The sequence below is a fragment of the Protopterus annectens genome, chromosome 6.part0, assembly GCF_019279795.1.
Source record: "Protopterus annectens isolate FY-2018-M chromosome 6.part0, PAN1.0, whole genome shotgun sequence".
Lineage (NCBI taxonomy): Eukaryota > Metazoa > Chordata > Ceratodontiformes > Protopteridae > Protopterus > Protopterus annectens.
In genome coordinates, this window is record NC_056737.1 from 571139155 (window position 1) to 571211243 (window position 72089).

A 72089-nucleotide genomic window follows, 5' to 3' on the forward strand; every position below is an offset into this window, starting at 1 on the left:
AAAAACACTATGAGAACGTTATAAATTAGCCAAAATAAAATTAGCACCATAATAATCCAGAAAGATTTTAATTATTTGATGGAAATCAATAGCAAATTTAAATGGGTAGTAAAGAGATTAAATATTTAAGGTGTCACTCATATGCACTTGAAAATAAATGGCAAAAATGAAATATACAGATGTTTGAGACAACATTAAAACAATAATACATTGATGGGATAAATTAGGATAAGAAGATAGGTTGGTTTTAATAAAAATGGTAATTTTGTTCAAAATATTATAAATTATGCAGACGCCTTCTTTATTTCATTGTAAATAGCATATTAAATAATTTATGACATTAGCTTGAATTTTGTATGGCATCTCAACAAACCTAGAGCAGCTTTCCAATATCATGAAAGAGAATGAAAAGATGGTGGAATAGCTTTGTGGTTGAATTATGGTTATTTGGTAATTTGGAAAAAATGCAGGAAACCATTTGGTTAAATACAGATATCCAGCTCTTGAATAATAATATGAAGTAGCTGTTAAAAGAATATTTATTTAAAAAGAATATTCAGACAGTTTCCACTGATATAAACATCATATTAAAAATGGGAAATGTTATATAAATACCCAGAGATAAAAGTATGGTATTTCTCGTCGTTCTCTATAGCATTTAAAACAGAATGTGTAGCTACATTGAACTTTCAAAAAATGCTAAGGTCATCACTGCCTCTCTTTGTTTAATTAAAAAAGAGTGATCACATGTAGCCCATTTTCATAGATCATGTGATCCATTTCCTTCGTTAGCATAATTACCTTCCTCTGTTCCCTTTCCAGCAAAGTATCCTCTGTTTTCCTTTAAGGCCCAAAGAACTGCATATTCCAGCAGTGACCTAATCAATGGTGGATAAAGGAACATTATCACCTATATATATTTGGCTTCTACCCCTAGATATGTACTTATCTATACAAATATATTCCAGCAAGTGATTTCTCTTTATTACTACATAATATATTCCAGCAAGTGATTTCTCTTTAATACTACATAATATATTCCAGCAAATGATTTCTCTTTAATACTACATAATATACGCCAGCAAGTGATTTTCACACTGATTCCAATGACCAATATATTTCATTATAATAAATGCATGCCCTTCTTCTGTTCTAGATTTTTTTTTAGTTTAACTTACCTGATTGCACATTGTGTAACTGCTTTTATTTTCCCTAGTATAGCACAGAAAGATTACAATGAAAACTGATCCTCTTTTCAATACCCTGCTTGAACTCAGAAATGAACACACTTACTACTGAAGTATCCAGAACCAATCCCTGTAGGGTAGAGTTTGTCATTGTCTTACCGTCTGAAAACTGCCTAATAATGATTAGCTATAGTTCCCTCTTATATTATAACCTTTGACACTTTAACACAGTATTCTAATAATATATATTCTCCTGCCAACTTTGCAAAAAAAAATTGCAATGTGGCACTGAGTAAAAGGCTTTACTTAAATCCAGATAGGCAACAATCACAAGGTAGTATATGTCATTCTCTCTAGGCACAACGACAAAAAAACTGTACCACAATAGTCTAACAAAATCTATTTGCTTTAATCCATGCTGAAATTAACTGTACAACCCATTTACCCCATGAGTCTTCTAAGCCTTGATTGTGAAACTGTCTCCATCTTTTTGTTGGCCAATGAAGTCAGATTCACTTGCCTCAAGTTTCATGGGCTGCCTTTTGCTCTTCATTTGGATTTCACCACCATAACTGCTTGCTCCTTTCTCCCTGAGCCAACCCATGGGATCTGCTAAACAGTGCTGTCATGTAGTTTTAACAAAATGGTACCATTTCTTTTTAGTATCACCAGTGTGTTCCTATTTGATCTAACAAGATGACAGGTGAATTTTGTATGCAACATGTTACTAATACACATAAGAACCATAATATTCCTAGCCACATACACATTTAAGCAGACAGTTTTAAAAGTTCATGCCTCCCTTTTCAAACACATAGTAGTTCTCAACTCCAAAACCAAGCAGGATGTACAAGGCAATGCTGGTCTTAATCTGCATCTACTCATACAAGCATCAAGAGTATCCTTCAATGTAGTGAAAGTAGTACTCTGAATATAGTGGTAACTTATTCCATGCATGTGAAAAAATGTCATTACATTCTACAAAAAATTCAGTAATGTAAGATTTCTATTCTGTAATTAGTGTGTGTGCCAGACTTTTATTATCGTAATTTTGTGTTTTAATTTGTGGATATCCATCTTCTGTCATTGAGCCAGTCAAAATCTATATTACAGTTTGCTCAGTTTCTGAAATTGATACTAAAGGTCAGTGCTCTCTTAGCATTCTCAGCTCCAGATGAGCTTCATCTATGAGAAAATATGCTTCGTTATCAAATTCATACCCTTTTATCAGTACCACACAGTGCCTTCAAGAGCTTTCACTTCAATCCAGTCCTAAATTATGTTTATTGCAAACAACCAAGTCCTAACTCACTGCCATAAATTTATGAGTATTTCCTCACTGGAAGACCAGTTCTTTGCCCCCTCTCTTTTTTGTTGTGTTTATGAAGGTGCAGACTACAGGTTTCTCAGTTGTATGCAGCAAAATCTCTCAAGAAAAAAGACATAGTACTTTCAAGGTCCCAGTCTATTTCTGCAGTGTGCTTATTTTTTTTTCTTATTTGTTATCCAAACAGACAATTTTACATTAAAGAATGTGGCGTTGTGGAGTTTATATTGCCAGTGGTTCATGATATGTCTTAATTAGCGGTAAACTCATAGGTTTATCATTCAAGTGAATTCATGTCTATTTAATATAGATTTCACTGATCAAAGAGTGATTCAAGGAAGAATGAACTGAAGCAGGTTTTAATAAAAATTATTTTTAAAAGAATCAGCACACAACCTCCACACAAACATCATGCAGTATGAACCTGTATATGCTCACCACATCAGTACACCAAATGCCATGGTCATTGTGCGTCAGGAGAAAACACCAAACATAAAACTGCTGATTTTTGCTGAAGTACCATTTTAGCCAAGTGGTCCCAACCAGGAAGCAATCAGCCACTTAATCATTGGCTGAGTCATTAAATCCCTATGCAATTGTTTTGATGTTAGATTATCAAACACACTGAATATAAATACATATATTGCAAAAACTGTTTTATCAACATTTTCTCTGATCCTTCCTGCCAATCTAGCCTCACCCCAAGAGAGTCTACTTAGCCAATCATGTAGCCTTTTGAATGGAGTTAGTTCCTAGTAGTTAACAACCCATGAGGGCTCTACCTGCTAATGGAGAATATATTGGAAAATCAATGAATCTCATTTGATACCCAAGGTTTCATTGGAGTGAAGTAATGCACCAGCAGAGCCCAGTAAAAACAAATGCACCTATTCAAAGCACAAAATTCACATGTTATGACTGAAATCTACTGTAACCACCACTTCCTTGCTAATAGAGGTTCTTAAAAAGTCATGGTTAATGATCAGAAAAAATAAAACTAATGCAAGTAACTACAGTAAAAGCAGTTACAAGGACCTATGTATGTCTGTGTATATCTATATGCACGCACACATCCCATTAGAAATAGTTTGCACTGTATGCATCTAACAGCAATAAGCCAAGTACCTTACTATGGCTATTAATTATATATTAGTCTATTCATTTGATCACAACTAGACATGCAAGCTCTACATCAATAGTGGCTATATCTGTGTGTGAGAGAATGAATGTGTGTGGGTGCCCAGGGGGTGGGGGCTGGGAGTTGTACTAGTTTGCACTACGTGTGTCCTGAAGCGCAAAGTTAAAATGCATTACTATGACTATTCTTCACGCATTTATTTATTTGAAAACACTCATATATCCCATGTACTTTGTCAGTAAACTGGCAACGCATTTTTTTGTGTGCATGCATATATGTCTGTGTGACATTCTAGGTATGTGTGCATGACTCTCTGTTTCTGTATCTCTAGGTGTGCTTCTGACTGTGTTTGAAAGCCTGGGTGTCTGTACCTCTGCTACTATTTGCATGGGTGTTTAGATATGATTAAATTCCTACATAATTTAAATACTTGAATAACTTATATCTTGAATATAAAATACTTCCTCCAACAACAATTATATATCCTTCACTAATACTGAAGCAATAGTAGAGGAACTATTATATACGGCTCCCCTTTATAATCTCAAATTACTGAAATCTCAAATTTCAGTACTCAAGACCATAAAGACGAATTTTTCAAATAGCAAAAGTGCATAATCGTGAATTTGAATATCTTGAATTCACGGTTATGGCTTTACTCTACATTACATGAGATGTTTTGTGTGGATGGTGTCCGGTGTTGTGTGTGGATTTAGGTGGAATTTAAGGTAAGTGAGTGTTTTGTAAGGGTTTTGGATAGAAGTTTGAGTGTATGTGAGTGTGTTTGTAAGTTGTACGTGTGTGTTAGGGTAGGCAGGTGAAAGTGTGAGTGTGTAAGTGTTGGATGTGTTGGCCTTTGTATATGTCTGATGTGTGTGTGTGTGTGTGTGTGTGTGTGTGTGTGTGTGTGTGTGTGTGTGTGTGTGTGTGTGTGTGTGTGTGTGTGTGTGTGTGTGTGTGTGTGTGTGTGAGGGATTGTAGAATGTCTGGGTGTGAGTTTACTTTCTTTTTCTGTTTGTGCATTCTCAGAGTTAGTATTTATAAGTAGGGGGTGTGGGGGTGCAAGGGTGCTTGCCCCCTTGCTTATTAGTAGTGTAGGTTTGTGGATGTGTAGTGTTATGTTTTTGTGTGTTTTTTTTGTTTTGTACTGTGGGTATTGTGGTGTATGTGTGGTGTGGTGTATATTGTGTGTTCGAAATTTCAAATTTCGTGGTTTTGGGCTGTCGGTGTTTTGTGGATTCGCCTTTATGGTTTTGAGATACTGAAATTCGAAATTTTAGTATTTCGAGATTATAAAGGGAAACCATATATATACATATAGAAAGATATATATACAGAAATATACACATTATATATATATATATATATATATATATATATATATATATATATATATATATATAATAAAAGTGATTGAATGCTCATTTGTTTGTTCTCACAAGCAGCACTTTTTGGGAGATCAAGCAACAGCAGGGATTAGGAATTTGCCCTTTTCCCTTTTTTATACAATCTCAGAGTTGATATACATCTATATCTATATGGGATCACTCCATATAAACAAATGTTCGTAGTGTTGAACATATTTACTACCAGCAGAGGTGATTAAAACTCATTTGATCACTTCTGCCAGTGATAAGTCAGTGCAAGACTGTACACAGTGGGGATCAGGGAATTTGCCCTTTCCCCACTGTAGAACGCTCTTGGAGTTGGTATATGTAATTAGTTGGGGGGGTGCCAGGGGACTTGCCCCCCTGCAAAATACACAACATATTTTATTTCATTGTTTTTGCTTTTGATCTTCATTCTATGTTTCAAATTACACCCATATATATATAATTAACAGGGAGTGTGAGGGATGCAGCCCCCCCCCCGGCACAAAAAAAAAAACATGAGTTTTATTTATTTTTTTTTATTAGTTTGCCTTTTGATCATATGAGATTGATGTTTTGACATTTGCTACTTGTGTACTTTGATTTTTTTGAAGTACATCCATATGTGTGTGTGTGTGTGTGTGTGTGTGTGTGTGTGTGTGTGTGTGTGTGTGTGTGTGCGTGTGTGTTTCTCTCATCAAACCTAACTCAAGTGCGTATGACAGGGCACCCATAAACAATGATTTTGGATTGAACCTAAAAACACACATATTTGCTAATTATATATACCAACTTTGAGATCACACAACAGCAGCATAAGGGCAAATTCCCTGATCCCACTGCACTGTGACCGCATACAAAAGGCTGCTGGCAAAACCTCCATAGAGAATAATCCTTACACATGTGATCATTTTCTCTTCTCTACAGGTTCAAAAAAGCATTTATTCATATAAGCGTTCTCTGTTTTGACCTGTAACCATATATATATATATATATATATATATATATATATATATATATATATATATCATTCTATTATGTTTTGAAGATACAGTTGACTGAATCATGCATGGTCAAAAACAATTACTGAAAATGCATTGGACTAAAAAGCTATTTTCTCAAAAACATTTTAAACAACATATATACCACAAAAAAGCTTTTTTGCAGGGGACCAAGTGCCTTTAATTACGTATTCTAACTCCAAGGTCGTCCACCCACGGAGAAAGGAGAAAACAGCATACACAATGAGTCAGTGCTAGTGCACACACATCTACAAATCACAATGAATCAGTGCTGGTGCACAAACATCTACGAATCTGTGGTTACAACCTGACAGTGAGAATTACCAATCCACACAAAAAGTACCACCATTGTAGCTCAAACCCTAAATTCATTCACCTTCTCTTCTGCATACTTTGCATTATTTACGTAGAATGCATTTTGTTATATTAAATTTCCTGTATATGATGATATGCTGTTAGCAGTAACAAAGGGAGCTTTGTATTCAGTTGATTCTAACTCAGGAAATCTAAATAGTTTACAGTGTTTCAAAAGTTTATTTTTTTTAAATGCCAGCTTTAAATTAACATATCTAAGTGCACTTTCATTTGTGGAATTTGTTTGTGTGACTGCTTTACTGCCTATATAACTAACAATCTAGCTGCTTTGGTTGCCTCTGAAAAAGCCTCACACAACTAAGATAAGAAAGTGTTTAATAAATTAATAAAGGAGTTTGCTTGCATGTTTTAAAGTCTACCCTAAAGTAAGAGTACTGTACAAAGCAGTGATATGTTTCTATCAGTCATGCTCTTGACGTTGAATGTTGTACATTTTTTTTTTCAAAATGTGTTTGCTTGCTTGCTTCACTTGTACCTTAGTCATTGTGTTATGATTTTTGTTGTGCCTTTGTTATTTGCATGTTGTTTATACTTCCTCTCCTTTACTGTACTGCTCTGTTTATTATGAGCCTGAGTCATTGCGGAAAATGGTTATTTGATGAGTCCACCCACCTGGTTAATAAACACAAATAGAAAAAACAAAACAAATAAAATCCTGGTTTTACTGTTTTTGGTCTTCACCCCCAAGACTTTCTCTTTGGTGCTTAAATGAAGAGACAGGGTCCTATCATACAGAATGGTGTTTCTGCTGCTGGATCTGTGACATAAGGGTATTACGATGAATAATGACATCTGCTAAAGGAGTATTCTTCAGCAATTTAATCTTCTGTACCCATTTTCAGCTTTTGCTGAAATTCTTTCATTCTTTTTTGTAAAGCCCCTACTCTCCCATGAATTCAGGAGTAAAAGATCATAAACATATATAATTAGTTGAAGGTGAGGAAGGTCAGTGGCTAAACTGTCAATGAAGACTGAAAAACAATACATACAGCATTGACCCCTACAAGACTCGTATTTCAAAACAGACACATCAGAGATGGAAACGTGAAATTATCTTACACATTCAACCTGTATGTCAATTCTGAAACAACATAAGAGACCACTCCCTGAACCCAGTTGCTTAATTTCAGAAAGAACTAAATAATGTTCAATCATTTTAAATGTTCTCTTTGTATCTATAGATATACCCCTACTTGCATTACTTCCTCTTTGTTGGAGTAAACTGCATCTTCACTATAAATGGCTATTTTATTAATGTACTCAATCCTTTCCTACAGACATGGTCAATATTTAAGAGAAGGCCATGCGTGTTACTTGATGATATACTGTATTCGCTAATAATTAATCCAGAGATAGTTATGGGACAAAAATACGGGGGAAAGGTTAAGGAAGCTATTTTTGACAGGGGGAGTAATATAGGTTCATAGATTAATACTAAGCTAACTGCCCTTGCAAGCCATTTTAAGCCTAGCAAATTATCCCTTGTGAAACTCAAACCCTGTACCTTGTGTTTGTAAGGCAAACACCTTAACCATTAGGCCACCCTCCCAACCCTTGACTTGCTTAAACTTAAGTGAGAAAATTCTGAAGTAAGCATTAAACTAAAATATGGACAGGAGGCTTAGTAATTATATAATTTCTGAAAATAACAGAGCCTAAGGGTAGGATTGAGAATTTGAGGTTGACATTTATCTATATCCTGTGTTATATTGTTTTTTTTTTTAATTTTTAATAACTAGGAAATACTGCAATTAGGGCTGCCATTAGAATTTTGAAAAATGAGTCCTCAAGCCCTCCTTTCTTTGCTAGTTTCAGCAAGCTGATGTATTTAAGATGGTACCATGGTGATGATATCTTAAATAAACCAAGAATTAAATTGCAGCTCCTACTATGAGCTTTCGGCTTTGCACAGCAAGAACTCAGTCTATATATCTTTTTTCATCTGATATATCTTAGTCATACCTCTCAAGTGTAGCTCAATCATGAGGAATTTTCTTCTTTCTGAGTTTTAAATGCCATGTTCCACACTGTTTCACATTGAAAGGATCTGTCACACATTGATTGTTAAGGTTCCTTTCAATAAGTATCTATATTCATGATAATGAATTAACACGGCTCAGTATCATTTACTAGAACTTTCTAGAAATATAGATTTTTATTTTTATTATTACTATGGGTTACGGTTCCGATATCGGAACCGAGCCGGCCATATACCAAGCTCACGCCAGCGATAAACTCTCGAGCTAAGCAATCTCTTATCAATAATCCCCCTCTCCCTGTTACCTCAGATTGAGTTTGCAAGTCAGAAAAAGGTAGAGGCTATCTCTGGTCAAATGACCTAAAGAGAAGGATGGTGAGATCCACTAGAAGCCATAGGAGAGGAAAGGAGGGAGGGTCGCAATGAGTGGATGAGGATCAACAATACAGATGGAACGTTAAGGTAAGACATAACTTCTTTATCTGATATTGTAAATCCTCGTCCACTTCCTTACGTATGGGACTGAGTCCCCAGATACCTCTATTCCTGAGAAGCTTTCATGGAAGGACATTCCTGAGCACCATAGAACCAAAAGATGCTCTTCTCCTGGAGGCCAAGTCCAACTTGTAATGATTGATAAAGGTATGAGGAGTGGCCCAAGTTGCAGCTGCACAGATGTCATGTAAAGAAGCTCTGGCATGGAAGACATCAGAAGTTGCCACTGACCTTGTTGAATGAGCCTTGATGGTAGTTGGCAAAGAAGTATTGTGTACCGAATAAATACAAGTCACAGTGGGCCAAATTCAGGAAGCCTCCGTGTAAGAGTTATAACTCTTACACGGAGGCTGCAGTGAAACTGTGTGATGTCAGCATGTCATGCATATGCATGAGGTGCATGAGCCATGCTGAATCACACTAGCAACTCTTACACGGTCCGTGTAAGAGAGTAGGGGGCGTGTCTGTAGGCTAAGCCCTGCAAGCGGACACGCCCCCGGAAGACTAGAATGGCTGAAAGTAAACAGCCATGGAAATGTGAATAAACACACTACACAACACATGCCCCGATAGACCATCACTGTATAAAGTGAAGAGATGTTATAAAATTAAATTAAAACCTTTTTTTTTTTTAAACCCGTGAATGTTTGCTACTGTGCGCGCCTGGGTGCGCGGGTGTGCTACTAGCGCAATCACAGTTAGCAGTCAGTGGAAAAGGATATAAGAACTAAATATGCAAAGTAAGCCAAGAAGTAATAGCTTAGCGGTAGAGTTGCCGCCTAAGAGTAGGCAGGCAGGGTTCGAGCCCCCACAACAACCTTTTTTTTTTTTGTAAATAAGCACTAAAAAGCCCCCTGACAGTATTGTACAAATGTAAATGTATTCCCTTTTGTAAAATGGAATGAAATGGAGCATATATTCCGAAGTAACACAATAATAAAAATAGTCAGAAATGTACTGATAGCTAAGCTGCTGTGAGACGGAGTGCCCGTAGCTGAGTAGTGTTTAAAAAGCTGCAAACTGTGTGCCCATTGCTAAGCACCGGTTTAATAGGCTGAAACTGTTTGCAACTAGCTGTGCTTAGCTGAACATGTGTGTCACTAGCTAATTAAGATTTATCCCAGCGCACACCGTTTGCGCGCCGCTCCCACAAGCTAACTGCCAGTGCAAGCATCGTTACCTCGCGCAAACGAGCGCAGACCTGGTTTTAAATGCTTAAAAGTGCTTTTGGCATGTTTGATTGACAGGTCCTCAACTCATTTCTGTCAGGAAAATCAAAAGTCAGTTTCCAGAGTCGAACCCAGGATACCATGCACTAGAGTCAAAGTACTTCACCACTAAGCCATGACAGCAATACCATGAAATGCAGAAATAGCATATATATGGGATAAAATCCAGAATGGAGCATGAGAAAGCATTTTCAGTGAAGTAGATACAATTCCAAAACGGCCAATCAGAGAAATGTGCGGGAAAAGCGGCATATATAAGCCCCATAGGCGGAATACACAGCAGAAACGATTGTAGAACACAGCTGCAGTCAGAATGAGTGGAGTAGGTGAGGGACGTTGCTTTCGAAAGCACAGCGTTGGGGCGTTGAGGAGTCCAGATACATGGTCTGGCTCCTTGTCCATCATCACGAGGCCCAACTCATGCAGGGCCAGGTCTCATAGGGAGCATATAGGGCAGAGGCATGGGACCAGTTGGCCTCGCCCCCCCGGGGACCAAGGCAACGGCCATTACCAATGGTGGGGACCCCCGGGTTCCCAACCCCCATGGGCCCTTTTTTTGAAAGGAAAACGCAAAGGAAGGACCAAATTTACCGGGTTTTCCAGGGGGGCCCCGGGAAATATGCCCAAGGCCCCCCCATGGGGTTAAGTCCCCCCCTTTTTATTTTGAAAATTAAATTTCAATAGCTGTACCAGGAAATGGTGTATTTTTTTAAAGAAATTAAGGTGCCCCCAAAATTTTAAAAAGCTCCCCAGGTTGGGCTGCAAAAAGCATTAGAAACCCAATTTAATTTGGAAAAAAATAATTGTAGTTTAAAACATGCTGAAATTTTTAAAAGTAATTAATTAAAAATTGAAAACCTGCGGGTAGGCTCAAAAAGTTAAAATCGGGGTAGCAAGGGGAAAAACCCCTGGAAATTAATTGAAGAAAAAAAGGCTTTTAAAATTTTTTGTCCCACCATTAAAATTAAAAATAGGTAAACCTGAAGTAAGTTAAAGGATTTTAAGTTCAAAAATCTGAGGTAGTAATAAAAATATATCCCCTTTTTTGAAAAATGCGGGGAATCAAAAAACCCAAAGAAGTGGGCGGGTTTGGAAAGTGTTTGGGGAATCCCCAAAAAATTTCTAAATAATTTTTGAAACAAAAGCCTAGGTCCCCTGCCTGTAAAAGTTGCAGGATGTGAGAAAAACAAAAAAGGGATGTATGTTTTTAAATTAAAGTTAAGTAAAAAAAATTTTTGAAAATAAGCCCCAATTGTGTTTTACAAAATTAAATAAATGTGGAATTTTCAATTTTCATCCCAAACCCCTATTTCCCATTTTAACAACACCCAAAATTTTAATGGTATGTAAAAAATTTAAATTAAAGGGAATTTTCCCGAAAAAAACCCATGTTTTTCCCCTGTCCCTGTTCAAATTGAAAATTTGAGGGCCTGTTAAAAATTAAAAATAATGGATGTTGTTTGAACGGTGAAATTTCTTTTCAAATAAAAATTTTTAAAAATCCCCTTTTCAATTTTAATTTGGGTGTTTTTTAAAATTTAAATAAATGTTTTAACAAAAATTGAATGGAATAAAATCCCCCAACCCAAATTAAATAACAACTCACAAATAAAGGTTGGGAACATTTCCCAGGCCCCTTTTTTTCCCCAAAAATTAAGCGGGCTGTTGGCATGTGCCCGGCCAACCCCCCGGGGCCCCTTTTGCCATTTCCCCCCGCAGGGAGGGGGTTTTCTGAAAATTGGGGCCAGGGGTTTGGGATACCCTTTTCCGGGTGTTTTCGGGTTTTTTGAAGGGAATCCAAGCATGCGGGGTTCCCAATTTAATCTGTGGAAAAAAACCCCCCCTTCCCCCTAACAAACACCCCAAAAACCTGGGTTTGGGAAGGCGGGCCCCAGGGGGGGAACCCCCCTTTCCCACCTGTGGGCCTGCATTTTAAAAATAATCCTGTTGGAACCCCCTGGCCCCCTTTTCCCCTTTTTGGGGGGTTTGGAACCAAACCCCCCCCGCAATCCATCCCCCCCTAAAACCCTCCAAAAAAGGGCCTCTTTTCCCAAAAATTTCCCCAAAAAACTTTTCCTTGGGCCCACGCCGCTTGACCTTTGGGGGAAACAGAAAACCCCAAGGGGTTTCCCAACAAAAAAGGCCCCACCCTGGGGTAAAAGGCCAAGGGGCCCAAAAAATTGGGGGGGAAATACAGTTTCCAAAACGGGGCCCATTTTGGGGGCCCTTATCACCCCTTGGGAAACCCCAAACCTTTTTCCCTTTTCAATTTGTCCCCCCTTTTTAAACCACCCTGTATTTCTTTTTTTTGTTCTTGTTTTGTTTAACCTACCCCAACCTCCTCCCAAAAAGCAACCGGATTTTTCCTTTTACCTTTTTCCCACCCCTTACCTTTGAAAAAAAAAAAAACCCCTGTACCCCAAAAAAATTTAACTTTAGCTGTATGTCCACAACCATGCCTGTTTTAAAAGAAACTTTTAAAAATTAAATTCTGTAAAAAATATTAAAAAGGTTGGGGTTGACACCCCCAAAAGGGGTGGGGGTTTTTAAGGGCCAAAAATTACTGGAAATGAAAGGTGAAAAAACGGGGCCCTCAAACCTTTCCTTTCAAATAATTTTTTTAAAAATTTTTCCCCCTTTGTAAATTTTTCCCCAAAACTTTTAAAAAAATTTTTTCAAAGAAAATGGTGGGCCATGGAACCCTCACCGGGAAAAGGGAAATTTGCAGAACCTGCGCAAACACCCGCCCCCTGGTTTTATTTGTTTAAAAAGGGGGCCTAGGCACTTTGATTGACAGGTCCTGTACTCAGTTTGAAAGTTTGCAAAGAAAAAATTCCCCCTGTCAGCCCCAAAACCCAGGCCCTTTGGGTAACATTAGTCTGTATGACCTACCACTAAGCCATGCCTTTACAAGAACACAGTGCTAAAATAAATATAACATGTAATAGTAGGAATCAGTATAAAGGCAATATAGGAGATGTACTACCAAAGCATGTCAGGTAGAGTTTTAATGGCCAAATTACTGGATTCCCATACTAGTTCAGTGTGCAGAAACAGCCCTGCAAATTGTTAGCTTGTAAAAATGTAAGGTAATGTACATATTGAAGGTATGTATTTTACAAAACATATATATAAATATATATTAATACATATGAAATATATTTGTAGGTCTCAGTAGCCATACACACTCACTACGGGAAACAGTGAAAATAAATGCAGCAACCGAATCTGCAACACAGCCGGGCCCCTGTGGACCTATTTAACCCTTTAACTGCTTAAAGGGGGCCCCCAGCACTTTGATTGAAGGCCCTTACTAAATTTAAAAGAAATAAAATTGTACCCCAAAAACCCAAAAGGACCTTGGGTAACATAGTCTGTATGACCTACCACTAAGCCATGCCTAAAATGGGGAAAAGTGCTAAAAAAAATTAAACATGTAATAGTAGGAATAAGATAAAGGCAATATGGGAGTTACTACCCAAAGCATGTCAGGAGATTTTAAATGGCCCAAATTACTGGATTCCCATACTAGTTAGTTTTAACAGAAACAGCCCTGCAAATTGTTAGCTTGTCCCCAATAATGTGGGTAATGTACATTTTAAAAAGGTATGTATATTACACAAATATATAAAAATTTATATAAATACATATGAAATATAGTTGTGGGTTTAAACTACACACTCACTACGGGGAAACAGGAAGAAAAACAGCAACCGAATCTCAACACACCCGGGCCCCTTGGGAGATTACTAACCCTTTAACTCCAAAAAGGTCCCTCCAGCATTTAAATTAAAAGGGGCCCCTATCTCAAACCCAAAAGCGGGGAAATAATGAGCATCTAGAAACCCCCACCACAAAAAAACCCAAATTGGGTAACCACCCGGGTATAAAACCAAAAAAAACCCTTTGACCCCCAAATAAAAGGAAAAATTATTGCAAAAATGGAAAAGAAAGAGGAAGAAGAAAAAAAAAAAAAAATTTTAGATGCCACCCCCCAAAAGCAGCAGCAGACCAAAGCCCAAACTGGACCCAACAGTAAAAAGGTTTTAACAAAACGGGTTAATTGTTATTTGTCCCCCCAAATTAATTTTCACAAATTAATTTTATGAAAGGGTTTGTGTAAAACAAAAATAAAAATTTTAATTTTTTTAAAAGGGGCCAAATAACATTATAGTTAAAAAAAAGGGTTGTGTAGGGCATACCCTCAAAAGGGGCCCCCAGGTGTAAATGAGGAAACCTGTTCTACAACCAGAGGGCCCAGGGATTAAAAACCTTCACACCTCCGGGGGAAATGTAACACATCCAGGGTCCACGTAAAAATTGAAAGGGCAAGTATCTCCATCCCCTTTAAAATAGGGGGGTTGTCCGGGGAAAAAAAAACAGTGGGGGAAAAGGGGAATCATAAACGGGCTGAAACAATTTCCCAAATCTGTTAAAATTTGGTGAAGGGCCCATCAACATGGCCCAACAGATCCCCCCAAAACCCCCTTGGGGAGTACCCCCTACAATCAATACCTTTCACCACAAACAGGTTTAAAAGGGGGAGGGGGGAGAAACCAAACAATAGGGGGGGATGGGGGAAAAAAGCAAAAAAAAGGGGCGGCAGGGGGGCCAACGGCCCAGTGGGCTGCAAAAACATAATGCAAATACGGTAACCTGTTAAAACCCCCAAATGTACATAGCAATAGGTATGTCCGGGTGGTTTGTTTTTCAGTAAAAAATATAAACGGGTAATTTTTTACTTTCCATTAACCAACACTCCAGTTTAGGAAACCCCCAAAGGCCGGGTTTGTGCAGGTTTTGGCCAATTAGGGTCATAAACCCCCTAAAATTGGCCAGTGTATGATCCACTGTTAAAGGTTTAAAACCTGGTATTGGGCCCGGGGGTTTAACAAGTGTCTTTTTGGTGGCTTGCCCCAGTAATGGGGCCCCATCCCAACGGGCCCTTGTAACAGTAAATGAAAATTGGGGGTTTCTGAAATTACCCTTTGGAAAACCTTTTAAACGGGCCCAACAGGGGGGCCCCCCAATATCCGTGATTTTGTTCCCCCCAGAAAAGGGAGCCTTTTGTGAATTTTCCCTTTCCGCAGTCCTATTAAAAAATAGCCTGTATTTAAAGTCCCGGGCCCTTTTTGTGGTCAGTTTTTGGGTTTGAAACTATTCATAAAATTTTGGGGTTTTTGTCCTTGAAATTTAGGCAAAGGTCATTGGGGTTTACTGGCCCATGGCTGCGGGAAAGGGCATACCTAACTAACTTTAACTTGTAATAACTCAACAGTTGGGGAAGGGCGGGTTTGGTTATATGGTATTTCCCGGGGCTTGGTAAGTGTGAATGGTTTTTGGTTTGGCCCCCCAACCCAAAATTTATGTTAGGGTTGCCCCCCAGAATGTGTTGTCAACCCCGTGAAAAGAAGTATCCGGGGAAAATTATGTCTAAAAACCACCACCAAAATTTCCTATGGAAGAAGTCCAAGGGGAAGAAACCCCAATGTTCTTTAAGGTTTAAATTTTGGGGGTACCCCTGCATGCCATGTTTATTTACCCATTTCAGTGGTGTAGGGGAAACCCCCATTCCCGGGGTGCCCTTCTTAGCGGGTGGACATGGGTAATCCTAAAATTCCTTAAACCCCATTCCATTGGCCGGGATTTTTTTAACCGGGCCCAAAAGCAGGTGGGGCCTTCATTTTTGATTTTTTTTCCCCCGGGCTTGGGGGTTTTGGGTTTAGGAACACCCCCCAAAGGTCCATTTAGCAAATTTCCTGTTGTGGTTGAGGACAAGTTTTTAAAAGGTGAATATCATTTTCTGGGTTTAACTGTTGTAAAAACCCACCTGGCCAGGGGGTGAAAAAGGGACAGCCGCTCCCAGGAAGGCCCCCCCCCTTTGTAAAGGGCCCTCAAGTTGAGTGCCCCCAATTAAGGGGTTCTTTAATACTATTTCCCTTTTAAGGGGGAAAAATTGGAAAACCCCAAAAGGTAGAATGGTTTGCCCCTTTTGCCCCCCAAAAAAGGTTATGTTACCTTGCACAGATACTGCCCGTCAAAAGGGGGGTTTAAATGGTGATCCTTTGGGTCAACTATGTTTCCACCCACTCATTCCCTTTTCCTTTGGGAAAAAAGGGAGGACCTTTTCCCAACCATAGGGGTGGGGTAAAATTAAAAGGGAGGGGGAAGGGAAGCGGGTTGGGAAAATCCCCCCAAAGAGGGCCTTTGGAATGTAAAGGCCCAGGTCCCCTTGGGGGGGCATGGGGTTTGTTTTGGGCTTGTTTGGTGGGGGTGGATCCCCAAGGTCAAAAACTGCTGGTAGGAAAAGGGCTTTTAAGGGCCAGATTGCCCGGGAAAGGCGGGTTTTCCACAGCCAGCTGGACATTTACGGGGAGCATATGCCCTCCGGGGTTTGATTTTGTTTTGGGGCGGTTGTCCTGCCCAGGCTGAAGGTGCCCCCCTTTTAAAGGGTAACCCCCAAAAGGTCCCTTGAAAAGGGAAATTAAAAGGTGATGATGGTTGAAAAAAAGGGGAGGCAAAATTTGGCCTTTTGAAAATTTTTGAATTTCGTTAGTGGTATTTCCATGTCTGTTAATCCGTTGGCCCAATGTGGTTGACCTAAAAGATGACATGTTTCTTTTAGGCCCCCCTGTTTGGGGTATCAATGGCCTAAATATGTTTTGCCACCTGTGGAGGCTTTTGGGAAACCTCCCCATTGGAATATTTGATACTCCTTTTGTTTTTTGGGGGGGGGGCCTGGAAACAGCATTTTTTTTAAAACTTGGTCCCCTGGAAACCAAAACCGGGCGGGACTGGGGGGGAATAAAATGCCCGGAATGCTGTATTTTAAATTGAACCCTTTGGGGTTAAAACTCCAGTGGGGAGTGGGGGTTACTCTTCCCTTCCTCTCCTTTGTGATAAAAAATGGGAATGGGGGTTTTCCAATAAAGTTGCCAATAAAAGGCACTTGGGTGAAACAGGAAAGGCTCCCAAATGCAATAACGTGGTAAAGGTCAAGTGTTTAGAAGTTTTCCCCCAAGTGGAAGGCTTTACCAGTAAAATAACAAGAAACAGTCAAGAAAAAAAAAGGAACCCAAGGGCCTTTGATTTGTGGAAAACCCGGTGGGGGCAATGCCAGGTGGGGTAAAACTGTTGGGCCCAAAAACCTGCCAGAGAGCTTGAATTTAAAGGTCAGTAGCCCAAAAGGGGGGTTTTAATTTTAAAAATAATTCCAAGGGCCAAGGGCCCATCCCAAAAGTAATCCCTTTGTACCCTTGGGGCCCCCTGAGTTTTTGGGGAAAAAAGGATAGTGCCTGCCACCACATGTTGACCCCTCCCAAGCCGGGTTTGAAGGAAGTACCTTAAAAATAAATAAAAGGATAGAAATTGAAATAGGTTTTTGTTAATGGTTAAAATCCTTTTAAGTGTTACCTTTGGTTTTTTAAATATTGTGTAACCTTTTTGGTATTTCCGGATGCTCCCCTTAAAAGGTCCTCCCTAGGCAGGGGTGCTGACCCCCAAGAGCCTGGTGCGTGTTATCCCTTGTTTGGAACCCCAGTAGCAGGGGGAGGTCCCGGGGAAAACCTTTGACGGTTATGTTGGAGCAAAAGGGGCCCATTGGGAAGGTTTGGACATCACTGATTTTAAATTTGAAAAGGAAAGGGGTTGCTGGAATGCGGGCAACATTGCCCGGGGGGGACCACCCCTCACCAGCGGAGGGGGAACTGCAATGTTTGGATCCCCCCAGAAAACAGGAAATCTGAATCCTAAGGGATTGGGAAAACAAGGCCAGGGGGAAGTGAATTTTTTTTAATTTTTTACTTTTTCCCCAAACTGCTGGATAAAAAAGTTTTTTTCAGTGGGGCCAAAACCCAAAAAGGAAAAAGGGGCAATTTTGTAAATTTAATAAAACCCCAAAAATAAAGAAGTCACCCCCTTTTAATTTAACATAAATGAAAGGGAAGAAAACTTTTTAAGTATCACAATGTGTTGGAAAGTTAAAAAGTAAGGTTAGAAATAAAAAAGGAAATAAAAGGGGGCTAAAAGAAAAAAGGATATAAATAAAGTTAAGACAGGGGGCCGGGGGAAGTGAAAAAAAAGGGAAAAGTAAAGAAGGATGGGGGGTTAAAATAGGCAGGCATAAAACCTAAAAAACCGGGGTGGCCCAGCTATGAAATGGGGGGGAAAAGGGTTTGAAAGAGGGGGGGAGAACAAACCTGTTAAAAGAAAAACCTGGTTTGGAAGGGAAAATTTATTAAAGTTAAAAGGTAAGGGGAAATTAGAGTTAATTTCCTGGATGAAAATATTTTTGTCCTGCCACCAAAGGGGGCTTGGGGAAATTTTCCTAATGTAAAACAACGGGTTGAACCCCATTGTAAAAGGGAAAAGTGATACTGACTGAAATAAATTTTTAAAAACCAAGGCAAATGTAGAAACTCCCCTTGGTTTTTAGAATGGGACCATTTTTGCTGGGAGTTTTTTAAAACCCTTTTTGAAAACCTTTTAAAAACTGGAAGGAATGAAACTCTGTGAGAATGCGGGTGACTGGTTCCAAAATCCTGTTTGCCCCAAGAAATTAGAGGAAAGGTCTGAGGGTTTTTTTGGGGGCAGGTAAATGTGGGGCCCCAATGCAGGGTTTAGGCCAATGGGGCAGGGGGCCTTTTCCTGAAGGGGTTTTTGTTTTAAAAATGTCCCCAAAATGTTTGAGATTAACCCGGGGCCATTTTTTCCCCCGGGGTTTTGGGGTGGCCTTACCGCAGGGGGGCCTGTCTTGTGCCCCGGGAACAAAGAAACAATTGCAAAGGGTTTTGGGGTCCCCAGGCAGAAGACAGACCGGGCCAAGTCCCAAAAATTTTTATTCCTTACATTTTTTTCCCCAAATTGCCCCTGGGTGATAATAATTTCATTTCGGGGAAAGGGTTCCTGTGGAAGGCCCCCAAAGGCAGCCAGACAAGGCCCCCAAAAGGACCCCCAAAATGAATTTTGTCACCGGCCGTTTTAAATCCCAAGGAAGTCAAACAGTTTAAAAGTCATACACAAGTTAAAATTTCAAAAAATTAAATAAATGGAAAATGCAAGGCAAACCCAATTACCAATTACAGTTCTTCAAAAGGGTGGGGATAAAAACAGGAAAACCAATTGTAGGGGAAGGGCAGGGTCAAAAAGGAAAGGGGGAAAAAGCCAGCAAGGGGAAGGTGGAAGGGGAGGGCCGGGCCCCATGGAAGGACACCAGAAAGAAACGGGTCTGTTGCCCACCAAAAAAACCCAGGAGCCCAGGGGAGTGGCCTACCCCCAACAAACGTGTAAGCAAAAAGGTTCCGTAAAGAATTGGGTTAGTAACCCCGGGTACATGGGACGGTTCCTGTCCCGCCCACAGACACAAGGTGTAAGGTGGTTTTTCTGTCCACAAAATTAATCAGCCTTTTGGGGGGGGCTGTGTGTTTAAAAAGGAAAAACCTAACACCTAGGGCAAAAAATCACACCCCACTGCCCCAAAAGGTCCCCCCTTCCTCCCCTCAAAAACCCTCCCACAGGAAAGGGCCGGGCTTTGGGCATACCTAACCCACCCCCTTTATATAAAGACACTGTGCCACCTCCTGCATACTACAACATGGGTGCAGGTAAAGGTAAACACGTTGTTGATGCACAGGGTGACACATAGATGTGTATAAGTAGTAACATGTTGGTAACTTTTGACTGTTGCAGTATAAATGTTGTATATCCCAGCAGTCCTGCTGCAGTAACTGTAGAATGTCCTCAATTGTTATCTGCCCCCAACTACTTAACAAAGTGTACCACCCACCCATCACATGCTAACATTGACTATGGAAAACCATCTTGTTGTTATGTAGATTCAGCTACATGTATCTGTTCTGTCACACATCCCAAACACCCCTGCTACCCACACACATGCACACGCTCACCTGCCTTTCCCCATTATTTATCACCCAAATGAGTAGGGGAACATGACAGGTACACATTTCAGAAGTGCACTATGTTGTTTACTACTGGCACCCCCTTTTTCTACCTGTACTCACAGGGTGCAGGCAACCTCATCATTTGGGAAGATGTAATGTGCATCAGGTATTTAGTACCCTGATTGCCACATCAAAATGTTTCCCATACGGAAATGCACACACAGACACATCCCACATCCACACACTTCCCACATTCAGGCTTCAGAACACTATCTAGGTTTTTGGTACATGGGGTTACGGTAGCATGTAACACTATACTGAGTACTGGCAGTTAGTTGTCTGTTGTCATGTTGTCTGTATAGAATAAAAGAATTGTTTGATTATCCTACTCCGTTTTGTGGACATTACTTGAAGAAGTGTTACCACATGTTTATCAGTACCACCACCTTCTGTTTTGTATTTTTTTTTTATAGGGTGCTATCAACATCACTGTTTTGTTAACGGTAATGACCACCCTGCAGTGCATACCCCCATGTTGCAAAAGCCACATCCCACCCCATCATTGTGCACACACACTAACCCCACCAACAGTAAAACACATACTTTCCATTTGCAAGATTCAAACCCATACCTAACTGTGCAATGACAGTAAAAACAGACACATTAGCAGAGTGTGCTATTTGCAGTAGTTGGCGAAGTTTTTACTAATGCTGTAGTTAGAGGGGGCTGACATCATCTGTGTGTAGGAGGAGGGATGTGCACCCGGTAGTGTGGTCTCCCAGTTGGGAAAAAGGCAGTTAACCCCCCCAAATAGTACACACATAAACCACACTCATACTAACACATACTTTCCCCTTTGCAGGATTAAAACCCCCACCTAACAAATTATGACACTGAAGAAAGACGATTAGCAGACCCCTATGCAAATTACTGGGGGACTTTACTACAGGTGATATAGTTATACAGTCCTGACATCATCAGTGTTTCAAAGGGGATCTGCATCCTGAAACCATAATTGCTAATAGGGACTTTTCCCCACACACAAAATCGATGTTTTGGAGGTTTGCTTTGTGGGGATCCAGAACTCCAGTGTGATTAGTATAGGGTTTGATTGCAACAATGGGGGAAACTCCCAGTGGTGAGCAGTTTGTACTCATGTTTGAAAAGATGCTCAGTATATCTCCCCCTTTTGGGGAAGGATGGTTACCTGTTCCATAGCCAAAGAATGTCTGATCAATGGGAACCTTAGAGCTTGGGTATTGTTTGTGTAATGTTCACAGTCTATGTTTGGGAACCATCACCCAGTATGATGGTGTTTGGAGTAATCTAAACTCTCCGGGCCAGCAAAGGCTGGGGGAGTCCTGAGTTTGAGATGCTGTGAGCCCCTTGTGCTTTTCCATTTTCCAGGGAGGACTTTATTGTTTGCACCAGCAGGGAAAATGTCTGCCTAAAGCTGAAATTCTGGGGGGATGTGTGTTTTATGTCACTTCATCCCCAACGGGGCTACTGTGCCCCTCACCTTGCCTGCGGGGGGCCACGCCTGTCAACAGCCCTTCAAGCAAGTGCACACCCCTCATAAATGATGGGGAAACCTTAAAAGGGCCCCAAAGGCCTTTTGAAAATATGGACCAGACTGCAGTTACCTGTATAGGGGCATTCTGTGGAAAATTCAGGAAGGGAGGGATCATAACCCAAATATGAAAGCATGACCCATTCCCCAAAGGCAGATGCCCGGGGCCGGACACCAGCCATAAACACACTATACAATAGAAGGATGGCCACTACATGATACAAAAACCCCCCAAAAATGTAACACCACATGAGTATTGGAAGACAACACACCCCATAGATTGTCAACCATTTTTAGAAATTCCCAAAACCCCACTGAGGATAACCAAAGGCTGCCTGTAGTTATGTTAGTAACCTGGGTGGTACCCCAGATATGCTCAGGGGTAACCCAAATATGTCACACAAAATATAAAACACACAGACATTGCCATCATCCTGTGGACAGGTTCAACCCCTTTCCTCCCACCACACCAAAAGGGAAAATATGTCCGCAACAGTGCTTCCCCTGACATCACAGATGCTGGTAAGGGGACCCCTTCCCCAAAGCTAAACACTGCATAAATGGGACCAGACAGTGTCCCGGGCTTTCCCAATAAACCCACAAAAAGGCCACACCCAGACATAACACCACGTTCAATCCCACCCTTTAATACACGATATGTGGCCAGAGAGGGGAAACAGCAACAGTGGCCCTCAACATGCAGGGGGTTTGCAGGGATCCGGGAACTATCCTTTTGTCTGAAACTTTGGGTTCAAAACTTAAGGATCATCATGAACCTCCCTACTGTTTTAAAACCCCGACTGCACCATCAAGGTTTTCTTTTTAAAGGCAAAACCCCACAAACCATTTTTAAAAAGTCACCAAGGCCACTGTCAAGGGGGGAGGTCCCCAAGCCTACCTGGACCTTATGTTTTTTAAAAATCCCCCCTTTTATTCTAGGAAGCTCACCAGTGTAATATTAACCCCTATGTCAATTTTTGGGATTCACTGGCTCAACAGAAAACACATGGTGAAGGGAGCCATGTCAGCCTCCAACCTGGTACAATGGTGTCCCCAAGGGACAGCCCCAGGAGCTGTCATGTTCATTATATATTTGTCAAAGGCAGGCCAACATGGAAACTTCCAGCTGCAGGTGACCCAGACCCCCCCACCCTAATCAACCCAAGCCAAACACCCTCCTAAAAAGGGGCTCTTGAAACACAACTTTGGGACAGCCATGGCCTCAACGTGAATGAAAAAAGGTATGTTCCCCTTTTTCAAACATAAATGAACCCAAACCCCATATGTGAATCCAGTGGCCCGACCAAGGAATTATCCTTGGGGGAAAAGGTTGATAGCTTTTACCCTTTGACAACAACATGGACAAAGTGGTTGGAAAATGTTATATGGGACATCATCATGGGGCCCCATGTGGCCCGGGGGGGACATTTTCCCCTTTTCTCATCCCTCATCATGCCCATAATTGACTAGATGCCTTGGTGCATTACCAGACACCTGGCAATGGACACCACATATTTTTCTCAAATTTAAAGTGCCCAAACAGATGCCCATATGACTGGGTTGTAGAACACCCACTCAGTACATACTGCCCTTCATAGGCAATCTGTGGACATAGAACCAGGGCATACCCCTTGGCCATGCTGCATTCAGAAATCCAGATCCCACCAGGTAAATGGGAAAAACTTTAACCTCAAAATATACATGGACATGGGGGGGGCACATTCACAACTCAAGGCCCCCTTTATTTCCCGAAATTTTAATAGATTGGGAATGACCAGTGACATCTTCAAACATATTAAGACATTACATTGTATTTCCCTGGGGTCACTTTTTGCACTGTGAGAAAGAGGCACATATACTAACCTTGGAAAACATGGCAGACACTGCATGTTGAAAGGCCCAAAATTTTGGCTTTTCCCCCAGATATCCCCGAACCTATGGGTATGCCTTTTTTACCATTCCCCTTTCCGTCAATACCTGTAATCTCAAATGAGCATTGAAAGGGTTGTCAGTCACCTCTATGGTACATTTTAATATGTTTCATTAAATGTCACAGTGCCCATGTACACAGTCAACCCATCCCCACCCCTTGGTGTACATCCTGGAGTGGCACATGGCCAAACTGTAACAAAAACAAAGTTTTGATGGTGGAAAATAGTCATCATTGTCCTGCCACCACAGGTGTATGTCGCCATTATACATGTAGGGAACATGGAAAGGGGTCACTGAGCAAATACACATTAGTTCCTTTGGGTTATCAGGTTTACCAGGGATTACTTACTAATGCAAAGTGGGAACACAACACCCTACAATTTTTCATGCACACTGATTTTTGGGGAAAACTGTCTTACCCCTCCCCCAACGGTAGAAACATCCCGTACATCAAAAACATGTAGACTTTATGGAAAGGGGTGCATCCCCACACTGGCTGATAGCATCTACACTCACCTTTATAAATTTTCCCCCATCCCTCTGCACAAAGAAGGGGGTTTGTTTCCCTGTGCAAATACCATGTTTTACATTGGACATCCCCTGGTAAATTTAAAACAGGTCATATGTTTTTTCAAAACATACATCATGTGTTTATTGCCATAACCGGAACAATTAGCATTATTTTGGGGACAACCCCACCTGGGGTGGTTTTAATCAAAAACCATACAAAATTTTGGACGTTTAGAAAGTAATTCATCCCCGTGGGGTGTTTTTCCCCGTTGCCAAAAAGGGGGTTTTTAAAACAACACACTTACCCCTTCACACACACTTGCCACTTGCTGGGTTCAAACCCCCACCTAACAATGTTATGACACTAAAAGGAGCATTAGCACGCTGCTATTCACATTACTGGGGAAATTTTTTTTCCCCATATACTTATAGGGTGCTGACATCATCAGAGTTTAGAAAGTGGAATGATCATCCTTTGGGGTGTTTTCCCAGTTGCCAAAAACCCTACACACTTAAACCCCCTTCCCCACACTTGCCACCTGCTGGGTTCAAACCCTACCTAACTATGTTATGACACTAGAGACGGAACCCTTAGCACAGCTTTTCATTACTGGGGAATTTTCCCTTTTCCCCTTTTACTTATAGGGTGCTTACATATCAGGTTTAGAAAGGGGAAAGACATCCTTGGTGTGTTTTCCCATTTTCCAAAAGGGGTTTCTTTTAAAACCAATTTACCCCCCAACCCCCCTTCCCCTGGGTGGTTAAAATTCCCCATTTATCCCAAGGGGTTGAAACATTCCCAATGGGGCCCTTTCCCATATTTAATCTGCACCCCTCAATTTGGGGGAAAGAAGGGGGTGCCCTTCCCAAAAATTTTTTTCCTCCCAATTTTTTTTTCCCCCTTTCCATGTTTTAAATTAAAATTCCTAACTTTTTTGAACAAAAAAGGGATTTTAAAGGCCGCAGGTTTTGAGGGAAAACCCTTTTTTTTCCCAAAATTTTAAATCCGCTCATCGACCCAAAATGGTACACCCGTTGGGGTGTTTTCCCCGTTAAAAATTTCCCCCCTGTGGTTCAAACCCTTTTTCCTAACATGTTTACATTTTAAGGGCAAACGGGGGCCCGGTTAGGGTTTTTCCAAATTTGGGGGCACAAACTGCAAAAGGGGGGGGCCTCCCCGGGTTTTTTTAATTTTCTAATAACTTTAACCCAAGGGGTAGTCCCCCAAATTCCCCCGGAGGGTAAAGAGCTCATTTTTTTAAAGATATGGGGACAAAGGAAAATTGACCCATCCCATTTTTGGTTGGTTTAACAAATCCTCCTTTTTTTGGGTTGTTTTTTAAATTTTTGGGATTAGGCCAAATTTTTTTGGGGAAAAAAAGGGGGGGATACGGGCCCCCGGTTTTTCAAAACTTTCAAAACAATTTAAAACCCCCCCATATTTTAAAACCCAACAAATGAAATGTAAACCCCTATTTCACGTGGGGTTCAAACCCGGGGTTTAAGGCCACCCACATTTAAGTTTTGGGACCAAATGGGTTTGGGTCCAGGTTTTGGCACATTGCACAAAGGGCCCGTCCTTGGCCCCTTTTTGCTGCCCCAAAATTAAAAAGGGCCAAACATGGGAGGACTTTGGATAAAAAAAGTTAGGGGACTGCAAAATTTTCCCCCCCATTTTGGCTTTTCAACCCGATATCCTTTTGAAGGGGACTCCAAATTTTACTTGGGCCAGGGGGAAAAACCAAATCCCAAAGTTTTCCCAACATTTAAACAAAACCCCCTTTTAAGGGAAAAAACAAGGTAAAAACCCAAGCACCAAATGGGGGGCAAATCCCCTTTAAGGCACCCCCAAGGGAGGTTTCCATGGACCCGGGGCCCAGGTTGAAAAGGGGCGCCCCCCTTTTTGAGACTTCCCCCAAAAAAGGGAAATGGGAGGAAGACCTTTACAATTTCCCACCTGGGCAATGGGAATTCACACCAGAAACCTTAGGGGTCAAGTTCCCCGTACTTTCCCCCATGGCCTGAAGTCAAATGCCCAACTGGTGTAACTACCCCAGGAAAACAAGGGACCCCGCTTCCCCCCCTAAAGGTGGAACCCCAAAGGGGTTATATGGCCCGGGAAAATTGAAGCCCAACCTTTTAACTCACATTGTTGGGTTTGGAAAAACATTGCCCCCGACAGGAGGGATTCCAAACCCGATTTTGGGCATTTTTCCCACCTTTAATCAGAAGGGGTCCACCAAACCCTATTCGGTGACTTACCCCCCTAGCAAGGGAATGATGTTGGACAAGGGAAAAAGGGAAAGGAGTTAAACACTCAACTCTATTTAATACAACCGGGCCTTTGAGGGCAGGCCACCTTTCGGCCTTTTTCCAAAAGGATTTGGGCCAAAGCTATCAGAATTGGGTCCATAACCCCTTGTGAGGGGTTTCCCTTGCAATTTTGTTCTTTTTTAGTTTTACTGGGCCCCCCTACCCGTGGGAAAAAATTGGTCCCCGGGAAACCTTCTCCCCCCTTTTTAAAGGATTTCCTTTGAGGGAAAAGTGTTTTACAACCATTGGTAGTTTATTTTAAAGTTTTTTTGGTTCTGTGTTTTTGGAAAAAATTTTCCCCGGGGAAAAACCCCCCTTCCCTATATTTTGGTTCCGTTTTGGGGGTTCCCCGGTCCCTATGGCAACCCCCGCCTTAGTTTACCTTTGGGGGGTTTTTGTTTTTATTCCAGCCTTTTAAATTGGCTTTCTCCCCCCCGGCAAGCTTGCCCTTTTTGGGTGGACAAAGGGCCCAAATTTGGGGGGGCCCAAATGTGTGGAGCTGCCTCCTGTTTAATCAGACTACACATTACGCCATGTGTTTCCAGCTCCTGTCTCATACTCCTGGGTGAGGAGGTACTGTTGGCTGGACTTCCACAGGTGCTGGATGTGTGTGCATGAGAATACACCCACAGGGGCCTGTTGTAGTCATTTCTAATGCTGATGAAAGATAACTGCAGAACCAGAATGGACCTCCACATAGCTAGATGTCAGACAGCATGGACCAGCATACAATCCTGACAATAACTGAAACCAGGATGACCCTCTCCCACCCGAGGGAAAGTGTCACTAATCTGGGTGGACAGCCATAAACAAACTGTATGACAGGATGGGAGTTACTAATGCAAGAACAGGCTACATCATCTCCAAAGGGAAGACAGCTGTGATCCCAGCACTAGTAGAAAGCTACATTTATCTCCATGAAGAGACATGCTAAGGTCAACTTGGGGACCATAAATCACCAAAAGACAATGAAGGTAACACACTGCTTTCTTCCAGATTATGTCAGACACCTGGTTGCGGGTGAACCCTCGGATATGCTCAGGTTGGTACACAACAACATATATTCCAGTGACCCTGACAGATGTTGGCAACATTCGGTGACGGACAGCTTCAGTCGCGATTTACCCCTCCCCTCTTGACCCACAAGATAGTTATCACTGCTGTATGTAACCCCTCACTTTAATAAATCTTGGATGTCCATGTGAGCCACGCTCCAACAAAGAACAAAGCTACCTGTCATCCATAGGACCTGCTGGGTATCTCCAGTTGCATGCTATGGGAACTCCAGAAGGGCTGGACCCCATACTATACTAACTGCTATTTAACCTTAGTCTTGCTACAGGATATGTACCCTGAACACCGCGCTCTGCAACAACAGTGGTTACTCCCACTCTGAGAGATGCCTCCACAGACCATAGCAACTACCACCACACAGAGCTTAACCAGCCTTGTACCTGCAAAGATATGGGAGGAGTCCATGGAGCTCTTACACAGACTTACATTGCAAGCCTGACCTCACGGACCCTTCTTACCCACTAGTTCAGCTTTGTACAGGGCAGATCCTGCCTTTTTGCACCTTGCACCCAGTACCTACCATGAAGATCAGGGTTCTTCAACACATGTCATATGCTTCCAGAATAGAGGAAGTCCAGCTTTGTTCAGTGTCATACGCATGCCACGGGTGACCTATGCCTGACATACAAGACCATGTCCAATCAAATTTGGTGGACATGCTCCACTAAACAATCCAAATCCACAGAGCCATGAGAGCTGAGTATTTGAACCTCAGCACATACATGTATAGGACATGCTGGAGGGACAGAGTCATAACTCAGAGGCATCTCACACTCTAGCAGAGTATCCCAGTTCATGTTTGACAGAGTCCCTCACTGACTCTCTTCAGGAGACATCTGGACAACTGCATATGAGGCGGAGGCACAGACTAGACAGAGACTTACAGTCATGTTATTCAATTACGTGGGGTCATAATGTGTCACTACTAAGTCAGAGGCACAATATTCAGAATCTATTCTGTACACTTATTACCACTATAAGGGGTTGCAATAGCCACATCACTATAGCTAAGGCTTATACATGCACTGGGGCAGATGGCCTAGTAGTACACTATGACACTATGAAACACCGGTGTGTGTGCTATTGTCCAATCAAACAGTATGATGTGGCTTGGGAGCTTGATATCTCCCTGTATTCCAACATTGTTTTGTCTATTCCTTCTAGCATGTCTAGGGATCAGTTGCTAGTGTCCTCTCCTGCTCAGCTGGTGAACCTGGGAATATTGAGGCACTGTTACAGTTGCCTCATGTACACTGACAACCTCTCCTTCTGCCATAAAACGCCATACATGTGAGAGATGCAACTATATAGCCAAAGTGGAGGCTGAGCTCTCTCAACATAGGACTAGCAAGACCAGAGAGAGGTGAAGGTAACCACACACACATCTTTAATCCAGTCTCACATGGCACTGTCACAACAAGATCATACACATAGACACACAGAGACACTCTCGGAGGCTCTGATCAGAAGTCTACCAGAATGGCAGTGGCCACCTCAGCAGACACTCCACACAACTGCCTCCACAGGGCACAGCACATGCAACACATTGACCATAGAGTCGGTGTGCCCAGCAGTCACAGCCCATAAGGCCAAACACAATGCAGACACACTTGTCATAGGTGACTCCATAGTCAGACACACTGATGTCCCTCACCAGATCAGGTACAGGAGGTCACAGTAAGCTGCCTATCGGGCACTGGAATCCACATAATGCAAGCACTCAGGTCACTAAACTGCAAGTACAGGTCTGGCCCAGTCATAATCCATGCTGGTGTGAACGACCTGAGATGTACCTCCCTGGACTACATGGAAAGAGACATGAGGATACTCTGATTATATAGGCCAGGCGGGTATGACCCTGACCTTGCAGTATCCTACCTTCCACCAGTATGATGCCACATAAACAGAGACAAGATGATCAGCTGGTGTATTTTGCAGACTGTGGTGTCATTCTAAGGGGTCCAATGTCTGTCTGCCTGGGATGACATACTGGACAGGCCACGGTGATTTACAGGGACGGCTTGCACCTGTCACCTAGGCTTACGGATTTCAGATGATACTCTGCCACCCCCATTATTGCCTTTTTATGCAAGATTCAGATTCACACCTACCACCCTAGAACACAGTAAAGGAAAGACACTAAGGCTAATGTTGCTCAATGCCAAGGAGTCTTTCTCAACCTCAAGCTGCACACACTCCTGCCCTTCTCAGTATGTAGCACATTGATGTCTGTGCTGTGCCTGAAACCTGGTTCAGCTTCTGACAGCACCCGGCACTATTGGGTGTTACCTCATATCATGCATTCCGGCACCAGCATCCGACAACACCAAGAGGATGGTGGGTGTCCATATTCATCAAGGACACCCTCACCTCATGGTTGGTGGCAACACCACGATGCATCGGAGCCATCCAGGTAGCGATGACCGTAGGCAAGACTGCTCTGCGGTTTGTAGCATGTTACATGCCACCCGCTCAAACTCAGGTACCTCACACAGCTATCCTGCAAACACTGAAGGGGATAAATGTATCTCCAAACACCATCCTACTGGGTGATTCCAACTATCCACATATAGACTGGGATCACTAATCATGCCACAACACTCTAACACAAAGGTTCCAAGAGTTCATACACTGAAATGCCATGGAACAACTGGTCCCAATCCTCAAGTGGGCAACATACTAGAACACATCATCACGAACATGGGGTCCACTGTTCAACACCAGGCATATACCCATCATTGGTGAGATCAGATCATGGACTACTCTCGGTGGGAGTCCACATCCCACCCACCCCAGATGGGAAAAAGAAATGGTGAAGACCTTCTCAAATGCCAACTTCACATTTCTGAGGACTGGTGTGGTCTCTTTCAAAACCCCAGGCCAGCAGACGCACCATTACCCAAGCCACTGTATCACTTAGAAATGCCTTCTACCAGCGCTCCAGGACTGCATGGTTCAGGCAATCCCAAAAAAAATGACTCTTTGTACCACAGGCAAGCATCCCAGTCTGGTGGACCCTAGCCATAAACAAGCTGTACAACACAGGAAGGAGCTACTACGAGGATAGGCGTAATCCGTGGGAGAAAACACCCTGCTCATTGTGAGTAAAACACTGGGTTCCCCATACAATCATCCGAGACATGTTTTGAGAGTAAACCCACTCAGGACTCAGGGACAATCATGAGGCCTTTTTGACCTATGTTTGAAACCTGGGTGGAAACTCCCAGATATGCTCACACTTAGTTCAGTATGGTGTTGTTATCACTGCACCTACTGACATTGGCAGCATACTGGCTGACAGGTTCAGTGCAGATTTCCCCCTCCCCCAACGGGTGAGTACAACATACCAGAGGTTGGCCCCAAACATCTCCACTGCTGGGGTGGGAACACTCAATCAGGCAGAAAACACTTTATCCATGGGACCAGATGGTGTCCCCAGTTGTGTGCTCCATGAACTCAATGAGTAATTACACCGCAGTTAGGGCGGCTGTTTAATCTTAGCCTCATCTCAGGATGTGTTTCCAAGGAGTGGCATACAGCAATGGTGGACCCACTTCACAAAGGAGGTGCCTCCACCAACCCAGAAACTACCATCCCATCAGCTTGACAAGCCTGTTTCCCACTGCTAAGCTATGGAGAGGATCATAATAGAATTCTAAATGAAGACATGGGGGACTTGCAGACATTGGATCCAATCCAGTTTGGCTTTGTCAAGGGCAGATCATGCCTTTTAAACTTGGTTGACTTTTCAAAACCTCACCCAGGCCATTGATGTGGGCAGGCAGTCACACAGCCTACAGCAGTTACCAGCAAGGCTTTGACACAATACCCACTCAGGTATCATTGAAAACATCACCAGCAATTGTGAACCCATACATCACAGCATGGGTTGCAAACTGGCTAAGTGACGGAACACACAGGGTCAAAGTTGCTGGTGCCAGTTCACACTCCAGAGCTGTCACAAGTGGTGTCCCACAGGGCTCAGTCCTGGGCCCACATTTGTTCAGTATCTACTTTTCAGAAGTACAAGCAAACACAGGAGGATTATGGCTGACAAAGTTTGAAGATGACTGCAAACTGGGAAGCATGGTTGGAAACCCATCTGGCACAGACATCCTTAAGAAGGGTCTCATAGACACAGATAACTGGTGCCACAGCCATGGCCTTACATTAAACACTAAACAATGCATAGCCATACCCTTCAGGAAGAACAAGGTTACCACAACTTCCCATCTGGGTGGCAATCCTCTAAGCACGTAGCTTATCAGGGACCTGGGCACCCAGGTTTGACAGTGACCTTTTGTTTGACACTCACATTGCCAGGGTAGTTTGGAAGGCCTTCTACATTGGCCACCTCATCATGCAGTGATTCACATCTAGATCAAGGGAGGTCATTGTTCCCTGTACTCATCACTCATCAGACCAATGATTGCATACAATACCCCATTCAGATTGGATGGGCCACAAATTCCTCGACAGGAGGTGAAAGGGTCTCAAACATATTTCTTATGCTGCCCGACTGAAGGAATTCCAGCTGTATTCAGCAAACACTGTCTGCTCAGAGGTGACCTGTGCCTGACATACAAGGCTATGTCAACCCAGAATTAATGAACATGCTTCACCTCAAGACCTCTACATCCATCTGAACTACAAGGGCAGGAGACCTAAACCTCAACAGAGATATTAATAGGATGTGCTGGAGGAACAGATTCATCACCCAGAGAGTCCATATGCTGTGGAACAACATCCTGGTACATGTGGGGCTGAGCACCTCACTGGCTTTGTTCAAGTGAGATCTTGACCAATGGATGGGAGATTGCAGGTATACCCCAGGGATAACCTCAGTATCACTGCTTGACAGAGGCACAGTAAACTAATGGGCATATTATCCATCAACTTGCAGGGGTGGCAGAAGCCACAAAACTCTGGGCTAGGCTTATTAATGCCCTGGGGCAGATAGCCTAGTATGAACCTATGAACCTATGGACATAGGCCTGGGGCAGTTCCTGCTATTAGGACAGTGGTCTGCAGCAGGCTATATAATGGTAGTCGGTTTTAGCCATTGGTTTTTGACCATGGCTGCTTCCATGTTAACTTCTTGTTGTGGTACAAACATGGGTGTGTGTGGTTATCCATACTATTTATTGCTAAGTCACCCCTCATTTTGTATCTTGTTCCATGTTTTTGCACATGTACATCACTGTATGACGTGCAGCTGTTTCCGCGAGGTCATATACGTGGATATCGATGTTTGTTGGGCTCCTCACGTGTGCATATTGTTCATGATATTACATTACTGAACACATGGCTTTCAGCCCTCAGGTGGTGCTGCAGGGCCACCTCTGCTGGATCACATACTACACTCCTATGCGTTTGGAAGCAGGTTGTGTCATGTTAGGCATCCTGTTGCTGTATGAGTGAGTCAGAGGGGGTATCAGTCAGTGTTCCCTACTGACCAGCGTATGTGCTGCGTTGCCTCTTTGCCAAGGCCAGGGCATACTGGGCATGCCTCCTTCTGCCTACTGGGACAAGGTCAGGTTGTTCCTCCTCCAGGTCACCCCTGCCTGTAGTGGCCTTGGCAATGGTGGGGGGATGTCTGGCCCAACCCTGTGCTGGTCCTGCTGCCTGTTTCCAGGATCATATTATGTAGCATAGCACATATCATGATCATTTGGGTACATGTAGTTGGTGTGTACTGCAAAGCTCCACCAGATGTGTCCAGACACGGAACCGTGACTTGAGCAGCCCAAACACACGCTCTATGATATTAAGTGTTTGTGCGTGTGCCTTATTATGGCATTACTGTTCAGGTGTGTGTGCATTTCTGATGGGTGTCATCAGCCACGGCTCAAGTGCATAACCTGCATCCCCCACTGGGTGTCCGTGTGGGAAGTCCCCATTGGCAAATGATTGGTACAGCTGCGTCAGATGCCAGATGTGGGAATCGTGGTAGCTCCCAGGGCAGCCAGCACACACATTCATTATTATGCCCTGGGCATCACACACGACCTGGCAGTTGATGGAGGGGTATCCCTTGCGGTTAATGTAGGCTCTACCCGCTCACCGGCTGGTGCTTTGATGCGTATGGTGCAGTCTGTACCCAGCACCTCAGGGTATCCGCTATTTGCTGGAAGAGATGCATAGCTTTTGTGGCCACAACCTCACGGTCATTAGGGACATATATATGATCACTGACATGTGGTGACATGGCATCCAGGAATGCAGTACCCTGGAGGCTGATGCCTGTGGCTGACCATATCCCATCCTATCGCCAGTTGGTCTCTGGAAGGTACCTGTTGCTAGTATTCTTAGGCCAACACATACCTTGGTTTCCACTGGGATGGGTTCCCTCTGTTGGTTCTGTGTGTGGCGTGGCCTGCACAGCTCAACAATCTGCTGCAGGAGCTCTCTGTCCTCTCCTACCCACTCTACTATCTCCAGCTCATGTAACCCATGGTAGGTGACCCTGGGCCTGTATACTCTTCTCCTTCTCCTCACTCTGGGTTTGTCTGTCAGCATCTGCATTGTCACCACCCTCAGCAATTAGCCTATGCCTGAGCTTTAATAGCTATGGCAGCCCCTAGCATTTCTGTTCTGAGTTCAGCTTTTCAGTTTTCAATTCTGATAGCTTAGTTTCTGGCAGTATCTGTTTGGCGAAACAGCCTGCACTGCTCCTTGCAGTGTTTTAAGTGCTGGGTTGGGCTTCTAGTCTGCCTGTGTAATTGCCTGCTTCTAATTGTTTCCACCAATTAACTCCAGTAGTATCCTCTGGCAGTTTACCTGGATTTTAGTTGTTTCCTGTTTCCTCTCTGTTTTCCTGGGGGAGCAATGTGCACACCAGCAAACACGCTCACAGTCACTTAAGCGTGCGCACACATCCTTACGGTGTTACCCAGCGCGCACACATCCTTACGGTGTTAGCTTGGCTGATTCATGCTAAGCAGCTACACTGCCTTACACACATGCACGCCCGGCGCAAACCATTGTAAACAGTTTGCAACACGCTCCCACATGTTGAACCTGCCTTACGCGCTGCGGCGCGCCCTATCAAGAAACTTTGAGTGTAGGGATAGCGTACACCTCAATTTCTTGACTTTCCTAATGTTCTGTTGGGACACACCTCCCTCCCTGATGTCTGTCTGTCATCTCTTACCACCTTTTGTTTGCCCTCAATCTGGTACATTTATTACTATCCTTCCCCCCTGTGTTGTCACCTACCTCTTACTCTGTTCCTCCCCTCCTCTAACTATTACACTACTCAGAAGTGCTCTTACCTGTGTGGCAGTGTGATTCAGTATTGCCAACCCTCATTTACATAGGATTGCTAGTATTGCTTAGTTACATGTCTTGCAGACTTCCCCTTGACAACCACTGAGCGGAGGCCATATTGTTTTGGTCTGCAAGTCCACTCCATTGACATTCAATATAATACATATATCCCACAATTGTGGGCTTATAAACCGGTTTCAGTTTTAGGTAGCGCACCCGTTTGTGCAGGTGCGCTGCGGATTCTACCTAAAATCCTGTGAAAAAAAAAAAGTTATATAACTTATTTTTGCAACACTTTCATGCCAATGGCCCATATTTGGCCATTGGCACATGAAACATATGCACCTTTATTTGGAGCTGACATAGCTCAGTTTTTAATTTTGCAGAAATGTACTCGGTTGTCAGCTGAGTACATTTCTGCCTTCTTCTCCGTTACGGACTGGTTTTTGCTTAACCGTGGATCGCTCAAATACCTCATTTGCATATCTTGGAGCTGCAAATGAGGTATTGGCTTTCCACGCCCAGTCGTAAGAGGCAGTGTTAGCTGTCTCTTACACGGAGATTTGGGCTGTTCCTGAATCAGGAGGCTTACACGGAGGCTTACACTACTCTTGAACTCCGTGTAAGCCTTCCTGAATCTGGCCGAGTGTCTTTTAACCATCTAGCCAATGTGACCTTAGCAACAGCACATCCTAATCTAGATCCAGAAAAAGCCAAGAATAACTGCTCTGATTTATGGAAAGATTTAGTCCTTTGTAAACAGAAATGGAGTTGTCTGTGTACGTCTAGGGTATGTAGGCAGTACTCTCCCTCATTAGAATGATCAGGAAAAAACACTGGCAATTCAATGGTCTGATTAATAGACATTTCAGAAATTACTTTTGGCAAGAAGGAAGGGTTAGTTCTTAAGGATACCCTGTCTGGATGAAAAATCAAGTATGGACTCTTTGTACATAGGGCCTGAAGCTCACAGATATGTCTGGCAGAAGTAATAGCGACCAAAAACAAGGTCTTCCATGACAGATATTTAAGGTTGCATGAAACAGCTGGTTCAAAAGGTCAGAGCTTGAAGAACTAAAGATAAATCCCAAGGTTTAATAGGTTCCCTGAAAGGGGGTTTCAGATGATTCACACCCTTTATGAAGGCTGTACATAACTTGTGAGACATGAGGGAGGAGTCTTGGACATTCTCGTGGAAATTAGAGATCGCAGCCAAATGTACTCTAATGGTAGATGCTGACAGCCCCGATTGAAATAAGGCGGTTAGATATTCGAGTACCATCGACACCAGTGCTGAAAAGGGATCGATTTCCTTATCTTTCAGCCAACAGGTAAATCTTTTCCATTTGCCTAGATAAGTCATTCTAGTGGAGGGCTTATGAGATGCAATAAGAATGTCCTGTACTTGTGAGAGAAGATCATTTTGCCTGGCAATCAAGGGAATTGGAGGAGCCAAGCTGTGAGCTTCAGACTGTGCAGGTTGGGGTGAATCAGATTCTGTGGATGGGAGATCAATTCCGAGGTTGGATGAAGAACCCATGGTTGATGTAGCAGGTGAGGCCACAGAAAGGGGAACCAAATCTGACAAGGCCAATATGGAGCAATAAGGATCACTTTGCTCTTCAATCGACAGGCTTTCTTCAGAAACTGGGGAATGAGGGGAGTGGGTGGGAAGGCATAAAGAAGACCCAAGGGCCAATCATGAACTAGAGCATCCCTGGGTGACTGTCCCAGAGGGGGAATCAGGGCAAAGTAGTTGCTGCATTTGAAGTTGGTCGGGGATACAAAGAGGTCGCAGCACGGATGGCTCCAATGGTGGAAGATCTTCGCCGTTATGAGAGGATTCAGGGACCACTCGTGAGGTTGAAGAATGCACCTGCTGAGTCTGTCTGCTATCACATTGGAACTCCCGGGAATGTGCTTTGCTAGAAGAAAGCGGTTGGTAGCCATCGCCCTCGACAGAGGGGATAGGATTTGGTTCCGCCCTGTTTGTTGATGTACCAGACTACCACCATGTTGTCTGATTGTATCGCAATTGTCCCTGATGGCAGCAAGGGATGGAATGCCTGCAACGCCAGAAGCACCACTCTCAGCTCTAAAACATTTATATGCAGATGGGCCTCCACTTCGGACCAAGTGCCTTGGACTGTCTGACCCTGACATAGCCCTCCCCACCCCATCAGGGAGGTGTCCGTGGTCACTGAAGCCTTGGGCTGCTGAGGGGAGTAGGGGCAAGACCATTGTGATGGGTTGTGGTTCAACCACCACTTTAGATCTTGTTTGCATCTCTGAGTTATGTGAATCTTGGCTGAAAGGGGAAGCTGAAAAGGATACCATTGGGTGAGCAGTAGCCATTGTAGAAGCCTCATGTGAAACCTGGCTAAGGGGACAATGGTGATGCAAGCTGCCATGGAGCCCAACAGCTGCAGGATCGAGTGAGCTGTGGACTTTTCCATTGAGAGAACTGGTAACAGTTGCTGTCTGATTCAAGTCACAATACGTCATGTTGGGAGAGGCTTCTGGTAGATCTCACAGAAACAGCTGAGGGGGAAACAGGTCTATCTAGAGATGAGGTAAGAGAAATCAGAAAATCAACTTTTCTGAGAGAAAAAGTCTTTATTTTGAAATAAAAGGACAAAAAAAGGTTTCACTTAGCTCAAGAGCAACAGCCTGACATGACCTGATGGTGACGCAGCAAACGAAATCTGAGGTAACAGGGAGAGGGGGATTATAGGTAAGAGATTGCTTAGCTCGAGAGTTTATCACTGGTGCAAGCTTTGTATATGGCCGACTCGGTTCCGATATCGGAACCATAACCCATATGTAAGGAAGTGGACAAGGATTAACAATATCAGATGGTAGGTTAGGTAAGAAGCAGATTAGATGGACTGGATAGTAGGTTATATTCCAGATATTGGAAATCAGAGACATATAAAGAATTAAAATATCTAGAACGAGGGTGTGGGAAGAAAATAAGGGTACTCACATTTGAGAGCTGAGTTTGGTTTAATAGTTTCTTGGTGTGTTTTGGGTTAGTCGGGGTTTAGATATGAGCATGACTATTTTTTGTCTTACCTCAGTCTGATTATTGTATGGATTAGTTGGGGTTTAGACATGGACATAGCCAGTCACTGTGCATGTGTGTCTTCATAGAGATTTTTGAATTGAGGCAAGGAGCATTTAGCAGTTAATTCAGAAGGAAGGGAGTTCCATTGTTTTCCAGCAGAGTTGGCGAATAAGGTATCTCTGTCTGAGTTGTTGGCTTTGGTTGTTTGTACTAGCATTCTGCTGGATGAACGGAGGGATGCTAGGTGGCTATAGGGGGTAATAATATTAAACAGACTAGAGGTACTGGTAGGTTGGTAGAGGATTTTATGAATAACTATGAGTTGGTTATAGTATATTTGATTGGGTAGTTCTAGCCAGCCTAATTTGTGAAGATTATGACAATGGTGGGTTCTGTATGCTGAGCCTGTTGCAAATCTTGCTATATTGTTATAGCAGCTAGTGATTTGTTGACATTTAATTTAGATAGATTAGTGAGGATGGGTGATGCATAGAGAAGGTATGACAGAAGATGTGTGCGAGCAGTTGGAGTTAGAAATTTCTTAATCCTATACATGGAGCCTATTTTTTTGTTTACTGTTTTTATGGTTTTGTCTATATGGGCATCGTAGTTTAGATTGTTATCAATGATTATACCTAGTAGTTTAGTGCAAGTTCAGGAGAGATTATGGTGCCATTTTTTGAAGAGACTATAAATATTGGTGGTGTTAGCCTACGGTTGGGAGAGAAAAGTAGTAGTTTGGTTTTGTTTGGGTTCAATAAAAGATGATGATTATTAAGCCAGTTCTCTACTTTGTTGAAGGTGGTTTGGGATAGGGATTGTAATTCTGTGGGAGTTGCAGCAGAGCTGATTAGCATAGAGTCATCTGCATATTGTAAAAAAGTTGCATGTGGGATAACTTTGGGCAGGTCATTGATGAATATAGAGAAAAGGAGGGGACCCAGAAAAGAACCTTGGGGTACTCCAAGGGTGACAGGTAAAAGGGGGGATAGATGATCTTTCCACAGGACAACTTGTCTACCGTGCAGGTAAGAGTGGAACCAGTTGATTTCTGGATTATCTATGGACAAAGACCACCACCCTAGGATCTTGATAATGTTAATCAATGGCATTAGAAAGTGTTCCACATTTTATCCATTTGTTCCATATTCCGAGACATTTTTAATGTTCTTATGTTTTTCACTTACAGCTCTGCTGCAATTTAAATATTTTATTATGTGGGGCATCAGACAAACAGGTCGAGGATCTACTCCCTTTGGAGAAATAAATATCAGCAAAAGCCAGACCTCTCACTCTACACTTGCCCCATCCATTTTTCGTAAGTGAAAGTGAACTGTTCCACTCCCAAATTTACTTAGCACGATGCTAATCACAGTTTTGAACAAACAGTATAAATAATGTGCTGATCATCATAGGTAAGCAAATACCGAAATACACAAATGTTATTTTTTTTTTTTAAGGATTTTTATAGTAGTGCTGTAGTAGTTAAGATGTATGTTTTCTGGGGGTCTACTTTGATTCACTAAAAACTCATTTAATTGAATTTCAAAACACTCACACCAAATTGCTGAAAGCTCAAATCACTGAAAACGTATTTCACTGAATCAAATTTCACTGCATGTAAGTACGATTGGGCAAATAAAATGTATATGCCCTTTTCCCCACTGTAATGTAACCTGGAGTATATATATATATATATATATATATATATATATATATATATATATATATATATATATATATATATATATATAGATATATATATAGAGTTAGGGTGGTTGTGGGGGGCACAGCCCCACACATTGGGGGGGGTGGGGGGCATAGCCCCCTCCTACTTTTATTTTTATATTGTTAGCTTTCAGTGAAATAAGATTCATAAATATAAAAGCTAAGTAGGTGGGGGCTATGCCCCCACACCACCCATTGTGGGGGGCTGTGCCCCCCATACACCCCAACTATATAAACTAATTCCAGTATCACACTACAGTGGGGAAAAGGGCATATACATTTTATTTGCCCAACAGTACTTACATTTAGTGAAATGTGATTCAGTGAAATGAGTTTTCAGGGATTTGAGCTTTCAGCGATTATTTGAGGGTGAATTGAAATTCAGTGAAATGAGTTTTCAGTGAATCAAAGTAGACCCGTTTTCTGGAACTGTTGTACCATGTAAGCACTGAGGTGCTGGATGAAAGACTCAATGCCTTACTACTGTATAAAGAAAGAAGGTTCAGATACTTTTGGCTTTGTCTACAACTACTTAGATACAAGATGAAGAGGGATGGATTTATTAGAGCAATTATCTGCTAATCACTAAATTTCCATCTCCCAAACTGCCACATAAAAAAACAACTATTCTGACAATCAAACTTAATGGTTAACAGGAAATCTGAGTGAAACAGTATACATTTTTGGGAAATGTACTTCAAAATGTGTGGGGGCTCATAATGGCTCAAAATGCAAGCAAGCACTCAGCAAAAAATGGATTTCCTAACAGAAACCCTAAATTCCTGTCAATAAAAAATTATTGCAGATGGCAACAGTGACTAGGGCATTCATAACCTTAGTAACTCAAAGGAAGGTGGTATCCATTATTCTTACCTTATCAGAATCAGAAGGCTCATTCCATGAAACCAAATGCTGATCTTTCACATAAATGCAAAAAAGTTTTATGCCAGTGAACCCTGCAGTCACTAGGAGACCTCAGTAGTGTGACAGGGTGGCCCCCAACTACAGCAAGTTATCTTATTTTGATACTCAGTTACATGATTGGCAATCTTTTATACTTAATAAACCAGGTTGGTAATAATGTGCACAATGATGAATCCTAAGAATTGGCACTTTAACATTCATAGATATCTCTGGTTGTAGTTACAGTGTTTTGTTAAGCTGCAGGCTTCATGATTTCATTAAATGTTTTACCACTGACTTAATACCCTTGAATTAGTTAAATCCTGTTGGTGGGCATACCATCCACTAAAACTAACATCGTAGCTAGCTTTAGGCACCTGCAATACCCACATCTGTGGAAGAGGTCCATGATCATCATTGATCATGTGCAGGCCACACAAAAGCTGCCACTGGTTGGAGGAAAATGACTCGGAAAAAGCCATAATTCTTTCTTCAGTTACACAGTTTATCCAAAACAGGGTTGCAAAATGACCCCATTTGGATAAAGCTGGTAATCGGTGAATGAACATGAGTGATATAAGCTCAAGAAATCAGCTACCCAGAGCAAGTTATCTCAGTTGTTTCATAGGATTTTAAGAACAAATGCTCCCGATCTTCAGGGATGTTTTCCTCTTTTAGGGAGTTTTATAAGTACTGACAGGACACCAAATATTGTAACTCTCAACATCTTTAATCAAGAATGCTGGGAAAAGTCAAACATAGTGATGGAATTATGGCTGACAATCAGGAACACTTACTCTAAATATTATTCTAATCCACTTGTACAGTTATTATAGGTTATTCATAGGTTAGTACTAAGCTAACTGCCCTTGCGAGCCATTTTAAGCCTAATCAAGTATCCCTTGTGAGACTCAAACCCTGCACCTTGTGTTTGTAAGGCAAACACCTTAACCATTTGGCCACCCTCCCAACCTAATGAATTGGCTGGAGGTCAGGATCAAACCTTGTACCTTGTGCATGGGAGGCGAACACCTTAACCGCTTCGCTATCTGGTCTCGAGAGCAACAAATTTTGCATGAATATCCATTTTCTGAACAATAAGAGGTATGAAAGTGACTTTCTATCATCTTAAATGATTTACCAGCAAATCAAAAATTTTACAAGGGACAGAAAAGAGATGGGAGGCAAAATCAGGGGCATTATGCGAAATCAGGGCAGTGACAGATATGCATTATTTCTCAGTGAGATGAATAAAAGTGACTTACACCCTACCGCTGCTGCTATTTGATGACTGCTAGACAGGAGTCACTGACCTGCTGACAGTACTAGCATCACACATTTTAATGCTATTTGCTGGTCAGTGTAAAACTAGCACTGGTATAACTTATGTGCATGTGTGTGTGTGTGTGTGTGTGTGTGTGTGTGTGTGTGTGTGTGTGTGTGTGTGTGTGTGTGTGTGTGTGTGTAGGGAAGTGTTGCGTTACAGTATCTCTATCACAAACACTATCAGTATCAATACTATATTTGTATTTTGGAGGGGGGGGTGTGGTCGTAGTGTATTTATGAGTTACAAGTTTGCCATGCTTTCTTTCACTTATTACAAACATGGACCTTATTTATTCATGATAGGTGGTTTGGTGGTTTGGCAGAAGCAGGATGTATGTGGAAGCAACACTCCTTGCAATAGTGGTGTAATGGGTAAATACCATTTCACAGTGCTCTGCTCTGGTTAAGTTCTTGGCTTAGCTTTTTCTGCATTGAGTCTGCATACCCTTCCTGTCTCTGTATGGGTTGACGTATATAACCTGGTTTAGTCCAACACAACAAAGACATGCCTATAGATGAACTGAAATTCCTTTAGTTTCTCTGAAGGTGAGAGTGTAGCATGTTTGTGTGTGCTTGTGCATCTTCTGACAGACCTAGAATGTCAGGGACAGTGTCAGTGCATGTGTGTTTACACATGTCCATTTATGTTTGTGTTCTTACATCTTGTGTGTGTGTCTATAAATATCAATTATTTTCATTTGTGGACACAAACACTAATGCCAGACACATGCATAACTCTTCTGGATAGCAGTAAACAGTACAGTTGCCAATTAATTATCTTTCAAAAATAAGGCATAAAGATATCTCAGAGCTTCTATGGGTCTGGTGACCCCCAGCGCACGCATTCCAAAACAAACCCTTCTCAGAGGTGTGTACAAAATGATGCTGTAGCTTGTGTCTGTTGAACTAAGTGTTACTCAGATGGGGTGGCAGTAACAGAGTCATACTTAAACTAAAGTATCCAGAGGGCCCCCAAATCAGCACTTGCTGAAAGCCCACAAAAGTCTAACACCAGCCCTGCATAAATCAATGAGTGTACCAGCAGCTAGTACAGTCTTACAACCATGCTTGATTTAGTCTCCTTAGCTGCTTTTTCTACCAACAAAAATATTTTGACTTGAGGCTGGCTCCATGGCCCAAAGATATAAAGTTTTCACTGTGACCCAGATGACCCAGCACTGACTAGTGACCTGAGCACTGGTAGATCCTGAACAGGAGCATGGGAGTAAGCAGCCAGTAATAGCTCTACCATCCTGAGAGAAGGGAGGCAGTCCAGCCTGCTGCAATGGCAACACCTAGTGAGCGAAAGGTACTCAGCAGAATGGCTCAGGATGTGTACTTGGTTCTGATAAACCCTGTCTACATGGTAGCCTTTATGCAGCATAGGCAGACATGTACATGCTCACAGACTAAGGCATAGCAGCCCTCACATCTGCGATCATGCATGTCATCTGCTTTGGGTGGGGGTTTGCACAGCCGTGACATGACTTTCTCACTTTGGTGATAAGACATTAATGTATTATCTTTGTAGAGGCTAGATGGCTGGCAGACATTGTGGCTACCAAAATATCTAATGATGGGAAAAAAATTTTGGACTTGAGATGCAAGCTAGGTTACATGACTTCCTGTTTTGTTGTTTCATCTGTCAGTCACAAACGTGAACAATTGGTAAATTAACTGATATGCTTATCTCCCTTTTTCCCATAACACAGCACATCTGCCTTTAAAGCTGACTATGGAGACACACTAGCTAGGAGGTTGACAGGTCAGTGCAACTTAAAGATTTCTTTGGAAGCAACATTTTTAAAGGTGGGTCAGTTCTAAGATTTGAAGTAATTGAACATTTAAATAGTTGCCTCTATTGTCAGAAGGCCATAGCATAATGTAATTCCAAAAACTGGAGTCTGTTTCAAAATTTTTTGTACAAACACATGGTTTTAGTGCCTTGATAACAAACTATATTCAGCTCTCCCGGTATGTTAATGTACTCTTGAAAAAATAAATAGACATCTGAGTGTCTTATTATTTTAACCAATTTTCTAATGACTATTAGAAACTAGAATCAAACTGGGAAGTTGAAGGAAATGGTTGCTAAGTTGTACAGATGGGTGCAACAGCACAGCAAAGAATTTCAGGATAAGGATAAACACATATGGGCAAGCAGTAAGAACATTTTCAAAAAAAAAAAAAACTCTAGTAAGATGCACTATCCAGGCAACAGAAAAAAATCCTAGGATACCATGACAAAAGTACACAGGAAAGTAGACATGGATGCAGATGTGCTCCACGGTAGTGTAGCAGCTCATGGAAGAATGGTATGCAAGTCCATAGCAGGAATACTGAGAAAGCTGTACACAACAATTATGAGCCAAAGGGGGAAACCCAAACTAATGTAGGAGAGGTACCCTTCAACATAGCATCTCCATGCACAATTACTAGGTATTTGCCATCAAGAGGTACAAACTCTGCCCCAGTAGGGCAATAACTTGTAACTAGCTAGATAAGCAGGAGCTGTTTAAGTCCACACCAACCCAATATACCCATGACATCATAGCACCTACAGGAGAAGCACTGAATAATTAGATGGCTGAAAGAGTAGTGCAGACAAGGGATGCATCTAGCTCAATAATTCAGCATGCCATGGAGTGGGCAGGCATTGAAGTTGAGCTGGATTTGCCTTGTCATTCTATTCCTTCCAGTCAATCATATTTGCATAGTAAACTACAAGGCAAGGCAGGTACAGGAACCAACAACACTGCTGGATGTCACCATAGACATGTGCTCACTACACAGTGGCCACGTTATTGCATGGTGTCTCCAACATTTGGTAGGCGGTAGTACCTTTCTGCTCCTGATTACCTCCAGAAATACCAAGGGTCTGTAGCTATTGCCTAAACAGCCAGTGGATGGGACATTCCCCAGCAAGGACAAGGTATACTCTACTTGGCATGGCTGGAGTGGGTGGCTACACATGCATAGCCCCTTTGGGGTATTGCCTAATGGCCTGCAGGACAGCAGCTGTTAATGGTGCTATGTGGGCAATGATGAAGGATATAACCAAGAAGGAGAGTCACATGCTTGGTCCACAGAGTACATTACCTGTGACTTTGAGGTGGTGGTAATTAGAGCAGCAAAGAAGCCATTTCCATGTGCTATGTTTGAGGGCTGAATATTCCATTATACACTTCCTTTCGAGGCAACTGGAGTATCACTATATGCCGCCTCATTATGGCACACATGCCATGTTTGGTATCCAGGCCTGAATTCTGATAGCTATTTTTTTCCATCTACTGGACCACATACTTCCTTTTGTGGACATCACATGGTATCCTAGGATTTTTTCACAGCAGCAATGTCAGACACTGCCTGGAAACCAACTACCTTCGTGGACCAGTATTATATGAAGGAAAGACGCAAGTAGTACACACCCTTCATGGAGGAGGTGCAGCAGTTACCATCCCCCCCCCTCTAGTTCTGAACTGTGTCTGAACAGAATGCTCTGGACATGCCCTGTATAAAAGAAGTGCAGGCATGGTACTTCCTGCTAATGGTACTGCTGCAACAGCTCATTGTTGGACTGGGAGGTCTTCCTGAAATGCTATATCTGGAACACCCATTATATCACCTAGCAAAGCTGTGCAAATTGAACAGCACCTTCATCATCGTTAAGGATTTCCTATCTGGTCAAGTGGAATATATAGTCCCTATGAACTTCATCAAAGCAGTGGTACATTACTGTGAACCATCTTACAACGTGCCCACACCAAGCATTTCTTACACTCTAACCCTCATATCTAATGAAGTCGGCTGAACATACTGATCTAGAATTGTACCATTCACTTTTGCAAACTGACTAGTTTCCCTATAAGGCTCTTGCACAGCCCCTTATTAAATGCACTGCTTATGCTGCTTAATAACTTAGATGTTGGTTTTAAACCTGAATATTCTCAAAGTAGAATATCATATTGTCTGACAACCGTGACCAAGTCTGTAAAAAGGATATAGCATTCTAGTTCTGATAACTACATTTGAGCCTTGCTCCCCAAAAGTAAATCTCTGAACCTTTTTATAAATATTCTGATAACATCTTTGAAACTGATGACTGACTGCTTTTCTTTTGTGCTTTTCATCTGCAGTATTATTAAGAACTGACACAAGTAAACAAGCTAAAAGTATATAAATATTAGCTGAGTCTTCACTATTTTCATTTCATACTTGCTGCTATGTAATCATTCTGAAGTCATTAATGATACAAGGTTGGTTGAAATGTAGGGGAGAGTATTTACAATTCTATAGGCTAAGTCTGTAGCCTGTTTTACTTGGCTTAGTCATTGGTCCTGTTCCTCATAATCTGTCACATCTTTCCAGAAGGGCATAACCAGGGAATATTATAGCAATAACCCACGCCTGGGTGTGGGTAATGCTAAATTTACCCACGGTTGGCGTGGTTTGGTCCCGAGGCGGCCGGTATAAAAGCCAACCCTGGGTAAATTAGCATTACCACCAGAAGTATTATTACTATTATATGACATTATTTAAGAAAGGAAACTGTTACTTTTCTTAAATAATGGCATAGTATAATGCCTGTTTACTGCCCTTCCGCAGATGTCTGGCATCCGCGGCAGTTCTGATGTACTGCGCGCCTGCGCAGTACATCAGAGCTGTGGGCAAAAGCAATGGAGAAATCAAGATCTCCGTTGCTTTTTTTTAGTGTCTCGCTATGTTAAATGAGTTTAACATAGCGAGACAGTTAAAATAAGCAGCGGACATCTCCGTTGCTTATTTTAAAACTGTCTCGCTATGTTAAACTCATTTAACATAGCGAGAATTAAAAAGCAACGGAGATCTTGCTTTCTCAGTTGCTTTTTAAACTGTCTTCGCTATGTTAAATGGGTTTAACATGGCGAGACAGCTTTAAAATAAGCAGCGGAGATCTCTGTTGCTTATTTTAAACTGTCTGGCTATGTTAAACCGATTTAAAATAGCGAGACACTGTTTTAAAAGCGAAGTTATACTAAGGAAAAAGTCCGGGGACGGACCTTTTCCATTAGTATAACTCGATTTACAACGAGCACGCTGGCCAATCAGCGTGCACGTTTCGGGGGGGGTCATGGTATAATAGGCATTTAAAAATATGTATATTTATATCCTTACTGTTTTTGCCATACAATCTGCTATACTAAATGCTGTGGAAAGTATTTACATTATTTTCTGAGCAAAACAGGTGATACAAAACTCCTGAGGTCCACAGATTTCAAAGTAATGTAGAAATTCAGGAATTTGAAAATTATAGTTGAAAGTCTTTTTTCATACAAGTTCCCTCCTGTGTTATTTAATATCCCCAACTACACTACTAGTTATCCATAATATAATCAAAAGGAATTAAAGGAGTTTATGTTTAATCAGGCTAAGTTGTCACTGGTGCTATTAGTATTTCCTCTGATGGAACACAAAATTATAAGCATAGATTCCTATAAATGAGTGTCATTAGTCGTACTTCCTGTTATTGCAATATCACACGTATACCTAGTTTATTTCTACTTGTGCTGATATGTGTGATATTTAATATAAGCTTTTTTAGCATGTGTAACTATGCCACAAAGCAGACCTTAAAGGTGCATTTAGTATCAATGCATTTAACTAGTTAACAAACTGCTAATATGTGTATTTATCAAAACTAATACACCTTCACAGGCTGAAACAAAGTTAATCCCCCGGATTCACGAATCCTCCGTGTAAGACTTAATAAGTCTTACTCGGAGGCTGCAGTTGAACGGTATGACATCAGCATGTCATGAATATTCATGAGGGCACGCTGACTCAACCGTAAGTCTTACACAGAAAGGGTAGGAAACAGGGGGCGTGTCCGACTGTCGAGCAGTCTAAACGGCCACGTCCCTGCAAGGTTTGTAAAAGGAAAATGAAAGTACACAACAGCGAGTCCGCTCAAATGTCCCTGCACCCAACACCACACTCCCTGACATTGTAAACCCCCATCACAGTTATGAAAAGTAAAAAATTAATTTTATTTTTTTTAAATTCCCGAAATAGCTGCCCGTATTTGCGCGTGTGTGTGCAGGTGTGCCCATTGCTTAGCTGTAGTTAGCAATTCCGACATGGAAGAGCATAAGAAAGAATGTTTATGCAAACCACACCAAATAGCAAAAGCATAATGGTAGAGCGTTCGCACAAAGAAGAGGCTTTCATGGTTCAAGTCCCACCACTCCCCTTCTTATTTATGATTTAAATCAGTACATGGAGTAATACCTGACACATATGATTAAAATATCAGTAAAAATCAGTGAAATGGCCAATGTATCAGTGAACAAAATATTAAATTTTTAAAGGATCCTGATACATAATTGCTTGCAGTTAAGCAGCACTTTACCCAGCGCAATAGAGCTACCCATAGTTTAATAGCGCTTTACCCAGCGTAATAGAGGTGCCCATAGTTTAATAGAGCTTTACCCAGTGCAATAGAGTTGCCCAAAGTTTAAGAGCGCTTTACCCAGCGCAATAGAGTTGCCCAAAGTTTAAGAGCACTTTACCCAGCGCAATAGAGGTGCCCATAGCGAAATAGCACTTTAACCAGCGCAATGTGTTTGAGCGGACATGCGCGCAGCACCAACCAGCTCACCGTAGGGCAACGTGGAGCAACATAGAGCAAAGTTGCTTAAACGCAGCCACACCCCCTTGCCTGTCTGGACAGTATGAAAATAAAATGAATGACACGGTTTGAACCCATGACTCTGTGCATTATAATAAAAGCACAGAACCACTAAGCCATGACAACTTAGGAGAAACAGCCACTGTTAACATACATATACTTAGTAATGGTAGATTGACCATTACTAAGCAGATCTGCAGTCAGCCGAGAATTTTCAAAAATGGCCAATCACAAAAAAGTGCGGGAAATGCGGCATATTTAAGCCCCATAGGTGGGAATACTCACCATAACTGATTGTAGCTCACATCTGCAGTTAGAATGGCTGGTGCTGGAGAGGGTACATGCTTCCGAGCACAACGTTGGGGCATCGAGGAGTTGAAATACATGGTTTGGCTCCTTGTCCACAGTCATGAGTCAAGACTCCTACAGGGCCAGTTCCAAGGGATGGAGTACAAGGCAGCGGCTTGGAACCGGTTAGCTCATGACCTCACCAGTGTCACAGGCATTCCTCGGACTGGTGAGCAGGTCCGTCACCACCATGCAGACCTGAAGAGAAGGAAGCAGGACCGCCTGAACCAATGGATACAGGAGGCCCGTGGGATGCAGGATGCCCCACAACTGAGTAGGTAGCCATGGAATGCAGTATGTAGGAATTGATAATTGATTCTGTATAATGGATAGGTATGTCTCAATATCCCTTAATTTACTTTACAGCTGCAGGTGACCATGCTGCGAATCAGCAAGCCTATGCAGATAGGCTGCTAAGGCTGCACCACCAGGTAGGTTAGTGATTATTCTGCATGTATTGTTATATAAATAGGGGAGAGAGAGCATGAAATAAAGTGTTGTAGTCCAATAATACAGCCATAAATGGCCTGAATAAGTCCTCTTCATGTACTGTCAGATAAAAAAGTCAGAGAGCCAGAAAAAGAGTGTAGTAACCCATTAAGAAAGGTAACATATGTCCGGAATAATATCTCTGCAGGTACTGTCATATAAAATAAGTGAGTGAGCCTGAAAAAGAGTGTTCTAACCTATTAATAAAGGTATAATATGTCTTGAATATGTCTTCCATATGCACCGTTATAACAAATAAAGGAGTGAGCCTGTGGAAAAGTGTGTAATGTCATTAATAAAGGTCTAAAACCCGGAGTGTGTCTGTGTCACATAGTTTGAAATGTTGTTGTACCCTTGCATTATACAAATAGTACTGTTTTAAAAAGTGCTGGCAACCCAGAGTTGTGCAGTCCCATATAAAGTGGGTGATGGAAGTGCTAGTAGCTGTGAAGCATATATAGAGGCCTCAACAGTCAGTTACTGGCTGGCATGCATAAGTAAATCTGGCACACGAGTAGCATGTTAATTTGTTCCCCAGAAATGTGAGTGTGTGTCAAGAAATGCAGGGTTCTGTACAAATAGAAGTGAAAATGTCACGTGAAAACATCCAGATATGTAGATAAAGAAATATAAATGCAATCAAGGAATATGTAGCAGTAACATTTGCATCATGGACAGCTAGTATGTCAGATATAGGTCAGGCATATATTGAACTAGCCAAACCCATTACACAACCTAATGCATGGTGGCAAGTGTAATAATACATGTAGGGGATATACACTTGCAGTCACTAGGAATGTAGTGTAGACTAAAAGTAATTATAAGATGTTAATCGAGGTTTTTTTCTACACCCTACTGTATGTGCATAAACCATGCATTTCCACACCTCAGTGGGTATGTGTAATCTTAAATATTTGTTGGGACATATGTCCTATTGTTCTATAAATATTTGCATTCACGTTGATGCATGTGCCCTGTTCAAACACCACAATCATGGTGGCCTGTTGCTACCAAACATCCCTGCATGCTGCTGGAATATCCACTGTCGTTCAATATATGCATGTGTTATGCTTGCTGTTCAACTGTTGGAACCTTGATGTGTTGGGTTAATGGGAATATTACTGCATGCTGTTACAACTAATCTGGAATGCTGTTGTTTATGTTGTAATTAAACACACCTAATCACAGAACGTATGGGAAGGCTGGTCCCAGCGGACCCACCTGTCCCTCCTCAGCTGGCGAGTGCACCTGGCACCAGCAGGTCCGGTGCCCAGCCCGGGCTCCCCTCCTCCGTTGGTCCTGTGCCACCTTCGGGTGGAAGCACTGCAGGGGATGGGGCTCAACCCCCCCCCGTGCAAGCGTGGGCGGAGAAGGGCCACCTATCATCCTTCGAAGGGTCCGGGCTGTGGTGCATAGGGAGATACAGTGTTCATTCGCTGATCCCCTACGCCAGCTCGAGGCGAGAGTGATGTGTCTCATGGGTGAGCCTGCCCATTCTACGCAGTCCCCGGCACAGCCACCCTCAGGGCTGTGAAGGTGCAGTGGTGACTGCCCATGGGTGGGGATCTCAGTTCCACTGTTACCATCTGTGGGCTCATGGGCTTGCGATTTCCAAACATCCGTCCCCGTCAATTGTGTTCACCCACATGTGTCATACACCGCCCCTGTATGCATCTTGTCTGTCTTGTCTGTTTACCTCCCCAACCTACCTCCCCGAACATACCTACTTCCTCTACCTCACTTTCCACTCTCACCTGAAAAAAAAAGGGCAGTCTGTACCCACAAAAAAATTACGCCCCATACATAGCTGCCCATTTCGCACACATATCCACTGGACATGTAAACTGATAATTATAATTGGCAATACAACATACTTTGTTGTCCTCACCCCTCTCCCAAGGGTGGAAGGTTTAAAATTTCACTCCAAATTTATTGCATAATCACAGCTGTTGCTGGTAAAGAAATGGGCAGCTATGGACCTTCCCTACAACCATCCTGCACATCCTGAGCTTGTTTACCTATTGTATGTTCCTCTTTGTGCCCCCTTTTTCACCACTATCATATCTCACCATTTTCTTTTCTTTAAAAGAAGTTAGCGTGGGGGTTAGCGGGAGTAAGCACTTTTAAGCGGTAGTAAGCGGGTTTAAGAGAGTGTGCGCATGTGTGCACTTAGCATCACGTAAACCCGCTTACAACTGCTTAAAAGTGCCTTAGTCACTCTATGGAAGGGCCCTTGTTCTGCTCAGCAGCAAAAGAAAAGACTTCTGCCAGAATCAAACCCCTGACCATTGACACAGGAGACTGCATGAATTACCACTAAGCCACAACAGATATACAAATAACTTGGTGCTGACATAAATATATCATGCATTACAATGAGGGAATGTAAATGGAAATTAGGAATGGTATAACACAAATCCTGTTCTGTGGGTCTTTACCAGCAGTTGTTGTGGAATTGCATGACATGACTGTGAAAAGAGAACCAGCCATCCAAGCAGAGAATAAATTTTAAGTAACACCGTACAAACACCACGCAGTATCAGACCAGGATAAATAATGGCAAAGTTGATTAGGGCAGAGGCCAGACACCCCAACTGTGACTGCTTTACAGGGATGTCCCTGATTTGTAAACAAATGTTAGCTGTGCCCCACTGAATCACTCTGGAAAGTATTAACTTTAGGCAGACAAGTGTGGAATCACACGTACTGAATAATCTCAATAGGTGAGAGCAGACACTGCTTGCACATCAGAAAAGGTGTAGGTATACATATGCTCTGATTCCCAAGAAAGTCTTAACTGCAATATGTCTGTAATATATTGCAGGTGTATCTAACGTATATGTACCTTTCACTGAGGCCGTTCAAATACATACCTGAGAGTATCTGAGGCCTGGCAGAGGCAGAAACACACAGGCATATCAGCATTACTGCTGTTACACATTCTGCAAATAGCTTTGGAAGGAGTACCACAAGCATGTCCTTATGTAGGAGTACAACACAGAAATATCACAGGATGTAGCCATGTACTGCTAGCAACCAACTGTGACAATGCCAATGTGCCAGTGCTGAAAAGACTGGTGTGGTGCACAGACAAAGTATAATAGGCTAACCTCTAGCTACCATGTGGATATGTCCACAGGTGGGAGCTACACAGACAGACTACATGCCTTGATAGACTAACAGGTACACAGCACTCCTGTATGTTCAGCAAGATAAACTTCACATGATAATAAAAAATGCTCTTTGCAGTTCTGCACCCCATAACCAAAGGTACAACACACCTGTGTATTCAGGCAAAAACCAGGGTGTAGGTAGTAATAGTACTGAAATATGTCCACTTGTGTTGAGCAGCCTGTGCTAATGTCAACACAAGCAAACCACAAACTGTTCAGAGGTGAGTAACGTAATAATTACAGTATAGCAGTTCACAAACACTGCATGTGCCACAGGAATACAGTGCACTAACCACATTTGTATGGCAGTTAAATGTCTAATTCAGAAAGAAATTACATACTCCCATGTATCCTGTGTTAGCATTTGGAGGGGTGAGTACATGTCTACACTGAGAAGTGTGTACTGGAAGCAGCAACATTCAGGTTTGAGTACAACATGCATATCACTGGCTACAAGCCTAGCTTCAGATAAGAGACATATATCAACCTTCTGACTGACACAACGGTGTCCAGAGCAAACAAACATGGGCCCCACCTTGGAAAGCTGAAAGGGCTATGCCTACCTAACCTAGCATTTTATAGCAGTGGGCTGCAATCACAGTGAGTAATGCAATCAGCACACGGCAGGCTGCATGCAATTACTGAATGGTGGGCAGCAATTGGTGCAGAGTCTGTCACATGCACAAGTGCAGATACCTAGAAAAGCAGGCTGTACCTGCTGTCCACACATGCAATAATATCATTGCAGGTACAGGGAGATAAAGAGCGAGAGCAGGAGAGAGACACAGACAGAGACAAAGACAACAGAGAGAGAAACCAAGACAGAAACAGAAACAGAGGGAGAAAACCCAAAACAAACAACCAACCAAAAAAAAAAAAAAACCTACAAAACTGTAACAGACGGAGCAGGGAAATACAAAGGTAAGGTATGTAACTCATATGTATGTGTTGGCATGTAGTAGATGTTCCTGAAGAATACTCTACACACTGCAAATCATCCATGTGTGGCAGCAGTATGTATCTATCTGTATCTGCATATGTGCATAGGGCAAGGGACATACTGCAACTGTTAGTGAAGGGTGGACAGATATCTGTCATTGAAGGTTGTTATGTGCATATATCTATGTAGGTCATAGTGTGTGGCATAGAAAACAGCATGCAGTGCTGATATATGTCATGTGCTGGTTAAACACTGTGGGACTGATTTGTCAGATCTGCTGTGTTACACAACCTGCCCGTTCCTGTCAAAAATTTTTTGCACAACCTGCCCGTTCCTGTCAAAAAGAAGGGACCTTGGAAACGCTCTCGGAGCGAGAGCAGGGACACACAGAACAAGAAGAGGTACCTAGATTGACTAATGACATTAATCATATTGTCTATAATATATCTAGCTATGTTTTAAGTCCACATGAACTTCATGTACTGAATAAGGGATTGTCTTTTGTGCCCAGTAAAGAAAGTGTTTTCCATGAAGTTATCATGGATGTCATGATGTTTTGTAGGACTGCAGCCCTACGAAGTATGTTTGGACCTAATAGTTTTAGTAGGGTCACTTTGAGACAACCCAGTGTCTTTGTTCCCACTTTCACTGCTTCCATGAGCCTTTTTATTAATGCCTGTGAAAGAGATTTAATGGCATATTTTCACAGTGGTTTTTCACATAAATACTATAATTTGACCCCTACACAGAAACAAGCTCTGTATGATCTGTGCAATAATAGTAATATAACTATTAAGATGGCAGATAAAGGGGGGGCCACCGTGGTCATGGACACCAGTTTTTATCTTGACAAATTGAAATCCCTCCTGTCTGATGGGGAGACTTATATATCCATCAATCCACTCAAGGTTAAGCTTATTATAGATAGGGTCCATCTGTGCCTGAAACAACTTTTACAAAGGGGAGTTGTTACTGAGGATCTATACAACTTCCTTAGGATAGAAGATGTGGTGACCCCTGTTTTCAAGGGCCTTCCTAAAATACACAAGTCCCTGAATGACCCACCCATTAGACCCATAGTATCTGGCAGAAAATGGGTTACGGAAAATGCCTCGATCTGGTTGGAAACTGTTTTACGACCTGTAGTGGATGGCATTGACAATATTTTATCAGATACAGGTGGCTTTTTGAGAGCATTAGGTGAGGTAGAGAAAGGGGCCAATGATGACCCTTATCTTATGGTGACCCTGGATGTGGCCAGCCTTTTCACGGTCATTAATAATGATTATGGAATTAAAGCTATAGCTGAAATTTTACAAACAAAAGAGGTTGACTCCTCTAAGATAGAACTGATTACCGTCCTGCTACGTTTAGTACTTGAGCATAATGTTTTTCTGGGCCCAGACCAGCTATACCAACAAGCACAGGGTGTAGCGATGGGCACACCCTGTGCTAACACCTATGCCAACCTTGTTCTCTCTTATTGGGAGGATCATTACATCTACAATCATCCACAATGGTGGCCACTTGTTAAACTATACAGACGTTATGTGGATGATGTTTTTATTCTGTGGACAGGGGATGATGAGTCACTGGATTGCTTTGTGGAATATCTTAATTCCACCACTTCATTTTTTAGGTTCACAAAGGTAGTCTCTCGGGACAGTATAGATTTCTTGGATGTCCTTATTACACAAACCGATACTGGATTCTCCACAGGTTTGTTTAGGAAAGAATGCTGGAAGAATACGCTGTTAACTTTTGACAGCATGCATCCCCGCTATACCTTCCCTGGGGTCATCAAGGACAGGTAAGCAGACTATCAAGGATCTGCACTGATGAACCTAGTTTTGAGGGGGAAACTAACAAGTTAAAAAGCCTCCTGCATGATAGGGGTTACCAGGGACAGATGGTGGACAGGACCATCTCCACTAGTAAGGCTAAAAGGAACACTGAATACAAACCATGGTTACATTCAAGTAAATCGGTGGTGAAAGTGGGCAGGACAGAAGGAAATCCCCTTAAAATGACTTTTACTTATAGCAGCAACATACATGATATTACCAACATAATCAAAAGTAACTGGAATGTCCTCATCAGTGATGATAAGGTCAAAGATGTTGTAGGTCTGGCCCCTGTTTTTGGATTTAGGAAAAATAAAAGTTTAAAAGACCTCTTGTGCAGGGAACGCACTATGGCTCAAAGGGCCCTCTTCAAACAAGTAGGTAGTGCACCTTGTGGAGCTTGTAAAGCTTGTCCCCATATTAATAGAGATACAGTGTTTAAGCACCACATCACAGGCAGGACGTTAGAATTGAAAGCTAGGGCAACTTGTAGGACGAAGAATATTGTGTACATGGCTGAGTGTAGTTCTTGCCCATGTTTTTATGTGGGCAAGACTAACAACATGTTCAAAGTGAGACTGTTACAACACTTATCAGCCATTAGAAATGGTGATATTCACAATGCCTTATTCAGGCATATCAGTGACTTTCCTACACATGTTTTTACATTCAGGGCTATTGTTAATGTCACATTGAGTAAGAGGGGGGGCGATATAAAACTGCAAACAGAACTTGCTGAGTCTAGGTGGATCATTGAATTTATGGCCCATAAATGGCCGGGTCTAAATGATGTTGTACCTATGAAACCCGCCTTGAAATAGGCGGGTTTTTTATTGATTTTGATTGGTTTAGATTTGTTTTAAATATGGTCCTAGGATAATTACAATTTGTCTGAGGAAGGGTAACACCCGAAAGCGCTAACATCTTTTATCTGGCTTCTGGATTTTAATTTGTATTCGTTTTAATAAAGATCTTTTCTACAACAGCAGCATCCTTGTGGAGGTTTTTTACCAATTGATTGTTCTGACTGTTTACCTCCAGTTTGGATCTTGTCAGCACCAAGCATTTTGGATTTTTTTTTTTTATGTGTACAGCAATGGATGTGTACATGTATGTGTATAGATATGTATATATATATATATATATATATATATATATATATATATATATATATATATATATATATATATATATATATACATATACAGAGAGAGAGAGACAGACATAGGGCCATATGTACTGCAACAGGTGTGTGGTGACCAAGGCATGGACTGTAGACAAGTGTTGATACTGCAGTGCCATTCCTCCTTTCCAAAACACTGTACCCATTAACTACCACACAGGTAGAGATCTACCCAACACCGAAGGTGTGATAAGGGATCATGGGACACAGGTGGACAGTAGCCACCTCTTTGATAAAGACAGTGCCACACTAGACCTGTAATATGTCTGTGCGGTATGTGTCATGATAACAGGTGTGTCATCTAGGGAAATATAGGTCAGTGTTCCCCTCTACTCATCACAATGCCCTGTGTGGTATGTACCTCACATGACAACTACAGCAGGTGGAAAGGCCACAGACATACCCCACAAAGGGTAATACTGGCCGCAAACAGATGCCCTATGCAGACTGACTCACAAAACCACATCTAGACTGTATTGCATACTGGCCACACAGAAGTGACCTCTGCCGGAAATACAGAGGTATGTCACACCCATAGCTGGGGGACAACCACCATGGCAACATATCACAATCCCTCCGGGATACATGCTCTAGGGCCCTAAACCTCGTCAGCTCACTAAACAGTACATGCTGGCTGGGGGGGATAGGTTCCTATCTCAGAGATATGCCATACACTGGAATAGACTACCTAGCAATAGCAAACAAGGTTCCTCATTAGCAGTTGTCATAAATACCCCTGGTGATTGTTTGGGAGATTGGTAATACACCCCAGGAACCCCCTCTATGGTTCTAGTTGGCAGGGGCAAGTGAAATCAAAGTACATGTGTGTCAAAGGCCAGGGTAGCATATGGCTAGGCTGCCGTAGACCCTAGGGCCAATAGCATATAACCTACCTATGACACTATGCACTCACACATGTACTCAATGCAATACCTGCTATGTGAGGTTGAATAAGTGTAAAGCTGAATGTGTGCAAGGTCTGTAAAGGTGTGATAGGTTAGTGTGAAGTTGTATCTGACATGGTAGTGTCTATCCTAGCTGTGACGCCAGGAAAAGATGTGTATTGTACTGTTAGGCAGATATAGTAGTATGGCATACGATGTGACGTAGTTCCTTGTTGACAACCGTGGTGTCTCATTGTAGGCTAAAGCAATACATGTATGCTTAGTCAGTGGTACTGCTGGTGAATCCAACTCCCATAGGAACTGTAGTACTACCTGAAGCTGCAGGCCTAAACAGCACAGTATGGTGTGTGTGTTCACATTGCTTGGAAACACTGTCTTGTGTGTTTCCTGTAGTCTGTACAGAGGACAAAACTCAGGCATAAGGGTCTGTAAGTAGTGGCACACAGTACTGTATGGTACACAGGTAATGCTCATCTGTGTTGGCATACAGTGGTGCGTTGTATGTTTGTCTGATGTGTGTGTAATTATGCCTGTACCATGGCTGCAAACATATGTGTGTTACAGGGTATACGTGTGTATCCAGCAACATATATATTCTGTTACAGCAGTATGCCACCTATAGTAACAACTGTACACATATGTTAGGCAGTGCTATGGCATCAATGACTAGGGTGGTTGACTGGTACTACTGTAACTGTACTTTACATTCATTGCAATGGATGACATCTCTGTTCATGCATTGGCATGATATATACCCCTGTGTCGAGGTTGTGTATTGTGTCACACTGTGCCAGGTACTGTTGTATAGTGGTGTAATATATGGAGTATGCCAGGCACTGTTAGTCAGTTGTGGCCTGAGAACCAATAAGTGGTAGTGAATGTGTGTAACCCCTGACAGAGAAATGTATGGTATATATGTCAGTAAAGTGATATCTTTGGTTAAAGGTTTAAAGTGTGCCACAGGACTCACTCACACATATTGTTCATATCTTTTTCAGCCAGATGGCCCACCAACGCAACCCATCATATACAGCAGTGGAGGAAGATGAAATTGTCCAAAGCCTGGTGCAGCAGTACACAATGCTGTTTTCCTGAAGCAGCCAGCACCAGCAGGAGTGGACTGCACTGTGGCAGGGTCTTGTTCGTCGGGTAAATGACATAGGCATGCATAACCAGACATATGAGCAGGTGCACCATCACTGCAGTGATTTAATTAGACATGTCCGGTGGCGTGCGTCTGATATCCAAAGACAACAGCTTGCCACAGGTGGTGGGGTGGCCATTCATCCCCCCTCACCAGAGTGGAGGAGCTGCTCCTAAGCGTGGTGGCTCCTGGACAACAGCAGCAACAACCTCTGAAATGTATTTTCATGGAGGCCGGAGCCACCCAGCATGTTCGCATGGAGCGAGCAGGTAACATGCCCTATCTGTAGACTAGAGTTAACTGTATTGTTAGATTATGTCTACGTGAGATGTGTACTGTGTGTTTAGCAGTTGTGCTGCCTAGTGTTATGCAATACTGATATTTGAAATATTATCTCTACACCTGTGACTGTTAACTGTTGTTCCACTGTAGTTTAGCATACCCACTGTAGCAATGCCACAGTTGTGGTCAATGACGAACTCTCTCATATTCTCATAGGTCCCTCTGGTGTGACAGCAGGGCAGATGATCCATGCTGGTGAGTGTGGTATAACTGCAATGTTGGTAATGAAATGTGCATGTCATAGGTGAGGTGTAGGCCATGTACACATAACACACCTACGCATAATGCATGCCATGCATGCTTGCTGTAAGACGTTGCACAGCTCAGTAATGTCAGTAGCTGCCTCAATGACATGCAATACACAGAGCATCAGACACAGTTGTGGCAACACCGTACTGCACATTGGATAGGCATAGTTGTTACAGCTGTGCACAACATAACACGTTTATCATACGCAGTACACAAAAACATGCTACATATGGCGTTACCACACACCCGTTGTAAGGTCACACTTCAGTATCCCACATGTCATCCACACACATGATGTACCTCAGGGGTAGAGGCCTATCATGGGGCTGTGCAACACTCTTTAACACATAACACAGTCGTGTTAGGCAATGCTCCCTATTGAGCACCTCACACACCCATGTACAAAGTGGCTGTGTAATTGTGAACATAGCCACGGCACTGCAGTTCAGGTACAGCATGCTAGGTGGTGGTCTGTCACACATTAGTAGCCATGAGTGACCACAAGATGCATGATGATGATGGCACATGGTACTACACCCCATCCAGTTACAGTGACCACAGTACTACACATAGCAGTCATTGCTTTGCACCTCAATGTTGTGTGTGTGCAAACATATGCACCTATACACAATATGCATAGCATGTTGTGTGTGTGCTTACATATGCCAGTATACACAATATGCACAGCAGTCGCCATCTGTACAAAGTGTCACATATATGTCCTGGAATGCTATTGGGTGTATAGATCACATGACACACATTGGGTATGTGTGGTGTTTAATGTTGCAACAATAACCACTGTACAAGTGCCATGTTGAGCATTGGGAGTCCTTCACGTCTACATGCACCACTCATCCCGTGTGTGTACATAGCATGCATGTGCTACACCTGTGCCCACTATTATCTGCTATGGACACAGACACTGTAATCACACATGGCAATCTATGTGTCACACAGATAACACATGCAGCCATGGTATGTATACCTGTGAGTGATGGTGCACAGGACATTGCAGAGCTGATAATACATGCACAGCAATGTTGTGTCCATGTACACATTGTGTTCCAGGGTGTAGCCAATCACTGAACAACTACACACATGCATCAAAGCCATGTATAATGTCATTAAATAGGGCCGTCTACACTTGCACTGCATGGTCTTGAGTAACACATATTCTGCATGTTGACACGTGTGAGGTGACTGTTTGCCTTGTGATACTGGCACCCACCTTCACCCATTATTGAGTATGTGTGTGTGTGTGTGTGTGTGTGTGTGTGTGTGTGTGTGTGTGTGTGTGTGTGTGTGTGTGTATATGTGCTGTAGTGAGGAGTGTATTTGTGTGCATGTGTGCATGTGTGCATGTGTTCATGTGTGCATGTGTGCATGTTTTCATGTGTGCATGTGTGCATGTGAGCATGTGTGCATGTGTGCATGTGTGCATATGTGCTAACATCATGTACAGATTGTAAAGTGTGTTTCCTGTCTTCCTCTCACAGGTACTGAGTTTGAGGTGGCTGAAAGCAGCAGGGAACCTGAAATCACTGCCACTAATAGTGGAGATGATGAGACATGTATTTTGGCACAGTAAGGTTTGACAGGGTCTGTCATTGGTCCACCAATCGACAGTACACAGCGTTCAACTCCATCTATGCGCACACTCATACTCCTGATACATCCCTCATCACCAATGGCCTTAGCTGAGGGACAGCATACAGTTGGCATTGACCAGGAGAGTGTGGTACCCATGGCACTTGCATCCCCTCACAGCAGCCATAGCCGGATTCCTGGAATGGTACCACATAGGCAGATATCCAGGGGTTCTCAGGGGAGCACCACTGGTCGTATTGCCCCTGGCAGACATGCCCCCAGAGGTATTACAACCTCCAGTATGTTCCGAGCTGTAATGCAGGCACAGGCACGTATGGAACGGTACACCAGACAGGGACTAAGGGCGCAGAGGGCCCATTACACCGCTATCAATGACAGCATCCGTGACCTTGCCGGTGCCATCCAGAATTTCACCGAGGTCATTGATAGACGTTGGGGGGAGACAATAGACGCCCTCCACAATGTGTCTTCCATGAGCCATGACCATGCCGGACGGGTGAGACGTCAACGCAGACGCATTCCAGCAACAGCAACAGCTGGCAGTCTATGCGAACAGCACATAGATCACAGCCACTCCCGTAGTTGCAGTACCAGCCCCAGCAATGCTGGGGCTGGCCTGTCTATTGACCGTCCTAGTAGACCACGTGCACATGGCTCTGGCCAGCCCCAGCAGGAACATGGGTCCAGTCATCATACCTCTGCCTCTGATGATAGTACCCAGTCAGGGTTGGTACCCGATACTGCCCGTAGCACCCCTGCCAGCCACAGGTACCGTGTCCGTGCCCAGAGACAGTGATCTATACAGCCTATCCGGTACAGTCTGTGGCTGTCCCACAACCTCCCGTATATGGCAGCCACATGGTGGAGCTATGTGCATGCAGACACACACACATTAACCAAACCAGTAGGGCTCACACATACACACACATTACATCAACATTGGCCCATGCTGTACTGTTGTCCCACACACACACACACACACACACACACACACACACACACACACACACACACACACACACACACACACACACACACACATACACACACACATGTTGATTGGATGGGTCAATGTCAGGCTCTGGCAAACCAACAACACACCCTGTGCATATGATGACACCTGTGCCACCTCCTGTCATCTGTAACATTGATGCAGGAACAGGCTAACATGGTTCTGATGCACAGGGTGGCATTATAGCAGTGTAGCAATATTAGCAAGTTGTCAACAGGAAAGTGTAATGATATCCTTGTAGATATATCTGAGCAGGCATTATGCATCACAGCTCTGATTGTCAATGTAGCATTGTTTACACCAGTGTTAGGTCTAAGTATGTATTGTCCACCCATGTGCCACTTGGCTGAAGTGTACAGTGTTGCCAGCATGTGTTAGTGAGTGAACAGTATGCATGTGGTGTGTGCATTACAGATTAGCAGGTGTACATCTGTGAACATGGTGGGTGCACACTGTCTGCATGTACGTGCATAGTGGACACATGGGACGTGTGACATACCCTGTTGTACACATTGTTAACATCTCATAGTATCTTTCGATGGCCAGTATGCATTCTACTACAGATATGTACTAACATGGGTACACATGTGTGCATGACATGGGTTGACAGTATGCTGTGGGTGATACTGTTGATACCTGTCAATGATTTGCAGTCTGGTAGTATACACAACCTCAACAGCATGACTATAACCAATCATTAGATGATGTCCTGACAAATGACACACAGTTGTAGGGAACTCAGTAACAGTTGGATCCTTCCAGTACTATACTATAACAGTGACCAGTGGTATTGACCGCCACCTGTACCTGGGACCACACCTGTTTGGCATATAGCCCTCTTAGGTACATGCAAACACACTAGGGATATGTCCATCTACATCTGGAAATGCATGCATTGGCCTACAATGCATTCCCTGGATGGGACGCATATCCTACACAAGGGTATCATACAGACAGATACCTGTTGTCCAATACATGCTGTATAGCAGTAAGCTGACTATGTCATAGTCATCCATATTTACTATACATACTGTCCCGATAGTACCACATAGGTGGTAGCCCTCAACATGTATGTTGGGTAACAATGTGTACATACAGCCACGTGTTATGTCATCTTCCCTTGGTATCCACATATCCATAGGTATTGTGGAGTCCCTCGGTGTGTCACATAAGACATTAGGGGCCTGAATGCATATCCACAGGGCTGTTGTACACCTATAATGACTGTCCTTTATTGCCAGTCGTTGTTGTGTATGAACATGTCTGACATATACCCCAGGCATGTACCCTCACTCACAGTGCTCTATAGTAACTGTCATGGGTGTGTGTGGCACAGATGACCTTGGACACAGATCACTACAGTGGCCGGGCTTGTCACATACATACATATGTGACCTATGATCTGAGAAGCAGTGGCACAATCTGTCAAAGGAAACAAATGTATTCATGTAGTATGCAGGCTTCACACCTATGTACTGATTGAGGCCACATGTACACATATTTATTTGCCATGCAGATACCTGATGTGTGCAATGCACATACTGTTTTAATCATGATATGTCATACCATAGTAAAAGCAAAACCCACACTGCATTGACTAACTGTGTCACACACACACACAGCAATTGCAAGATTCAAACCCCTACTTAACTATGTTATGATACTATAGACATATACTTTAACACAGTGTGCTACAGGCTTTGCTGGGTGGTTTTTCTTCTCCTGCTATATTTGTAGGATGCTGACATCATCAGACTTTCCAAAGAGGTATGTACCTCTTTTAATTTGTTTTCCCAGTCTCCAAAAAGGACACTCCTCTCAAAAGAAATCACACACATACACACCCCCCACACACACATACTGTCAGTGATTGCAGGACTCAAACCCTTACTTAACTATGTTCTGATACTAGAAACATACGTATGAACACGGCGCACTATATGCTTGACTGGGTGTTTTTTATTCTCCTGCTATATTTGTAGGATGCTGACATCATCAGACTTTCCAAAGAGGAATGCACCTCTTTTAATTTGTTTTCCCAGTCTCCAAAAAGGGCACTCCTCTCAAAGGAAATCCTACACATACACCCCCCTCCCACACACAAACACTGTCAGCATTTGCAGGATTCAAACCCCTACTTAACTATGTTTTGATACTAGAAACACATGCATTAACACAGTGCGCTACATGCTTTACTAGGTGGCTTAGATTCTCCTGCTATATTTGTAGGATGCTGACATCTTCAGACTTTCCAAAGAGGAATGTACCTCTTTTAATTTGTTTTCCCAGTCTCCAAAAAGGGCACTCCTCTCAAAGGAAATCACACACATACACACACTGTCCGCGTTTGCAGGATTCAAACCCCTACCTATGTTATGATACTAAAAACATACGCATTAACACAGTGCGCTATATGCTTTACTGGGTGGTTTTTATTCTTCTGCTATATTTGTAGGATGCTGACATCATCAGACTGGACATGGTAATGTGTGTACACTTTGTTTTATGCAATCCCAGGAATGAGCCATGTGAGTCGGCAGGTGTCAACAGCTTGAACAGGACCCCATAATCCTTACCTTGTGTGATCTATCTGTTGGACACATTGACATTCCTTCATATGTCAACACATATTTATGCACAGATTGTTGCTTTTGTGGATACGACATGTGTCAGGGGTGTTGATAAAGGGCTATTCAAAGTCTATGTGGGACATGTATAGCTCTGTTCAGTGATGTATGTCCTGGGTGTCTACCTTGCAAACATCTAGCATGTTTGGGAACCATGATCTGCACATGAACATACCACAGTTGGTAGGGTTGTGTGTTTGTCAGCTTCCAATAGCTCTATGTATGACTTCAACCATGATGGACTCCATGACCTTGCAGATCAGACTTCATAGGCTTACTGGACTATACTTCCCATGGTGTGTTGTGCACCTACACTTGTGGGGAGTGCCATATGTTGCTGTTACACATTCAATGGTTCCAGATCCTGTGGAGAGGGTGAGGCTCAACAGACTGTTCAGGTGCAGGGTCTGTTTGTTCTGTAGTTCATGCATGACACATATTGGGAAACAATGTAATCCAATTGCTGCCATGCTTTTGGCTTTGGGGGTAGCTGTTCAGCCATTCTACATGTGATATCCCCTGGTATGACGACTGGGACTATGGTCAGTGGGAGGTGGGTATGTCTATATGGTTCTGTCTGACAGGATGTCGGCATTGTCAGTCAGGTACAGTTGACCCTGACGCAGGACATATATGAGTGTACATTGCTATTTATGACATAGCTGAAGGAGGTGTCATGATTCAGTCTGGAATCCTTCTCAGCTACTCTTTACAAAACACCAACAAACCTGAGCACTAATCCCTGTTATACTCTTTTACACACTTAACACCCTACTGATCCTTTGCGATCAGGCTACGGAGTATGTCATCATAATATCCTGGCATGTCCAGGGGTCGGTTTCGTGTGTACTCTCCAGTCCAGCTAGTGAATATTGTGGTTTTGACACAATGCCACATCTGCTTCATGTACACAGACAACCCTCTCCTCCTCCCAACAAACTCAGATATATGTGAGAGATGCAACAATATTGACATACAGGAGGCTGAGCTCTCTCGACCCATAACTGGCATAGTCTATCAGGTGGTGAAGGTAACCACACACACCACATATCAGTCTCACATAAACCTATAGTGACAGCAATCAAACCACATTATCACACATAAACATACTCGGAGCCAATACATAAACTATGCCTAAGCAGCAGAGACCTCCAAAGCAGACACACAAACAACTGCTACCCCACTACAATACCTACATATCACATAGTTCCAATGTCAGTGTGCCACACAGTCACTGCCCTTCGGGCTAAACAACACACCTAATACACTTGTAATAGGTGACACTTATTGTCAGACACACTGACGTCCAACTCACCAGGCCAAACAAGGGAATAGTCACTTTGAGCTGTCTCTCGGGTGGCAGGATCCACAGCATAACACATGCACTCAGGTCACTCCAAAGCAAGTGCAGGACTGGCTCCATCATTGTCCATGCTGGTGCGTACACCCTCAGACGTCCCTCCCTGGACCACATGACATGATACATAGAGGAACTCTCTGATCATGTAGCCCAGGCCAGTATGACCCTGACCTTGTCTAGCATCTTACACTCACCAAGTATGATGTCAGAGTATACCAACAAACTGATCACGTTTAACAGTTGGCTAACATATTGGTGTCATTCACAGGGGATACAGTGTCTGTCAGCCTGGGGTGACATGCTCAACATGCCACGTAGCTTCCCTATGGACAGCTTGCACCTGTCGCCCTTGGACTTTCGAATACTGGCTAAGGCAGTTGCTATCACCATACTGCCTTTTTTAAGTGGGGCTCAAAAGACAAACCCACCTCCATAGACATTACAGAGTATATGACACTGAGGGTAATGCTGCTCAACACCAGATGTGTTACCCTCAAATTGCGACCACTCAGGAATCTCCACAGTATGGACAACAGTGATATCTGTGCAGTAACAGACACCTGGTTCAGGCTCCCAAATGCACACCAGCACTACCAGGTTATATTTCATACCATGCTTTCTGACCACAAAACTCGGAATGGCCAACACAAATAGGGGGAGTATCCATATACATCACAGATACACATACCTCCGGGTTGGTAGCACTGCACAAAGCATCACAGACCATACATATGCACCTAACTTTGTACATATCTGCCTTTTGGTTTGTTGCCTGCTACAGACCACCCTCCCAAACTCATGAACCACATTCAGCTTTCCTGGGAACACTGGACAATATGAAGGTCTCCCCAAACACCATTATATTGGGTGACTTCAAATACCCACACATTGACTGGGGATAGTACTCAGGCCCCAACACCCATGCCCAACAGTTGCTACTATTTGTACACATATATGCTATGGCACAACCGGTCACCACACCCACAAGAGGGGACAACATATTGGGCATGATCATCACCAACATGGGGACTCTATGTTCCACACCTGAGAGATACCCCTCATTGGTAAGGTCAGAACATACATTTATCTCACTGGACATCCATATCCCGTCCACACTCCCATCCTGGGTAATCTTGGTGAACTTCTCAAAAGCAAACGTCACACTTCTCCAAACCAAGGTGATATCCTTCAGAGACCCTGGGACAGTGGTAAGTATGGCTCTGACTGCTGAATCCTTTACATACACATTCTATGGACACATAGTGGACTGCATGGATCGTGCTATCCCAAATAACAACTGGACTCACTCCTCCAGTGGCAGGGGACCTGTCTGGTAGACCCCGGCCATTAATAAGCTATACAATGAAAGGAGGATGCTACTACATGGTAGAGCACAATCCCAGACAGGGAAGGCATCTGTGATCTGTACTAGCAGACAGCTACAATCACTCATGTATTTATGTCAGGCCCGCTTCTAACGGACAATTGCACCAGACACGTAGGACACTCACAAGGCCTTCTTCAGTTAATTCAGGTACATGGGTGGACACTCACTGATATGCTGTGAGTTACTGCATACTGACTAAACATACCCTGAACCCACAGACATTGCCAACATCCTGGCAAACAGGTTCAGTGCAGATGTCTCCCCCATCCCCCCTAAGGAGCTACTGTCCATCCCAACAGAGTGTAACCTCCCTGACATCACAAATAAACAGGTGAGTGCTGCCCTCCCCACAGAGGACAACACAGCATCAATGGGACCAGATGGTGTCCCGGCGTGCATCTTACACCAGCTTCATGACAGACATAACCCTCACATTACGTCACTGTTCAATATCAGAGTTACTGCAGGATATGTACCCATGGAATGGCGTACAGTGATAGTGGTCCTGCTCCACAGAGTTGCTGCCACAATGGACCACAGACAATATCGGCCTATAAGGCTAACTAGCCTGTTCTGCAAAGCTATGTAGCATATTGTAATGGGACTAATGCACATAGACATCGGGAACCTACAGACACTGGGTCCTACACATTTCAGCATTGTTGTGGGCAGATCTTGCCTCCTGGACCTGTTCGTATTCCTTAAACAGTTACCAGGTCCATCAGTGTAGGGACGGTTGTCCACACAGCCTGCTTGGACCTTGCACAACCCTTCGACACAATACCCCACTCGGCCATTATGCATAGGCTCACCGGTGTTTATATCGACACATATCTCACACGATAGATTGCTACCTGGATCAGGGATAGCACCCACATGCTCAGTATTGCAGGTGCCATGTCTGACTATACACCAGTTACATCAGTCCTGGGACCACTCTTGTTCAGTATATATTTGTGTGATGTATGGCTAACACAGGAGGAATATGGCTGACCATGTTCGCAGATGACTGCAAACTGGGTGCCATAATCAACTCTCCAGCTGGCACATGCATACTCAAACAGGGTCTCACAGAGACAGGATGACTGGTGCCTGAGCCATGGACTACAACTAAATGCCATTAGTTGAATAGTCATCCCCTTTGGGAATAACAACATGCCCACACATTACTACATAGGTAGTAATCCATTACATATGGTAGTAGATGTTACGGGTTTGGGGACACAACTTGTTTGTACTCTCGCCTTTGATAATCACGTTGCCAAAGTGGTTAGACAAAACTTCTATATAGCCCACCTTATCCCATATGGTTTCACATGTTGATCAAGTGAGGTCATTGTGCCCCTATACTCATCATGACCATGCTTGGTTACAATGCCACATTTGGGATATACCTTACCCGACACCTGCAGCAACTGTAATGGCCACAAATGTTCCACAACAAGCAGATGTAGGGACTCACAGATGTGTTGCGTGCCTGTAGTTTAAGGAAATATCCAACCCAGATTTAATGGACATGCTCCACCTCAGGATATCCGACTCCCTTGGAGCTACACACTCCAGGGACATATACCTCAGCACAGATGTTAATGGGACATGCTGGAGGGACAGATTCATATCCCAGAGGCTCCACTCACTCCGGATTGTAATCCCGGTTTTGCATGGGCAGAGCCACCCACTGACCACCTACAGGAGACATCTTGACAAGTGGATGGGTGATCGTATGTTTTCCCATGGAATATCTTCTTGGTCCCTGCTAGACAGAGACACAATACACTAAACATAAATGGGCTATCTTGTGTGACCTACTATTCACAGGCACAGTGTTCTACTTTGACAGGGTTGCGAAAGCCAAACACACTCTGGCTAGGCTTGTACATGCCCTAGGGTGGATAGGCTAGTATCAACCTTTGAACCTATGCTAATGTTCAGGATGCACAATGTTTATTGCTGATACTGTTTGCAGGTTTTATCATCTTTGCTTTCCCACTTTCTATGAACAACTTAGGTATCTGCAGAACATATTTGATTATGACAGGATTCCACTATATTATATATGTGTCTGTTGTCCTATAACTGTGTGCACAGGGCAGATTGCTGGATAGTGAGAGGTTCCTGGGTTAACACATGCAACTGCCTGATATGTGTGGCCCACTGCTGTACTCCGACATGGCCTAAGTGTGTGAGCATGCCCAGTTCGGACTGTCAGTGTTCTGTTGCCTGATATTTGTCTCATTTATTCAAGTGTGTGAGCATGCCCAGTGTGACCTTCCAGTATGTTGCTGTCTGAGGTCCACTACATCTGTTGATGTATGTGTACATGTCCAATATTAACATTTCTACTGTGTGTGTTGAAAGTCAGGTTCTATTCTTACTGCGGGACTCACAGTTGTGTCATAACTCGACAGGGATTATGCTGTGCCTGCAGGGTTTCCATGGAATACTTAGCATAGACTTATCAACATTTCTTCATACAGGCTGACCACCACACCACTGTCATGGCTTAGTGGTTCAGTACTCTGACTATAGTGAACAGTGTCCTGGGTTTGAGGCCCATCACTGCTTTATATTCTCATACTGAGCAGACCAGACTGCTTAAGGGCCAGTAGAGCAAATATGAGCATGTTGCCTTTTGTTCAGCTATGCCCTACTTAGGTTCATAGGTTCATACTAGGCTATCTGCCCTAAGGCATTTACAAGCCTAGCCAGAGTGTGTTTGGCTTTCGCCACCCACTGAACTGATTTTACTGTGCCCTTTTTAAGGTTAGTTTACTGTGCCTCTGTCTAGTAGTGACACCGAAGTAATCCCCGTGGTAAACCTATGATCTCCCATCCACTCGTCAAGATTCCTCTTGAAGAGAGTCAGTGAGGGGCTCTGCCTAACATGGACTGGGATTCTATTCCAGAGTGAAGGGAGCCTCTGGGTAAGGAATCTGTCCCTCCAGCATGTCCAATTTATTTCTGTGCTCAGGTTCAAGTCCCTCGAGCGCGTAGCTCTACAGGATTTGGATTTTCTGAGGAGGAGCATGCTCATTAATTCCGGGTTGGACATGGCTTTATACGTCAGGCATAGATCGCCTCTAAGTAGGCGGTATGCAACTGAGTAGAGCTGTAGTTTCTTTAACCGAGCAGCATATGGCATCTGTTTGAGTCCCATGATCCTCTTTGTGAGGGACTTTTGGGGTCTTTCTAGTTGCTGCAGGTGTCAGGTAAGGTACATCCCAAATGGAGCACTGTATTCAATTATAGGCCTGATGAGGGATGAATAAAGGGGCACAATGACCTCCCTCGATGTAGATGTGAATCCTTTCATGATAAGGTGGGCTATATAGAATGTCTTTCTAACCACTTTGGCAATGCGGTTGCCAAAGGGAAAATTACTGTCAACTTGGGTCCCCAGATCCCTAATTACTTCTTTCATACTTAATGGATTCCCGTCCATGTGGTAATTTGTGGGCACTTTGTTTTTGCCAAAGGGTATGACTATACACTTTTTAGCGTTTAGCTTTAGGCCATGGCTCTGGCACCTGTTATCCATCTCTATGAGACCCTTTTGGAGGATGCTTGTGTCAGCTGGAGAGTCAATTATGGCGGCCAGTTTGCAGACATCTGCAAACCTGGTCAGCCACAGTCCTCCCGTGTTAGCCTGTACCTCCAAAATATATATGCCGAACACAAGAGGTCCCAGGACTGAGCCTTGTGGGACGCCACTTGTAAGTGGTTTAGAGTCTGACATGGTTCCAGCAATTCTGACTATGTGGGTTCTGTCCTTGAGCCAGTTTGCAACTCATCTTATGACATAGGGGTTTATATTTAAGCTGGAGAGCTTATCTATGATGCCCAAGTGGGGTATTGTGTCGAAGGCTTTTGTGAGGTCCAGGTAGGCTGTGTGGACTACCTTCCCCTCATCAATGGCCTCGGTGACTGTTTCAAAGAAATTGACCAGGTTTAAGAGGCAAGATTTGCCCTTAACAAAGCCAAATTGGGTAGGATCCAGTGTCTGTAGGTCCCCAATGTCTTTGTTTATGAGTTCCATGATGATCCTCTCCATAGCTTTGCAGACCGGGCTAGTCAGGCTTATGGGGCGATAGTTTCCAGGGTCCATAGAGGCACCACCTTTGTGGAGTGGGACCACTGTTGCTGTACGCCATTCTTTGGGTACATATCCTGTAGTAAGGCTGAGATTGAACAGCAGCTTTATGTGGGGGTTTAGCTCTTCTTTGAGTTCATGTAGAATGCAGCCCAGGACACCATCTGGTCCCATTGATGCTGTGTTGTTTGCTTTGGAGAGGGCGGCTCTCAACCTGAGCATCTGAGATGTCAGAGAGGCAGCACTCTGCTGGGATAGATATTTGCTCTTTAGGGGGGGAAGGGGGGGGAGTTTGCACTGAACCTGTCTGCCAGGATGTTGGCAATGTCTGTGGGTTCAGTGTATTTATTGTCATTTTGGACCAACTCTGAGCATATCTTGGAGTTGCCACCCAGGTTCCTAACATAACTAAAGAAGGCCATGTGATTATATCTCTCTAAGCTGGCCTTGGATGATTTTATGAGGGATCATAGTTTTTTGCTAGTACTGATTAGAGACGCGTTCCCTTTTATGGTTTTGCTCTATCATGTAGTAGCATCCTCCTTCTGTTGTACAGCTTATTTATGGCTGGGTTCCACCAGGCAGGACACCTGCCTTTGGATGACTAGGTCTTGGTTTTGTTTGGGATAGCATGATCCATGCATTCCTGAAGGTGTCCATAGAATGTGTTTATAAAGGATTCTGCAGTTTGAGCTGTACTTTCCACTGGCCCGGGGGCCTTGAAGGATTCCACCTCAGTTTTGAGAAGTGTGACATTAGCTTTTGAGAAGTTTTTCACTGTGGTTTTCTGGGCTGTGGGTGGGATCGGGATGTGGATATCCAGTGGAATTGATTTATGGTCCAATCTTACCAATGAGGGGAATAGGTTCATAGGTTCATAGGTTCATACTAGGCTATCTGCCCGAGGGCATTTACAAGCCTAGCCCATAGTTTTGTGGCTTACGCCACCCCTTTAGTATGGGGAACTATACCCATTATTTTGCTGTGCCTCTGTTGATCAGTGACACTG